Consider the following 72089-nt stretch of genomic DNA (forward strand, 5'->3'; position numbering starts at 1 on the left):
CTGAAGAGAGAGTTGATTCGTTGGTTAGATGGAAAAATACCATAAGGGGAAAAAATTAGAAGTATTGAGAGACTCGATAGTATATTTGGATGGGTGCGAGTCAAAACTGATAAGGATGTTAGGGAAATGCTGTTTGGACGAGATGACATCAGTTTGATTGTTGTAATCAGTTAGAAATGTTTTGTTTTAAGTTTTCTTATGTTGTAGTGATGTTTGTTGTTAACCTTGTTGTAACAAAAAGTTAATGATATATAAAAATCCAAGGTTACAAAAAGATTATGATGCAGATGTTGCTCCTAGATTGGGACATTTGTTCTTATTGTGTCCTGGTTGACGAATTTGTACACATGGACCCGATGATTCAACCGTATGTCGAACTCGTCGGTTTTTAACATATAAGAAAAATAATGTCTTGGTCGGTGGATAATAAGTTTATTCTTGCGTTATGTGAAAGATGGTGTCCCGAGACACACACATTCTGATTTTCAACCAGTGAATGTACCGTGACGTTAGAAGACGTCTACATGTTATTGGGACTGCCTATCAAAGGTAAGACGGTAAATGGTAAAACCAACTATGCGAATTCAATTTGCATGGACCTCTTGGATGCTGATTTGTTAGATGATAACTCGAGAGATCAAGGTATACTCCTTTCACGCCTTAAGGCATATTATAACAACTTACAGTTAGATGAGAATTTTACCGAAGAGACTTGAATAATAAAAACTAAATGTTACATTATGCTTTTAATTGGTTCATTTTTATTTCCCGAAGGTAGTGGTTCTAGTATGCATGTTATATATTTACCTTTACTAAGACATGTAGATATAATAGAATGTCACAGTTGGGGGTCCGCTTGTTTGGCTTATCTTTATAGCTCTTTGTGTAAAAATGCACACAAAGACACATCTACATTTTCTGGATGTGCTGTTTTGCTCCAAGCATGGGATTGGTCCAGACTACCGTCTCTAGTGCCCGTCAACAATAACTCATTCACATTCCCGCATGCACAAAAGTAAGTTCTTAAAAATGGACTATATTTACTTACTTTATCGATTATTAGTTCTAAATAATATTTTTACTTTTATGGTGCAGATGGTCGGCACGTGGTATGAGTTATAACAGATGTCCTAGACATTGTATTACCCAGTATCGCAATCTCTTGGATCACCTTCGACTGCCAGATGTATGGCCATTAACCTAATTATTTCGTAATAATTTGTTAATTTCTTCTACCAAATTTATAATCTAATATATGTTCATATTTCAGTTCATTTGGCGTCCATATCTAAATTGGGATCATGACCATGAAATCAACGAACAAGACGCAACCGTTTGGACTGCATACACACCGATCATAAGATTCACCACTGTGGAGATGCACAATAATGATCGTGTTAAATTACAGTTCAGTATGCTTCAACACATCCCAGATCCCCCGATAAATCTAGGAGAATGACATCTACGCAAAGTTGACGACCAATGGAACTTTAACCCATGGCAAAGCTTCGCTTGAGTGTCACAAATGGGAGCACCTCCAAGACCATGTCTTAACAGACGCTCTGATGCCAACTGAAGAAAAACCAAGTCGTAATTGTATGACTTGGTACATATCAGTTGGATTTGAGTTCATCGCCGAGGATATGTACCTATACGACCCATGCCAGGCAACTTACACACCAGAAGGCTCAACATCTAACCCCTAACAACATTGTCAGACCGGCTACTCACAACCCCCTATCCATCAAAATTTTCGATCCACAAACACACAAGCATACAACCCTAACATGCCATACACCCAACAAGAATACCAAGAGAATACCCCGTACCACCACCAACAACTAGATCATCATCAAGATACCCAACATCACTATGCACCCAACACATCACCCTGCCATATATCCGCCTTAACCAAAACACTCATTGATCATTTAACACCAACTGTCCCTCCTCCTACCATAGCCAATGATCACGACTTTGTGAGTCTATCGGGGTATTAACTGCAAGTGCACAGTCTAATCGTGTAGTTTTAAAAGATATCGATCCCACAGGGACTTAATGAATCGATATACCGTTTTTCTAGGGTTACTGCGTAAAGCTAAGGCGGATGATACTTTGATGATTAGGGGGAATAGTAAAACTAAATTTAGATCTAGATTAAATATCAAATAACACGGATATCGGTATGTAGTTCGTCGTAATTAGGGAATCAAATCTTCGTTGGTCTTTTTCTTAATTTTAAAATAAGTCTTTTCAGTAGACACTATTAATTAAAAGTCTTGTCCTCAAACTCTCCCTCTGTTGAATCAGACTATGACTTTATATTAACGTACGCTCTCACTATTTCGCTAAATCTAAAATCACTTTTTGAAAACAATAGAATCTATAGAAACTCTTTTTAAGAAAATACTAACCGTTTAAACGCCCTTGTCTCAAACTCTCGCTCTGTTGACTTAGACTATATGATTAAACTTAAATGCTTAACTCTCGTCCTTACATTTAACCTTTAAAAATAATTTTTGAAAATGATTAGAATTTAATTAACTTCAAAAATTGCTTTCGCCCTGATTTAAAGTTAATGTTCAATTTACACTGTCTAGTTAAAAGCTCAAACCGTCGTTCTATTGATTTTAACTTCTTTATGTCTTTTACTCTCGTACAAAAACTTTGGTATTAACTCTGTAAATTGAGACCAGAAAAGGAGTGACTATATTTTGAAATAAATTTAAACCAACTCAGTTTTGATTCCTTTATTCCGCTTACTTTACATACCGATATCTAAATTGATTAGCCGGACATGCTAAACATGCCTAAACAATAATCATGCATAAATACGGCCATATCAAACACACAATATATATAAACAGCAGCACAGAGCATATGTAAATTAAAAAAATAACTCAATTAATTAATGAACCTGGAAAATTACTAGAAATCTTGGTTTTGTTCCTAGCCTCGATGCTCGAACACTCCACCACAAGTCGGTTGGATTTGTTCTTCACAATTCTTGATCAGACAGGAAGGTAAAAACAAAGAAATAAAATACTATGATCTAACGTAAGGTTAGATCCAGTAAAAATTACACAATATTTTCCGGTGTAGATGTTAGACTATGGCACGGATCTAGAGGGGGGGGGGGGGTTGAATAGATCCCAATTAAAAACTCGAGTCGGCGCTACCAATTTAAAAGAAAAGTTGGTTTTAAAAATGTTTTAGGTGCGGAAGCGACCGAGGAAAATTTAGTCTAAAATGAACCGTTATTGTGTGCAGTTGATGTATTGTGAACTGTTGAGGATGAAGATGATGAATCTTTGACACCTTTTTCACTCTTTCTTGTTTCCTTGAACACTTGCAAACAAATTAACAAATGTTGGTTAATAGAAGTGTTTTGACTTCTATATATAGTAACAGACAAAATCAAACAAAAATAACAGTATTTCAAATATTTGAAATAACTCAGAAAACTGAGTTGGCGCGCGAACGGTCGACCATAGGTCGGCGTGCGCTGACCCGTGGGGCATGTGTAACACCCTTCTAAAATACCCCAAATATTTAATTAAAATAACAATGTGTCAATCAGAGTAATATGCAATCAAGGGTGTCACACAGTTAATTCACACCAATCACCAATATAACGGTCATGCTCTTTTATTAAATCAAAACATAAGCATTTGCATAATACGCAGCGGATAGAAATCTCATCAATCATTGTAAAACATGTAACACATTACATGTAAAATGGTTCAACAACCAACAGTAAAACAATTAAAACATCCCATCCCGATGTTACATCTATCAGAGCATGACCCACTAAGGAGACTACACTAGACTCCAAGCACTAGCTTTTACTCAATCACTGCTCGTTACCTGAAAAATAGTTGTAAGGGTGAGTTCCTCAATCAATATAATGAGCATTATAAAATATCATGTCATGTTAAGTAATTTAACACATTAATCACCCTAATCACATCACATATTCGGTAACGGCACATCAATTCAAATATCATACTCAATACCAATACAATTCATGTTCATACTCACTATCAACACAAACACACGTATAATATTGGAATACATCCATTCATATTATACGCCATACACATATTATGCAATGAGACTCCACACATGCGGTACCGACTATTCTTGAACATATAGTTCAAGCTCACCGATCAAATCCAGATACGGCTACTAAGCTCACTAGTCCCACTCATTTGAGACCTAGTGACTCACTCACTAATTCCTCACCATGGGAATTAGCTACAGCCCCAAAGGCTATGCTATGCACACTAATCATCTAGCATGCAGACATCAACAACAAATCTACAATAATTCACTCACTAATTCCTCACCATGGGAATTAGCTACAGCCCCAAGGCTATGCTATGCACGCTAATCATCTAGCAAATGCAACATCAACAACAATCCACAATGGACACATGCTCACACTCTAAGCCATACAACAGCCCATTCACAAATACATGCATACTATATACATTCGCAACGTTATGCATATCATCATACATCATCAACACATTTGTCAAAATATCATATCATCTCAAATAAATGAACACAGTATTAGCACACTCTACTAATACCTATACTGCTCAGAACAGCGGGAAATAATCCCTACCATATCACCCACTGATATAGGCAACCACCAATTAGGCACACAACATTTAAACTAACAATTTTTCCACTCTGCAACAGCGTTAACCGGTTAACGCCCTGGGTTAACCGGTTAACGCAGCACAAACACGCTTCCTGCCCAAAACTTAACAGTGTTAACCGGTTAACGCCCTGGGTTAACCGGTTAACGCAGACAGAACAGCAATATCTCAGCAATCACAACAGTGTTAACCGGTTAACACCCTGGGTTAACCGGTTAACGCAGACAAAACAGCAATTTTACACAATACAACACAGTGTTAACCGGTTAACACCCTGGGTTAACCGGTTAACGCAAGACAGAAAGCTGTTCCTGCGCTAACACAAGGCAGAATGCAGAATTCTCCGCATTTTCCGCCGTTGGAGGACTTCCGGACCTCCGATTCCAATTCCGTAACAAGCTATACGTCCAGCAATTTACGACTCACACGACTATCGATTCAATTACAGTTTTTAACACAGTTTATCCAACGTAATTTTCAGCATTCACAATCCCAATTAGGGTCAATTCAACGGTTTATCACTACCCATTACATGCTAATCCATAATACCCATTAAACGACGATAAACCCCCCTTACCTGAGTTAATCCGGCAAATCTTTGAGCTCCAAGCTCTTCTCTTCTCCAACCCTCTTCCTCTTGCTCTGCCTCTTGCCCTTTTCCTCTTTCAGCCGCTTCTCTGAGTTTCACGTGAAACCTTATTTTCCAAATGAAACTCTTTTTACTTATTCCAACTTATATATTTTCCAAATTACATTATTATTCCAATAATAATAATAATTCAATAATTCCAAAATAATAATAATAATAATCCAATTATCTAATTAAATTAATAAATATATTATTAACTTAATTTAAATAATTACCATAATATTATCGGGGTGTTACAACTCTCCCCCACTAAAAGAGTTTTCGTCCTCGAAAACACACCTCAAGCGAACAACTCTGGGTAAGACTCCTTCATCTTACTCTCCAGTTCCCAAGTCACATTGCCACCTGCTGGTCCTCCCCAAGCTACCTTCACCAAGGCAATCTCTTTACCCCGCAACTGCTTCAACTCTCGATCCTCAATCCTCATAGGTGATGTTTCAACAGTCAGGTTATCTCTCACCTGTACATCATCTATTTGGACTACATGCGACGGATCATGAATGTACCTCCTCAGCTGAGACACATGAAAAACCTCATGCAAATTCGCAAGTGACAGCGGTAAAGCGATACGATAGGCTATCTCCCATATCCTCTCCAAAATCTGATAAGGACCAATAAATCGAGGTGTCAACTTCTTTGACTTCAAAGCCCGACCAACACCAGTTATCGGAGTAACACGAAGAAACACATGATCTCCCTCTTGGAACTCAAGTGACTTCCTCCTCTTATCATGATAACTCTTCTGACGACTCTGAGCAATTCTCATCTTCTCCTGAATCATCTTAATCTTTTCCGTAGTCTGTTGAACAATCTCCGGTCCAACCACAACACTCTCACCGGACTCATACCAACATAAAGGTGTCCGACATCTCCTACCATACAAAGCTTCAAACGGTGCCATACCAATACTCGAATGAAAACTATTGTTGTAGGTAAACTCAATCAAAGGTAAATAACAATCCCAAGCACCTCCTTTTTCCAAAACACAAGCCCTCAAAAGATCCTCTAGTGACTGAATCGTCCTCTCAGTCTGACCATCAGTCTGCGGATGATATGCAGAACTCAATCTCAGCTTAGTTCCCAAAGCCCTTTGCAAACCTTCCCAGAACTTCGATGTAAATCTAGGATCTCTGTCCGAAACAATACTAGACGGAATACCATGCAAACTTACAATCTTCTCAATATACAACTCGGTTAATCTCTCTAACGGATAATCCATCCTGATCGGAATGAAATGAGCCGACTTTGTCAATCTATCCACAATCACCCAAATAGCTTCAAAATTCTTACTTGTCCTCGGCAAACCAGACACAAAATCCATACTGATACTATCCCACTTCCACTCTGGAATAGTCAACGGTTGCATTAGCCCAGACGGCTTCTGATGCTCAATCTTTGACTTCTGACAAGTCAAACAGGAATAAACAAAACTCGCAATTTCTTTCTTCATTCCCGGCCACCAAAATAACTTTTTCAAATCATGATACATCTTCGTAGCTCCAGGATGAATACTCAGGCCACTACGATGTCCTTCTTCTAGAATACTCTTCTTAAGTTCGGTAACATCCGGAATACACACCCGATTACCAAATTTCAAAATGCCATTCTCATCAACTCTGAATTCACCACCTTGACCTTGATTCACTAAAGTCAACTTATCAACCAAAAGCACATCGAATTTCTGACCCTCTCTAATCTCATCCAGAATACCACTCGTTAACTTCAACATTCCCAATTTAACACTATTGTGAGTACTCTCACACACCAAACTCAAGTCTCTAAACTGCTCAATTAAATCCCATTCTCTAACCATTAACATAGACATATGCAATGATTTCCGACTCAATGCATCATCCACTACGTTTGCTTTACCCGGATGGTAATTCAAACCAAAGTCATAATCCTTCAGAAATTCTAACCATCTCCTCTGTCTCATATTCAGCTCTTTCTGATCAAACAAATACTTTAAACTTTTATGGTCACTGAAAACCTCAAATCTTGACCCATACAAGTAATGCCTCCATAATTTCAGAACAAATACCACAGCTGCCAACTCTAAATCATGTGTCGGATAGTTCCTCTCATGAACCCTCAGTTGTCTCGAAGCATAAGCTATAACCTGCTTATTCTGCATCAACACACCACCCAAACCCAACAATGAAGCATCACAGAAAACCTCAAATGATTCCGACGAACTCGGTAATATCAGAATAGGAGCAGTAGTCAACCTTCTCTTTAGCTCTTGGAAACCTTCTTCACATTTTGAGTCCCAAACAAACGCTTGCCCCTTTCTGGTCAACATCGTCAACGGTAACGCCAACTTAGAAAATCCCTCAATAAATTTCCTATAGTAACCAGCCAATCCCAGGAAACTGCGAATCTCGGCAACAGACTTCGGAGCTTCCCACTTAGACACCGCTTCTATCTTAGAAGGATCAACAGCAACACCACCTCTTGAAATCATATGACCAAGAAAACTAACCTCTTCTAACCAAAATTCACACTTTGACAGTTTAGCAAATAACTTCTTTTCTCGTAGAACTCTTAAAACCATTCTCAAATGCTCAGCATGCTCTTCTTCAGATTTCGAATACACCAAAATGTCATCAATAAACACCACAACAAACTTGTCTAGGTACGGATGGAAAATCCTATTCATATACTCCATAAATACTCCAGGCGCATTAGTTACACCAAAAGGCATTACAGAATACTCATAATGTCCATACCTCATTCTGAAAGCAGTCTTCTGAATATCCTCAGCTTTCACACGTATTTGATGATACCCAGATCTCAAATCTATCTTGCTGAACACACTCGCACCAACCAATTGATCCATCAAATCATCAATCCTCGGCAAAGGATACCGATTCTTGATCGTCACTTTATTCAGTTGCCTGTAGTCCACACACAACCTCATAGTACCTTCTTTCTTCTTAACCAATAACACTGGTGCACCCCACGGTGACACACTCGGACGGATAAATTTCTTATCCAACAGATCTTCCAACTGACTCTTCAATTCAGTTAACTCAACAGTAGACATACGGTACGGAGCCATCGATATCGGTCTAGTACCAGGTACCAAATCAATCGAGAACTCAACTTCACGCTCTGGCGGTAATTCATTCACTTCTTTCGGAAACACATCAGGAAAATCACACACCACGGCTAGATCACAAATCGCCAGCTTATCTTTAGCCTCCAAAGTCGCTAACAGCGTAAACAACTCTGCCCCATTTGCTACTGCCTCATTCACCTGCCTCGCTGATAGAACCAAACTCTCTCCTTCCTCAATCTCAGGAAAGATCACAGTCTTATCAAAACAGTTGATAGAAACCCGGTTAGACACCAACCAGTTCATACCCAAGATAACGTCAATCTGCACTAGTGGAAGACACACAAGGTCCATCCCAAAGTCTCTACCAAAAATACTCAAAGGACAATTTAAACAAACTGAAGTAGTAGTCACTGAACCCTTCGCAGGAGTATCAATCACCATACTACCATGCATCTCAGATATCTCTAACTTAAGTTTCACAGCACAATCCAAAGATATAAAGGAATGAGTAGCACCTGTGTCGATAATAGCTACAAGAGGAAAGCCATTAATATAACACGTACCTCTGATCAAACGATCATCTGCAGAAGTCTCAGAACCCAATAAGGCAAAGACCTTGCCTCCTGACTGATTCTCTTTCTTCGGCTTAGGACACTGTGGACTGATATGACCCACCTCTCCACAGTTGAAACAAGTTACAGTCTTCAACCGGCACTCTGCAGCCAAATGACCACCTTTACCACACTTGAAACACTTCATCTCAGCACTGGTACACTCATGGACACGATGTCCAGCCCGACCACATCTATAACACTTAGCAGGGGCACTAGAGTCTCCCCCACTAGGCCTCTTCATCCCACTCTGCTTCTGAAAACCTTTGCCAGCTGCATACGGTTTTCCACGATCATTCTGATTCTTGCCTCTCCTATCAACCCTTTGCTGATAGCTCTCTGCTCTGGCTTTGGAATCCTGTTCAAAAATCCTGCAACAGTCAACCAAGTCAGAAAACACTCTGATCCGCTGATATCCAATAGCCTGTTTGATCTCGGGACGTAACCCGTTCTCAAACTTCACACATTTCGAAAATTCTCCAGCAGCCTCATTATAGGGAGTGTAATACTTCGACAGCTCTGTGAACTTAGCAGCATACTCCGTAACAGACTTGTTACCCTGCTTCAACTCTAAGAACTCTATCTCTTTCTTTTCTCTGACATCTTCTGGAAAGTACTTCCTCAGGAATCTCTCTCTGAACATAGCCCAAGTGATTTCAGCATTCCCAGCAGTTTCCAACTCAGTGCGGGTAGCAACCCACCAATCATCAGCTTCTTCTGATAGCATATGCGTACCGAACCTGACCTTCTGGTTATCGGCACACTCAGTCACTCGGAAGATTCTCTCTATCTCCTTCAACCACTTCTGAGCGCCATCTGGATCGTATGCTCCCTTGAACATTGGAGGATTGTTCTTCTGGAACTCACTCAGTTGACGAGCAGCTCCCATTCCCACAACATTCGGATTCCCTCCAAGTACTCCAGCTAGCATACCCAGAGCCTCAGCAATCGCAGCATCGTCTCTACCTCTTCCAACCATCTCTATTCTGAGAACCCAACAAGATAAAACAATAAGTACTGATAGGGTTACACAACACCTATCACGTACAGGGGAAACAGAATAATTACGACTCGACTCGACCGACTATGCTCTGATACCACTAATGTAACACCCTTCTAAAATACCCCAAATATTTAATTAAAATAACAATGTGTCAATTAGAGTAATATGCAATCAAGGGTGTCACACAGTTAATTCACACCAATCACCAATATAACGGTCATGCTCTTTTATTAAATCAAAACATAAGCATTTGCATAATATGCAGCGGATAGAAATCTCATCAATCATTGTAAAACATGTAATACATTACATGTAAAATGGTTCAACAACCAACAGTAAAACAATTAAAACATCCCATCCCGATGTTACATCTATCAGAGCATGACCCACTAAGGAGACTACACTAGACTCCAAGCACTAGCTTCTACTCAATCACTGCTCGTTACCTGAAAAATAGTTGTAAGGGTGAGTTCCTCAATCAATATAATGAGCATTATAAAATATCATGTCATGTTAAGTAATTTAACACATTAATCACCCTAATCACATCACATATTCGGTAACGGCACATCAATTCAAATATCATACTCAATACCAATACAATTCATGTTCATACTCACTATCAACACAAACACACGTATAATATTGGAATACATCCATTCATATTATACGCCATACACATATTATGCAATGAGACTCCACACATGCGGTACCGACTATTCTTGAACATATAGTTCAAGCTCACCGATCAAATCCAGATACGGCTACTAAGCTCACTAGTCCCACTCATTTGAGACCTAGTGACTCACTCACTAATTCCTCACCATGGGAATTAGCTACAGCCCCAAAGGCTATGCTATGCACACTAATCATCTAGCATGCAGACATCAACAACAAATCTACAATAATTCACTCACTAATTCCTCACCATGGGAATTAGCTACAGCCCCAAGGCTATGCTATGCACGCTAATCATCTAGCAAATGCAACATCAACAACAATCCACAATGGACACATGCTCACACTCTAAGCCATACAACAGCCCATTCACAAATACATGCATACTATATACATTCGCAACGTTATGCATATCATCATACATCATCAACACATTTGTCAAAACATCATATCATCTCAAATAAATGAACACAGTATTAGCACACTCTACTAATACCTATACTGCTCAGAACAGCGGGAAATAATCCCTACCATATCACCCACTGATATAGGCAACCACCAATTAGGCACACAACATTTAAACTAACAATTTTTCCACTCTGCAACAGCGTTAACCGGTTAACGCCCTGGGTTAACCGGTTAACGCAGCACAAACACGCTTCCTGCCCAAAACTTAACAGTGTTAACCGGTTAACGCCCTGGGTTAACCGGTTAACGCAGACAGAACAGCAATATCTCAGCAATCACAACAGTGTTAACCGGTTAACACCCTGGGTTAACCGGTTAACGCAGACAAAACAGCAATTTTACACAATACAACACAGTGTTAACCGGTTAACACCCTGGGTTAACCGGTTAACGCAAGACAGAAAGCTGTTCCTGCGCTAACACAAGGCAGAATGCAGAATTCTCCGCATTTTCCGCCGTTGGAGGACTTCCGGACCTCCGATTCCAATTCCGTAACAAGCTATACGTCCAGCAATTTACGACTCACACGACTATCGATTCAATTACAGTTTTTAACACAGTTTATCCAACGTAATTTTCAGCATTCACAATCCCAATTAGGGTCAATTCAACGGTTTATCACTACCCATTACATGCTAATCCATAATACCCATTAAACGACGATAAACCCCCTTACCTGAGTTAATCCGACAAATCTTTGAGCTCCAAGCTCTTCTCTTCTCCAACCCTCTTCCTCTTGCTCTGCCTCTTGCCCTTTTCCTCTTTCAGCCGCTTCTCTGAGTTTCACGTGAAACCTTATTTTCCAAATGAAACTCTTTTTACTTATTCCAACTTATATATTTTCCAAATTACATTATTATTCCAATAATAATAATAATTCAATAATTCCAAAATAATAATAATAATAATCCAATTATCTAATTAAATTAATAAATATATTATTAACTTAATTTAAATAATTACCATATTATTATCGGGGTGTTACAGCATGCGCCGATCCTTATGGTCGACTCAAACATTTCATGCGCTGACCCGTGGATAGCATCACTATGCCATGCGCTGACGTGTGGTCGACTTAAGGGGTTTATGCGCCGACCCGTGAGCTATGCGCCGACCCTATGGTCGACGCAAGCAGTTTTGCGCTGACCATCCTCCAGTTTGGGTTGAGCTTTGCGCTGACCCGTGAGCTTTGAGCTGACCCCTATGGTCGACTCAAAGCTTTCAAATCTGCAAAAAAATGTGATTTGTGATTTTCATGCATTTAGTCATGATCACACTTTGTCTACATGTTTTTTGATGATTATAGTAGATTTAGAGGAGCGTAGAAAAGGATATGGTGGGTAATGTGTTGCATTTGTTTGTAGACGTGCATGATGGTCTTTTGTCATCATCGAAACTTGATATCGTATGTTGTATGACACTTTGTCTTTACATACTCCCCCTTTTTGATGATGACAACCTGTATAAATCAACGTAACAAACAGCATGCGGTATTGACACATTTTGCACACTCCCCCTTTCTTTTGTAATCTAAGGCTATTTGCAGAAAGCGAAAGCGACTGTTAGTTGTGGACATTTTGTCAGACTGTTAGTTGTGGACATTTTGTCAGCACTTTTCTCCCCCTTTGACAACATCAAAAAGAGAGACAGAGTGATTTTTCAAGATAATAACGAAAAAATTCACAGGTAGTAGCAGAGATATAGATACCAACGAAATAATATCACACTTATATCATTTCTTACTAATAGTCATTAATTAAAAGGAGAAAATACATAAGGAAATTACGGTTGCATAAACATGCAAAACAGAGAAAAAAAAAACAGGAATGCATTCAAAGACAACAAGCAACATGTAATATGCATATGAAGGGCTATTGTCTTAAGTGACGGTGGCCGGGATGGTAGCAGACGCTTGGGTTTCTGCTAGGGTCAGCCAGAGTTTCTAGGTAATCACACACACCTTCCAGATGCCTAAGACTCCCAGTGACAGTCCGATCCAAATTTGCATACCGTTCATTTAGACTTGTGGAGAGGTTGTCGAGCCGCTCATTTTGGGTTTGAAGTTGACTGTTAATTTGAGCAAGTCGGTCATCCTAGGATTGCATGAAGGATTGTTGGGCAAGTTGCATGCTCCGCATCATCTCCAACAGCTCTGAAGAATCAGCTTGATGTGGAGGGGATGGAGGAAATTCTTCCTCAACTTGGTGATACGGCTGGTAAGATTCACGTTGAGTTGTCCATCCCGTATGTTGCCATTCCCCCCAGCCACGCCATCGTGAAACATCTTCTTCATATGTATCCGGCTGCTGTACCCAAGCAGAGCCGGAGTAGTCATGCGTGCCAACGGGTGAAGGACTGTCGTCTCCACCATTGTAAGCAGCATCATGCCTAGCTTCTTCTTCTTCTTCTTCTTCTTCATTTTCCACTTCATCGTCTTGTTCTTCGCTTTCATCACTGTCAGCACTTGGAGGAACGTATCCTCTTCTAACAAACTTATATTTTCTCCGCTCCTTGCACCAAATATATCCCATCATAGACATGGTTTTTGTGCTAAACTCTTTGTCAGGTGAGATTGATGTGAACGGGAAAGACGGATGATTAACATTGGCGGCAGTAATGACTTCTTGAATAAATGATCCGTAGGCAAGAGCAGTCCCTCGCCCGGAATCACGTAGATTATACATTCTACTAGAAATGTAGTATGGCCAGTTGATTTTTATCTTATTTTTCAGAATGTAAATCAAATGAACCTCGGGCTGTTCGACTCTGGAGAGATCGCCCTTCTTCGGCCGCAGGATGCGTGAGACAACCCACTGAAGAATCCTTTCTCCGGCGTTCAGCTTGCCGGCAGTGACGGTTCGTGGGAACAAGTCACTTTGCACAAACTCATCAGAATATGGCCGTGCCAGCATGTCATTTAATGCACTCTTAAACTCATAGCCATCTATGTGGTGAGAGTCAGTCACCTCAGGTAGAGAATTTCCAGCATCATCCACAGACATGTCAAAATACTTGTTCCAGAAATTTGATTTAATCGATACCTTTGTAGAGCCAACTCTGGAGGAAAGCTTGTGCCCGCGAAAGTTCTCATGAAGACCGGAGTAGAAAACTCGGACAAGGTCTTCACTGTATTGAGTGTTGCACTCCAAGAAGTTGATGAGGCCTTGATGCTGCAACAGAGACAGGACTTCCGGTAGGTGCATGCGTTCAGCTTCAAGTTTGTAGAACGCATGTTGTTGCACAACTCCTCGTTTACCGATGTCTTTGTTGAAAATTTCGACACGAGCAGGTGGAACGAGTGATACAGCAGATACGGGAAGAGATGCACCGGATGATTCTCGGGGTCTTTTGCCGGAAGGTCTGCGTGATGAGGAGGCCATTGAGCAAGTGTGAAACAGGGTGTTTGTGTGTAGAGAGAAGGTTTAGGAAGGGTTTTGAAGGAGATTCTGCTAGAGAGAGGTTTCTCCCAATTTATAGTGGAAGGTTAGGGTTTTGGGAAGATGGAAGATCAAATAACAATAGCCACTAGGTAGATGCAAGTTACAACTTAGTGGGTAGTTTGAAAGGTGATGGAGAGTAAATGCACACTTAATGGTGATTTTTGAAAGAGAATGCATGAAAAGCGATTTGAATTTTTCTGCAGAAAAACAAAATTTTCGAGCGATGCGTCGACCATACCCCTGTATGCGTCGACGCATACTGTTTGATTTTTGAGAAAATGCAAAAATTATTTAATCATGCGTCGACCATAGCCCTGCTGCGGTCGACTCATACAGTTTAAATTTCCATTTTTCACTATTCAGCACATGCAATGACCAGTTTGATGCATAATTAACAGTTCATACAGCAATACACAACCAAAGAGAGATATCAAATATACATATGTAAACAACATCATTTTGAGATATAACTATTGTAGTTATGAGACTTAGCAGAGAGAGAGAAAGAGAGGAACAATATCACCTCAATGCCGGAGTGACTTAGTGAACGGTAGACTTGTGCTTACAACAACATAGATTTGTTAGAAGTACAAGATTAAAGTCGTATATGGAATTAGGTAAAGCAGTAGATTATAGTTCCCGTTCCGAAATATCGAGAATGCCAAGTTCTCGGCGGATATGAAAGAAAGGTTCAGTGGCTAGCGGCTTTGTGAAAATGTCCGCTAGTTGATTTTCAGTAGTGACATGTTCAAACACAATGTCACCTTTTTCTACATGATCCCGAAGAAAGTGGTGTCGTATTTCGATATGTTTGGTGCGAGAATGTAGCACAGGATTCTTGGATAGGTTAATGGCACTTGTGTTGTCACAAAAGATGGGAATACGTTCAAGTTTGAGGTTAAAATCCAATAGTTGTTGCTTAATCCAAAGGATTTGGGCACAACAACTACCGGCGGCAACGTATTCCGCTTCGGCGGTTGACAAAGCAACAGAAACCTGTTTCTTGCTATGCCAACTAACCAAAGAGTTTGAAAATAAGTGACAAGTGCCACTGGTGCTCTTCCTATCCGATTTGCAACCGGCAAAGTCGGAATCGGAAAAACCTACCAAGGAACAATCATTACCTTTGGAATACCATAGTCCATACTTCGGAGTACCGGATAGATATCGAAGTATCCGTTTAACGGCTTTTAAATGGGATTCCTTGGGACATGATTGATATCTTGCACACATGCATACGCTAAACATAATATCGGGACGAGAAGCAGTAAGATAAAGGAGTGAACCAATCATACCTCTATACCGTTTTACATCTACTTCCTTACCGTCTTCATCTTTGTTCAAGTTGGTACACGTAGGCATGGGGGTGTCTATGGCCTTAGCTTTTGCCATGTCAAATCTCTTGATAAGGTCCAAACAATATTTTGTCTGGCTCACGAAAGTTCCTTCTTTGAGCTGTTTGATTTGCAGACCGAGGAAGTATGTGAGCTCCCCCATCATACTCATCTCGAACTCGCCCTGCATAAGGTCAGAAAACTCTCTCACAAGATTCATGTTAGTAGACCCAAAAATGATATCATCTACATAAATTTGCACTAATATCAGGTGCTTTCCTTGACGTTTAATGAAGAGGGTTGTGTCAACCTTTCCTCTTGAGTAACCTTGATCGAGTAGGAACTTGCTTAGTCTCTCATACCAAGCTCTAGGAGCTTGTTTGAGGCCATACAAAGCCCTTTTCAGTTTATAAACATGATCAGGATACTCATGGGATTCGAAACCCGGAGGTTGTGCGACATAAACTTCTTCATTTATGTGACCGTTAAGGAACACGCTCTTGACATCCATTTGGAATAGCTTAAAGTCCTTTGCACAAGCGAAGGCAAGGAGAAGGCGTATAGCCTCGAGTCGGGCAACCGGCGCATAAGTTTCCTCATAGTCGATGCCTTCCTCTTGGTTATACCCTTGCGCGACTAAACGCGCCTTATTACGGGTTATTACCCCGTTTTCGTCCAGCTTGTTCCTAAACACCCATCGGGTGCCGATTACTCGATGATCTCGCGGAGGAGGGACAAGGTCCCAAACCTCATTTCTGGTGAACTGATTAAGTTCCTCCTGCATTGATAAAAACCAGTGTTCATCGAGTAGGGCTTCTTTAGGGTTTTTAGGTTCCATCTGTGAAACGAAAGCGAAGTGATAACAGAAATTACTTAGCTTAGATCGAGTTGTTACACCCTTTGAGATATCTCCGATAATGTTGTCGATTGGATGGTCTTTGGAAGACTTCCAAGCTTGAGGAAGATCATCGTTTGAAGGCGGATGGTCTACCTCGGTTTCATCATGGTGTACATCTTTGTCCTCCTCAATTTTGACTATGTCGGGTTGATCAATCCCCGGCTCGCCACCTTTGAGTATGTCTTCGGTAGATGTACCTGCACCATGAAAAACACTACCCTTTCCGACGTTTCTCGGATTGGATTCATCAAAAGTAACGTGTACAGACTCTTCTACAGTAAGTAATCGCTTGTTGTATATTCTGTATGCTTTGCTAGATTGAGAGTATCCGAGGAAGATACGTTTGTCGGCCTTGGAATCGAATTTCCCTAAGTTTTCCTTTCCATTGTTCAATACAAAACATTTGCAACCAAAGACATGTAAGTGAGAAACGTTTGGCTTTCGCCCTTTTAAAAGTTCATACGGTGTTTTATTTAGAATGGGGCGTATAAGCACCCTATTCAAGACATAACAAGCCGTACTAATGGCGTCGGCCCAAAAATATTTCGGTAAGCCACTTTCGTTGATCATTGTTCTTCCCAATTCTTCCAAAATTCGATTTTTACGCTCCACAACCCCATTTTGTTGAGGGGTACGTGGAGCGGAGAAGTTATGATCAATACCATGGTTACCGCAATATTCTTCAAATAAGTGATTTTCAAACTCACCTCCATGATCACTTCTAATTGCAACAATGTTTGTATTTAGTTTATTTTGGGAAAGCTTGGCAAATCGTTCAAAGGCGGCGAATGTGTCACTCTTGCTTACTAAGAAAATAGTCCAACAAAATCGAGAAAAGTCGTCCACTATTACGAAACCGTAATAGTTTCCTCCTAGACTTTTAATCCTAGATGGCCCAAATAAATCCATATGGAGAAGCTCGAGAGGTCTAGTTGTTGAAACGATATTTTTGGATTTAAATGAGATCCTCGTTTGCTTCCCTTTTTGACAAGCATCACAAAGGTGATCCTTGGTGAACTTAATTTTGGGGAGACCTAGGACTAGATCTTTTGAGACTACTTTGTTGAGTAAGTCAAAGTTAACATGTGCTAAACGCCTATGCCATAACCATGAGTCTTCACTCATTGTTATGAGACATTTGTCACTTGTTAACGATACTTCATTTAAGTCAAGCATATAGACATTGTTCACACGAAGACCATTAAACATACTCTTCTTATCATCATTATGTACAATTTTGCAACAATCTTTTGAAAACGATACATTGTATCCTTTGTCGCATAATTGACTGATGCTAAGTAGATTGTGTTTAAGACCTTCGACAAGCAACACATCAGAAATAGTAGTAGAGGAGGGATTACCTACACTACCTTTACCAAGTATTGCTCCACGATTGTTATCACCATAAGTTACATATCCCTTCTTCTTAGCCACGAAGTCAATGAAGAGAGATATGTCTCCTGACATGTGCCTTGAGCATCCACTGTCGAGAACCCATCTTCTCTCAGTAGTCTCGAGGCATTGTACCTGTGATAAGATAATTAACAAGAGAAGGTACCCAATGGCTTATTGGGTCCTGAGTGGTGAGGAACAAAATGGTTGCATTTGGGCATCCATTGATAAATGCCTTTAGGAACCAAAAATCTCCTAAATCTACATTTAGCAATGGAATGGCCTTTCTTGCAACAATAAAGACAAGAGAACTTTTCATTTTGATCACTTTTGCTATCTTCATCCTTTATAACATATTTGTATTTTTGATATGGATTAACCATACTCTTTCGAAAATTAGATTTATCAATAGCAAATGTAATCTTGGGCTCAAGAGCCTTGTCAAGTTTGGCTTTTAGGTTCCTTACTTCACCTTGCCAAATGTAACAAGTATCACACCCAAAGTTCATCATTCTACTTTTAAGGTCCTCATAACTTGTTTTTGTGCTTTCCACTATAGAAGCCTTAAGTGCCTCAAGTTTCCTTTCGGATTCTTGAATTTTTTGTTCTAAATGAGAAAAGATTTTCTTATTTGAGGCAAGCCTTTTAAAGGCCTCTTTTGCTTCACAGTGTAAAGTTTCAAAAACAGTTTGCAATTCATGATGAGACATACTAGAGGAATTTTCATATTTAGCATGTCGTACCTGTTTCTTCTTGTTCTTTTGATGAGCAGAGAGACATAGATTTGCATTTTCATCTTCATCACTAGAGCTTTCATCATCGGAGGAGTCGCTATCGCTTTCCCAAGCAATGTATGCCCTCCTTGGCTTTGATGGTTTCTTATGTGATTTGTATGAATCTTTTTCTTTTGTCTTTTTGTTCATCGGACAGTCCGGTTTGTAGTGACCCGGCTTTCCGCACTTGTAGCACGACCCTCTAGTTGTTTTTCCTTTGGAGTCATCATTTTTGGAGAACCTAGATTGCTTCCGGAAGTTTACTAAGTTCTTCTCGGAATGTTGGATGCCGTTCTTTCTCACGTAACGGTTGTAGCGTTTGACGAACAACCCCATATCTTCACTTTTGTCTTCTTCTTCTTCGTCACTTGATGAATAATCACTTTGCTCTTTTGCTTGAGACTTTGAGGAGGAAGTCTTTAGAGCTATTGATTTCTTTTCACTCACCTTTGCTTTGTCTTTCTTATCTTTCTTTTCATGTTGTTCCAAGCTTAAGAGAACTTGTTCGTGCTCTTGTAGTTTACCGAACAATGTTGTCAAGTCCAATATGGTAAGATCATTTGCCTCTTTGATGGCGGTCACTTTCGGCTGCCATTCCTTGTTAAGACATCTTAAGATCTTATTAGTAGCAACATCATTGGAAATGGGTTTGCCTAGTGAATGTAATCGATTGATTAGATGAGTGAATCTCTTTTGCATGTCGGCAATGGTTTCCCCTTGCTCCATGAAAAAGAGATCAAACTCTTGTGTTAGTGTATTGATTCTAGCCAATTTAACATCGTTCGTCCCCTCATGGGCAATTTGAAGTGAATCCCACATGGCCTTAGCAGTAGGACAATGGGATACACGATAGTATTCGTCTACCCCTAATGAGGAGATTAAGATGTTTTTGGCTTTCCAATCATAGTTGTATTTCTTTTCATCATCGTCGGTCCATTGTGCTTCAGGCTTAGGCACTATTTCATTATTCTCATTGGTCATGGTTATTTCAATTGGACCATTGAGAATAACATTCCATATTTTTCTATCTATGGAATTTATGTGCACCCGCATACAGTCTTTCCAATAACTATAATTTTCACCATCGAAAACGGGAGCTCTATTGTAAGCCCCTTTAGGTTCGTTAGCCATTTTCTATCAACGTTGTATTTTGAAGCACGGAGTGAACTGGAGCTCCTGATACCACTTGTTAGACTATGGCACGGATCTAGAGGGGGGGGGGGGTTGAATAGATCCCAATTAAAAACTCGAGTCGGCGCTACCAATTTAAAAGAAAAGTTGGTTTTAAAAATGTTTTAGGTGCGGAAGCGACCGAGGAAAATTTAGTCTAAAACGAACCGTTATTGTGTGCAGTTGATGTATTGTGAACTGTTGAGGATGAAGATGATGAATCTTTGACACCTTTTTCACTCTTTCTTGTTTCCTTGAACACTTGCAAACAAATTAACAAATGTTGGTTAATAGAAGTGTTTTGACTTCTATATATAGTAACAGACAAAATCAAACAAAAATAACAGTATTTCAAATATTTGAAATAACTCAGAAAACTGAGTTGGCGCGCGAACGGTCGACCATAGGTCGGCGTGCGCTGACCCGTGGGGCATGCGCCAACCCTTATGGTCGACTCAAACATTTCATGCGCTGACCCGTGGATAGCATCACTATGCCATGCGCTGACGTATGGTCGACTTAAGGGGTTTATGCGCCGACCCGTGAGCTATGCGCCGACCCTATGGTCGACGCAAGCAGTTTTGCGCTGACCATCCTCCAGTTTGGGTTGAGCTTTGCGCTGACCCGTGAGCTTTGAGCTGACCCCTATGGTCGACTCAAAGCTTTCAAATCTGCAAAAAAATGTGATTTGTGATTTTCATGTATTTAGTCATGATCACACTTTGTCTACATGTTTTTTGATGATTATAGTAGATTTAGAGGAGCGTAGAAAAGGATATGGTGGGTAATGTGTTGCATTTGTTTGTAGACGTGAATGATGGTCTTTTGTCATCATCGAAACTTGATATCGTATGTTGTATGACACTTTGTCTTTACAGTAGAAACTATCGTGAGAAAATAAATTGAATGCTTAGTAAATTAAGCTAGAAAAGAAAAGAAAATAAAATGCTAAGAAAATAGAATGCTAGAAAATTAGAAAGCAGGAAAAATATTGCACGTCGTAGCGATGTCCAATTGGATCTTTTGGCGTCTATTTATATTCATCCATAAAATAACTGTTTCCTCAAAAGCATCTTCAGTAGGGTTCAAAAGTGTCAACAAGTCAAGAGGAAAAATAGGAGAGAACGTCCTTCTGTTACGCGCGTCAATGCCAAAATATAGGAGTGGGGGGTGTGACGGCCATCACACTATGTGTTATGGTTGTAACACTAGGTAAAGGGGCGTGACGCTCGACACGTGAGTGTGGCGGTCGTCACAGCCATTTTGCTTGCCCCAAACGTCGGCTGGGCTTTAGTGAGATGCTTTTCCTAGAGTATCCTCTTTTTGCACCCCTTTTCTTTCTTTTTCACACATGCTTCAAATAATGTTACCTGAAATAAATAATAAGAGAATACCAAGTAATATCGAATAATATAAAATAAATTGAATCAAATAACAATATAATTTAATTAAATCAAGTCTAAAAATGTGATATAGTTTCATGTTATCAAACTCCCCCACACTTAGACTTTTGCTTGTCCTCAAGCAAGATACAATGTGGAAATCGATTTCAAATATTAGCCAGATAACATTTCCAAACACACATCAATTCGTAATAGGTTGCAAGTAAATCTCGTTTAGAAATAACCTGAGTTTAGTCTTAACATCAACAACTACCGTCACAACATCAGATAACCCCACCTTATGCAAACCAGTTCGAGTCATGCTATTATAGCTCAGCCTAGTTCTTTTACCCTTATTTCACCCGTTTTCATTCTAGCGAAATCACATTAAGCCCTTTATCTTTTCGCGCACATAGTGGAGTAACCGGTTAGCGATTCTGATCCCCTTTTAGCTAGAAGCTCTGGTACATAAGTTGGATAACTTCGTTATTTAGTCCATTGCAAATTGCGGGGGATCGGACCGTAGTCCGCCCTACCAAGTTCAGCACCAGAAACCGCTGAGCCAACTCATAATGGATCGTTCATACTATGTTTTTGTAGGGTCCGCAACCTTTGGATTAAATGATCGGGTAAGGATCACCTAACTTAATTAGTGCATTTCCTGATTTTTAATATGTTGTTTTGGGAATCATTCACTTATATTCATCGGCTCTCCACGTAGTTTGCTATTAAAATGGTGTCGACTTCTCGTATAAACTACTCGGGGTTACTATAAAACTAAAAGTGCAAGGAATTTGTATAATAGGTACTTATCCTGATCTAACATGCTGAGGTTTTTAGAGTGCTGGGGCGGTAATAATTTTGTCTTAATTTCACTCAGGTTTTATAAAATAAGCATCCTTTATACTTATTGAGTGTGTTGAATTTTGTTATGGCTCAAGAAAATTGAGGGGAATAGATAATAAAAAAATTTCACACTAGGGACTTGACTTAAAATATATATATATATATATATATTTTTTATATATAAAAGGGAAATAACATACTTGAAAGGGAAATAAATATAACTGAAACAAAGTTTTCCCCCTACACTTAAATGAAATATTGTCCCCAATGTTTCAAAAAAAACAAAAGAAAAGGAAAAAAAAAGGAACCCAAACTCAATTCTGCCTGCGTCCTCTTGTTCTCGGACCCGGTGATCGTTGACGTACTTCCAAGTCATCAAACCTGTTAAGCAAGTCAGTGAACCGCTGGTCAGTTATTGCATTCCTCTCTTCTTGTTGCTGTTGCATCCGGCGCATCAGTTGCATTACTTCGTTATTCTGTGCATGCATGGCATCAAGCCGTTGGGCTTGATGTTCAATAACATCCATGATGTCATCATTTGTTGCGGGCCTTCTTCTTCGACGACGTCGGGAGGATGGACCAGCCACATTATCGGAAGGATTATGTGGGACCGAATGTTGTTCAGGACCTTGATCACCTTGCTCCATTTCGTCAAACTCGTCTGGGGACGGGTTTGCTTGTGTAGGCTCGGTAGGTTCGGGAGCATTCAGATCGTAGATGAATCGGTTGGGGTTGGTGACATCGGTGAGGGCAATGTTGGGCAAAACAACGCTTGGGACTTCTTGGTTATTCACCATAAGATAATACTTCCCGCCTACCCTATTTTTGATTAAGCGGCTGGAGCGACAATAACTTATATCCATAAACAGGGGTGGCAAAGACTACAAATTCTGAAGTCGGTCCCCTAGATTTAAGCCGAGTGCGATGGTGGTTATTAATCCTCCAATCATAAAAGGTTGACGGCCTCGAGCACAAAGGGTACGGATATGGTGAAGTAAGAAAGAGGTGGCGTTTACCTTTGTATCGGCTGAAAAGATGCAGTGTAGGAAGAATAATTCTTTCGTGTTGACTTTGCTGTTGTTGGGTCTTCCAAAGATGGTGTTTTGCAAAATACGGATAAAATACCGGATAGTGGGGTTGTGTATGTGCGAAGCAAGTAAGGTATCCCAATTGGTGGTTTCCACCCCGGATATTTTTCCAAAAAGGTCGAATGCATTCGTGTTCCACTTTGAGTTTGGAGGGATTCTTGGGTGGACTTGGTCTCCTACAGGAAAGTGTAGCATGGCACTTAACTGGTCCTGAGATAGTGAGTACTCAGTGTTGAACATGCGGAAATTTGCGGTACCGGTTAAGTATTCGTTCTCACCGGGTGGAGTGGTGTAGGAATAAGAACTTAAAAACTCCAAGGTGAGTGATGGGTATGTTGGGTGATTTTGTGTGCACAGAAAAGTTAAATCAGAAAGCCTAAGCAGCCATTGCACACCTTGAAGTAATCCTAATTCTTGTAAGCAATTTAAATCCGGGTACCTGGTAGATATGACACCGCATTGTTGGAACCGAACGAACGACTCCCGTTGATAGTTACTATCTTCAGATCGGAAAATAATATTTCCGAATTGCACTTCTTGATGTTGGTTCTCCGCCATATTGATAGGTAAGTAGAAAGAAGGAAAAGAGGATGAAATATATTTGTATAGAATGATTTGTTGGAATGATGTAGTGTAGGAAGAAATGTATTGTAGGTATTTATAGGAAGAGTTTTGAAATTGGGAAGAGGAGTGGGTGAGAGGAAAATTAATGTGGATGAAGGTGAGTGGAATGGAGTAAAGAGGTGGGTTGAATGGGGAGATGAAGGGAGCAATGGTCATGACCATAACGGTCAACAACGTTTACGAGGAAGCACGCTGTCACGCTCGTGACAGAGTGTGTTACGGGAGTCATGGGTTGCGTGGCGACCGTGACAGTATGTGTGACGCTCGTCACACTTCTGAGCATGCAACGGTCACTACGCTCGTGACAGCATGCGTGGGTGCTTTAATAATATTTTTTTTATTTTATTTATTTATTATTATTTTTTTAGTTTTGTTTATTATATTTGCTATTGTTTTATTTTTGAATTGCCATGAATGCTACTCTACTACACCATAGTGTATATATATATTTTCTAATAGGCCATGTAAGTAGTAGCATACAGTAAATATCATTATTGGTAATTTTAGATAGTGCATAAATCAAGATAAAATTTAATTTAACCAATAATGCCAATAGCTTCATAAAAATAAACATAATGTAATATTTGAAAATAAAATAAAACATGCGAAAAGTAAATACTAAGATAAAAATAATGTCAAACGAAACTATAAATTTCCTAAAACTAAAACTAGTTAACTGCAATTCTTCTAGTCACTTGTAGAATCTCTCGTCGGAGGAGCAAAGGAATTGACACGGTGTAGCAACTCGTGGAATTGATTTGTCATTCTACTCATGTATTCCAGAAATTCATGTCCCATCTTAGTTAACTCTTCTCTAACGGCATCTTGTTCTGACATCAAAGCTTGAATAGCGGTATTATAATCAGTTCCGGGCATATGATGTCTAAGATCAGGTATTGCCGATTCTGCATACAGGATAGGATGAGGTGGAGAGGCAGCATCATGGTAACCAGTTGGTGTCTGCGGATCAGACTCAGCATAAGGAATCTGGTTGTCAAGAATCTCATAATCTTGGATGGTTTCAACAGATCTAACAGGAGAAGGTATTCCATCCAGGTTGTAGAGCCAATTATTTCGGTTATGGACACTAGTCATCGGGCTAGGCATGGTGAATAGGTAAAAAGCTTGGTTGTTAATTAATAGTTCAAACTCTTCAGGTCCAAGGTTTCCTATAACATAGTGTTGAAAAGGAAAAGTATATTCATAGGCTGAATACCACAAAAAGGGTTCAAATCAAGCATGGGTTGGCGTAATCCAATAGCATTAGCAATCATAGTTATCAATCCTCCTATTTGAATCGGTGCACGGTCATCTTGAATAAGGAGGTCAAAACTCGCCAACATATAAGTGGCACCATTCACTGGACGGTTCTGGGAAGCACAAAATATTATGAAAAGTTCATCACGTGATACTGTGGTGGTGTTTGATCTTTTCCCAAAAAGAGTGTGTGCTAGGATCTTGTGGAAATAACGGAACGCTGGGTTATGTATGTTTCCAGAAAGAAACTCATGTTCCTCAGGGTCGTCATTTCCCGTCAAACTTCCCCAAAAATGCTCAAGCTCTCGATATTCAAAGAGGTCTTCTTGGCTCATGGTGAATGTGTCAAAAGAAGTAGGGAACCCTAAGAGGTTAGTAAATTCTTGAATGTTATAATGATACTCCATATTGAACATCCTGAATTGAATGAAACCTCGGTTTATTCCTTTTCCATGGTTTGGTAAATAAATCAGGGAGCTAAGAAATTCTAGAGTTAGCCTCCGGTAAGTAACAAATTGTCTCCGAATAAGAGTGGTTTCCCACCCTATTTGACTCAGCAGATATAGGACACTATCTCTTAGCCCAAGAACGGTCATTGCACAATCATCAGCATAAAAACTTGGGTGCATCTCTCTCTCAGCTAGTTCTTCAAATTTTTGTCTCTGAGCTCTCCCTCGGAATTTGATACCCATGCGATCAATATGTCCCATCAGGTTAGTGTTAACTAAAGAAAAGAAAAACAAGAATTTAGTCAGGATTTGGCCAGATGCCGAAAGAAGAAAAGAAGAAAAATTTAATAAAATAAAGAAAATGAAGAATGAAAACTGAATAAAATCAAAAAGAATAATCAAAGAAAAAAAATAAAATTTTGTGGGTTGTCTCCCACGAAGCGCTTTGTTTAATGTCGCAAGCTCGACATAAAACTATTAAATGTTAATCTATTAATTTTGGAGACAATACGTCTAAGTGCAGGACTTGCGAGTCTTCATTGTTTTCAGCATAATGATAATGTTTTAGACGCTGCCCGTTTACGATAAATGATTCAATAGATTTTCCTTTAATTTCTACAGCCCCACTAGGAAAGACATTAGTGACTTGGAAAGGGCCTGACCACCTAGAGCGTAGTTTTCCTGGGAATAACTTAAGTCTAGAGTTAAACAATAGGACTATATCGCCTTGTTTGAAAGTTTTCCTTGATATACGTTTATCATGCCATTTTTTCGTTCTTTCCTTGTAGATTCTGGCATTTTCGTATGCGTCTTGTCTAAGTTCCTCTAATTCGTTTATATCTAGAATTCGCTTTTCACCGTTGGCCTTATAGTTTAAATTTAAATTTTTAATAGCCCAATAGGCCTTATGTTCTAGCTCCACTGGGAGGTGACACGATTTACCATAAATAAGCTTAAATGGGGTTGTTCCTATGGGAGTTTTGTAAGCGGTTCGATATGCCCATAAAACTTCGGGTAATTTTGACGACCAATCTTTCCTTGATGTAGCGACTGTTTTTTCCAATATCTGTTTAATTTCTCTGTTAGACACTTCCACTTGTCCACTAGTTTGAGGATGGTAAGGTGTTGTTACTCGATGTTTTACACCATACTTAAACAATAATTTTTCGAGTATCTTAGATATGAAATGAGATCCACCGTCACTGACTACTATTCTTGGGACACCAAATCTTGGAAAGATTATATTCTTAAAGAGTTTAATTACTACTCGTGTGTCGTTTGTTGGAGAAGCTATAGCCTCAATCCATTTTGATACGTAGTCAACCGCTACGAGTATGTACTTGTTACCAAAAGAAGGTGGAAAAGGTCCCATGAAATCTATTCCCCACACATCGAAAATTTCTACTTCCAAAATGCCTTTTTGCGGCATTTCGTCACGTCTAGATATGTTTCCTGTGCGTTGACACCTATCGCATTTCTTGACAGCGGCATGCACATCCTTCCATATGTTTGGCCAATAAAGACCGGCTTGTAGGCTTTTAGAGTAGGTTTTGGATGTACTTGCGTGTCCACCATAGGGAGCGGAATGACAATGTTGGATTATACTTTCTACCTCTTCTTCAGGTATACAGCGACGGAAAATACCATCCGGGCCTCTTTTGAAAAGTAAAGGGCCGTCCCAGTAGTAATGTTTTATGTCATGGAAGAATCGTTTCTTTTGTTGGTAGGATAAATCAAGTGGAACCACTCCGGCGGCTAAATAATTGACAAAATCAGCGTACCATGGTGTAACGCATACCGCCAAGGTGGTCTCTACCTGTTCATCAACTCTATTTTCTTCCAAATTAGCTATAAGTTTATCGTACGAGAAATCATCGTTGATCGATGTTCTTTTCGGTTCCAGGTTTTCAAGTCTAGAGAGGTGATCTGCTACTACGTTTTCAGTTCCTTTTTTATCTTTGATTTCCAAATCAAATTCTTGTAGCAACAAGATCCACCTTAGGAGTCTAGGTTTAGCATCCTTTTTTGTTAAGAGGTACTTAATGGCAGCGTGATCAGTGTAAACGATTATTTTAGCTCTGACCAAGTAGGAACGAAATTTATCTAGTGCAAATACTACTGCTAAAAGTTCTTTCTCGGTCGTGGCGTAATTCATTTGTGCTTCATCTAGAGTTCTACTCGCATAATATATGACGTGAAGTTTTTTATCCTTTCGTTGTCCTAAAACAGCGCCCACGGCGTAGTCACTTGCGTCACACATTATTTCGAAAGGTTCATTCCAATCTGGGGTCTGCATTATGGGCGCGGAGATCAATGCTTGTTTAAGTGTTTGAAATGCTTCTAAACATTTATTGTCGAAGATAAATTCAGCATCTTTCATTAATAATCCGGTTAAAGGTTTAGTTATTTTAGAGAAATCTTTAATGAATCGTCGGTAAAAACCGGCATGTCCTAAGAAGCTTCGTATTTCTCTCACAGTTTTCGGAGGTTGAAGGTTTTCGATTACTTCTATTTTGGCTTTGTCTACTTCAATTCCTCTATTTGATATGATGTGTCCTAAAACAATTCCTTCTTGTACCATAAAGTGACATTTTTCCCAATTAAGTACTAGGTTTACTTTTACACATCGTTCTAGAACTCTTTCTAGGTTTTCAAGACATTCTTCGAAACTTTGTCCGCATACGGAAAAGTCATCCATAAAGACTTCCATGATGTTTTCGAGAAAATCGGCGAATATTGTCATCATGCACCTTTGGAAGGTTGCAGGAGCATTGCACAAGCCAAACGACATTCGTCGATAAGCGAAGGTACCAAAAGGACATGTGAACGTTGTCTTTTCTTGGTCATCAGGATGAATTGGTATTTGGAAGAAACCTGAGTAACCGTCCAGATAGCAGAAATGAGAATGCTTGGCTAGTCTCTCTAACATCTGGTCTATGAATGGTAAAGGAAAATGATCTTTTCGGGTTGCTTTGTTTAGCTTTCTGTAGTCAATGCACATTCTCCATCCCGATTCAATTCGTTTGGTTATAGTTTCTCCTTTTTCATTTTCGATCACTGTTATACCTCCTTTCTTTGGTACTACGTGTACAAGACTAACCCATTTGCTATCGGATATAGGATATATGATACCTGCCTCTAATAACTTCATTACTTCCTTCTTCACTACCTCACTCAGGATCGGGTTTAGTCTCCTCTGATGTTCCCTAGAAGTTTTACAGTCTTCTTCTAGCATGATGCGGTGCATACAAATAGAAGGACTTATCCCTTTAAGATCGGTGATGTTGTATCCTAGTGCGGTTGGATATTTTCTTAAGATATGTAGGAGTTTTTAGGTTTCAAGTTTTCCTAGGTCTGCATTGACTATCACTGGTCGTTCAAGTTCTAAGTCTAGGAATTCATATCTCAGATTTTTGGGAAGTGTTTTCAGGTCGAGGGTTGGTTTCTTAAGGCATTGTGTAGGATCTGATGTTATTGCTAAACATTGGTTCAGTCTGTCTTCTACACGATAGTCGGACAATTCGTCATTTTCTAATTCTGTTTCTTTTATGCATTCATCGATGATATCCATGAAGTAACATGTGTCTTCTATTGCAGGTGCTTTCAAAAATTTGGAAAGAATGAACTCAATTTTCTCTTCTCCTACTTCGAAAGTGAGTCATCCTCGTTTTACGTCTATGATAGCACCGGCGGTTGTTAAGAAGGGTCTTCCCAATATAATGGGGGTAACTTCATCTTCTCTTATGTCCATAATTATAAAATCGGCAGGAATGTAGAATTGACCTATGCGCACGGGAACGTTTTCAAGAATTCCTACGGGATATCTAACGGAACGATCTGCTAATTGCACAGACATTTTAGTTGGTCTTAATTCTCCCATTTCAAGTTTCTTGCATATGGATAAGGGCATAACACTGATACCGGCTCCTAAATCGCATAAAGCTTTATCTATGAAAATTTTCCTATATGACAGGGTATAGAAAAACTACCAGGATCTTTAAGTTTAGGAGGCATATTTTGGATTATTGCGCTACACTCAGCAGTGAGTGTAACGGTTTCGCTGTCTTCAAGTTTCCTTTTATTAGATAAAATTTCTTTTAAGAACTTAGCATATGAAGGCATCTGTGTAATAGCTTCTCTAAAAGGAATGGTGACGTTTAATTGTTTTAGTAGGTCAACAAATTTTTTAAATTGGCCCGCGTCTTTGGTTTTAATTAGCCTTTGAGGATAAGGGATAGGTGGTTTGTAAGGTGGCGGAGGTACATAAGGTTCTTTGTTTTCTACGATTTCTTTATTACACTCTTCCTTTTCCTTAGGTCTACCTTCTTCCTCAGTTGACTTTTTAGAGTTTTGGTTCTCAATCCTTGGGTCAGACGGTCCTTCTACCTCTGTTCCACTTCTTAATATAATTGCATGAGCGTGGCCTTTCGGATTAGGTTGGGGATGTCCAGGAAATGTACTAGTTGGGGCAGCAGTAGGCGCTTGTTGTTGAGCTACTTGTGAGATTTGTGTTTCCAGCATTTTGTTATGGGTAGCCAGGGCATCTACTTTACTTGCTAGTTGTTTAATCTGTTCGTTAGTGTGTACATTCTGGTTTAAGAACTCTTTATTGGTTTGCTGTTGAGAAGCTATGAAGTTCTCCATCATGATTTCCAAATTGGATTTCCTAGGAACGTTGTTGTTAGGTGTAGATGGGGTCGGCTTTTGATATCCAGGAGGTATAGCTGGGGCTTGACTGGGAGCTTGTCCTGGTGCGTATAAAGCGTTGTTACTTTTATATGAAAAATTAGGATGGTTCTTCCAGTTTGAGTTATAGGTATGCGAGTAAGGATTTCCTTGAGCATAGTTCACCTGCTCTGTTTGAATTCCTGTTAGGAGTTGACAATCTGTAGGCGTGTGATCTTGAATTCCACAGACTTCACAATTTTGAGTTACGGCAACCACGGTGGCTGGAGGTGATACATTTAAACTTTCGATTTTCTGGGCAAGAGGATCCACTTTCGCATTAACATGATCAAGGCTACTTATCTCGTACATGCCCCCTTTTGTTTGAGGTTTCTCTACCATTGTTCGGTCGCTTCCCCACTGATAATGATTTTGGGCCATGCTCTCGATAAGTTGATAAGCGTCAGCGTAAGGTTTATCCATAAGCGCACCACCGGCGGCGGCGTATATTGTTAACCTTGTGTTGTACAAGAGACCATTATAGAAGGTATGAATTACTAACCAGTCCTCTAACCCATGGTGTGGACAAAGTCTCATCATGTCTTTGTATCTTTCCCATGCTTTGAAAAGAGACTCGTTGTCTTTTTGCTTAAATCCATTTATCTGGGCTCTCAACATAGCTGTTTTGCTTGGGGGAAAATATCGGGCAAGAAAGACTTTCTTCAACTCATTCCATGTGGTGACTGAGTTGGAAGGAAGAGACTGAAGCCATCTTCTAGCTTTATCTCTTAACGAGAAAGGAAAGAGACGAAGTCGAATTGCCTCTGAAGTGACACCATTAGCTTTAACAGTGTCAGCGTATTGGACAAATACGGATAAATGAAGGTTTGGATCCTCGGTAGGATTTCCAGAAAATTGGTTCTGTTGCACTGCCTGCAACAGCGAAGGTTTAAGTTCGAAGTTGTTCGCTTCGATTGCGGGTGGAGCAATACTCAAATGCGGCTCATCTTGCGATGGAGCAGCGTAATCTCGAAGAGCACAAGCTGGTTCTGCCATCGCTGGTATCGGCGAAGGAAGAAGATTTTTGAGGTCAGGAATTTCGATTGGAGGAAGATTGTTTGTAGCACGATACTCCCGAATTCGTCGTAATAATCGGAGATATCGTTCAACGTCGTTGATTCATAAGTAGTACGGTTCGCCTTGTGAGCGAGTGTGTGGCATACAAATCAACGAAAAAGAAGGGAAAAATAAAAATTGCCTTAGTCTCTACAGCATAACAGAAGAGTTACGATATCGACCAAATAGAAGTCCCCGGCAACGGCGCCAAAAACTTGATCGCGACTTTGTGAGTCTATCGGGGTATTAACTGCAAGTGCACAGTCTAATCGCGTAGTTTTAAAAGATATCGATCCCACAGGGACTTAAATAATCGATATACCGTTTTTCTAGGGTTACTGCGTAAAGCTAAGGAAGATGATACTTTGATGATTAGGGGGAATAGTAAAACTAAATTTAGATCTAGATTAAATATCAAATAACACGGATATCGGTATGTAGTTCGTCATAATTAGGGAATCAAATCTTCGTTGGTCTTTTTCTTAATTTTAAAATAAGTCTTTTCAGTAGACACTATTAATTAAAAGTCTTGTCCTCAAACTCTCCCTCTGTTGAATCAGACTATGACTTTATATTAACGTACGCTCTCACTATTTCGCTAAATCTAAAATCACTTTTTGAAAACAATAGAATCTATAGAAACTCTTTTTAAGAAAATACTAACCGTTTAAACGCCCTTGTCTCAAACTCTCGCTCTGTTGACTTAGACTATATGATTAAACTTAAATGCTTAACTCTCGTCCTCACATTTAACCTTTAAAAATAATTTTTGAAAATGATTAGAATTTAATTAACTTTAAAAATTGCTTTCGCCCTGATTTAAAGTTAATGTTCAATTTACACTGTCTAGTTAAAAGCTCAAACCGTCGTTCTATTGATTTTAACTTCTTTATGTCTTTTACTCTCGTACAAAAACTTTGGTATTAACTCTGTAAATTGAGACCAGAAAAGGAGTGACTATATTTTGAAATAAATTTAAACCAACTCAGTTTTGATTCCTTTATTCCGCTTACTTTACATACCGATATCTAAATTGATTAGCCGGACATGCTAAACATGCCTAAACAATAATCATGCATAAATACGGCCATATCAAACTGACAATATATATAAACAGCAACACAGAGCATATGTAAATTAAAACAATAACTCAATTAATTAATGAACCTGGAAAATTACTAGAAATCTTGGTTTTGTTCCTAGCCTTGATGCTCGAACACTCCACCACAAGTCGGTTCGATTTGTTCTTCACAATTCTTGATCAGACAGGAAGGTAAAAACAAAGAAATAAAATACTATGATCTAACGTAAGGTTAGATCCAGTAAAAATTACACAATAGTTTCCGGTGTAGAAACTATCGTGAGAAAATAAATTGAATGCTTAGTAAATTAAGCTAGCAAAGAAAAGAAAACAAAATGCTAAGAAAATAGAATGCTGGAAAATTAGAAAGCAGGAAAAATATTGCACAGCGTAGCGATGTCCAATTGGATCTTTTGGGGTCTATTTATATTCATCCATAAAATAACCGTTTCCTCAAAAGCATCTTCAGTAGGGTTCCAAAGTGTCAACGAGTCAAGAGGAAAAATAGGAGAGAACGTCCTTCTGTTACGCGCGTCAATGCCAAAATATAGGAGTGGGGGGTGTGACGGCCGTCACACTATGTGGTACGGTCGTAACACTAGGTAAAGGGGCGTGACGCTCGGCACGTGAGTGTGGCGGTCGTCACAGCCATTTTGCTTGCCCCAAACGTCGGCTGGGCTTTAGTGAGATGCTTTTCCTAGAGAATCCTCTTTTTGCACCCCTTTGCTTTCTTTTTCACACATGCTTCAAATAATGTTACCTGAAATAAATAATAAGAGAATACCAAGTAATATCGAATAATATAAAATAAATTGAATCAAATAACAATGTAATTTAATTAAATCAAGTCTAAAAATGTGATATAGTTTCATGTTATCAGCCAAGAAGCCCAAACATCTCAAAACCAAAACCTTCAACAACCATATGTCTATCAAACACCACAACAATCATTTCAACCTTTCTTCAACGCATCATTCACACCAATGTCTCCCTTCAATCGTCTCGGTCGCCCTCAAACAACTCAAACACAACCCAACTACTCTGACATGGGTCATGAACTCAGTTATGATGGTACCCCTTCGATGCATACACAAGACTAAGGTGATTTGTCTGACTATCTCAGAAAATCTCCTGGAGATGGTGGTGATGTTCCTGGGCCCTCAGATACTCAAACACCTAGGATGATTCATCAACGTGGGTTAGGGCCACAAGTTCGGGTAGCTAGGGGATGTGAGACCGGAGGTCGGTTAGGTGATCTTGGTCATCGACATTAGTCTTTTTTGTGTAAACGGGTATTAATATTAATATGAATTCGTCAAATTTCGACTTTATCTATCATGTACAATGTTTTTCAAAAAAACATTACGAAACACACACAAGTGTCATACCAATTGGCGCCTCCTTTAAAACTTAACATATAGGCGCCAATTGGATTGGCAACACAAGGTGTCCTAGCCAATCCAATTGGCGCCTCCTCTATAAGTTTAAGAGCAGGTGCCAATTCATCTGACGCCTCCTCTTCAAAGTGGGGTAGATTGAGAATTTTTTTGAAAACAGGGTTATTTTGGGATTTTTTTTTCAAAAACTGGGTTATTTGGGTAAAAAAATTCTACTTCATCTTTTTCTACTATTTTTATTGAATATTAAAATATTTGAAAATCACTCAAATTTTAAATTTATTTACATAATTTTTTATAAATATTATTTTTGAGATGAATTTAATTGATAGACATGATATAATATTTTTTACATTATCAATCAATTACATATGTCAAGTCATTAAAAATATTTGATGTTTCTTCTAACTATTTCAAAAGTCATATTTATCAATGGATGTAATATTATTAATATTGTAAATCTTCTTAGACGGACACTTAGTTAAATTTGTAAGAGTTTTTTTCTAACTATGTAATTTTTATTATGTTGCAAATTTTAATAATTAACATTTAAGCTATTAAATATCAAAATCATTCTTTTAATTAATTTATAACAAATAAATTAGAAATAACATACATTAAAATTCTAAAAAAGAAGAAGTTAATCTATAATAAATAGAGGTTAGGTTGATGCTCATCACAGTGGTAAAGTTTTTTGTGTGATGATTATGGTTCTTTTCTGATTAGAAAAGAGTAATTGTAAAATGTTAACACTATAACTCTCAAATCAATGTATGAATGAGGTGAAACTTTGCATATGAGAGAAAATGTATCTGAGTGCGACCCAGAGTCACACATATATAGAGAAAACAATTATAAATGTTTATGATTTGTCCAGTGTAGAATGCAAAGAACCATTATATGCATATCAATGACGTGGATGAAAAGGGGGGGGGGATTTGTATTCAAAGTATGTATATGAAGGTCCACCTGGTCATTAGTTATTGGTGTGCCCTTACTAAACTGGATCTATGGATTAAGCCGGTTTTTTAGGGCCATTGGCTAGCCCAAAAAAGTTTCCCCTAAGTTATTACTATCAACTTGAAGCGAAGATTATTGACATATGCAAAAATCAATGAGATCGCCCCCCATACATATGAACTGTTAAGAGAAACTATTCATTGAGAACATGGGCCAGCAAGGATGAATTTTTTGGTAGCGTTGAGTTAGAGTAACTGCCATGGAAAAATGAGCATTTAATATGATTTATGTAGATGGAATGTTGTGGTAGTGATGCTTCCATGTATGCTAATCTGAGTAGGTTAGGAAATGGATGTGAAAGGGCCCACTTGAGTGAACATAAGTGCGGTTATTACTTCAAGAATCCATATGGACTGTTGCTTGTGGATTTTTTCCTTCTAGTAACTCACGACCGTTGATCTGGGTGCTTATTATGCCTATAAGTGGGAACTATGAATCTTTTTTCACTTTTCATATTCTTCTTCATTTTTCAGGTGCAATAAAAAAAAGCTTTATTGGTTAGCGATTTTCTTGTTGTTGAGACTTCTAGAATTTGAATTGCTTTTCTTGAACAATTCTGCATTTTCACTTGAGTTCTCCAGGCGCCTACATTAAAACATGAGGTATCTATGTTTCCTTTCTTTTTTTATTTATGAGATTTCAATAATGTTCGAATATGGGAAACCCATGAAAACTAAATTTAGGTATTCTTATGATAGACATTACTGATGTAGAAGTTGATGATGCTGATTTTATCACTTAACAAGTGGTGGTTATTTCTGGTGATATGGAGCCTTATCTCCCTAGTATATATCTGAAACAACTTGAGGTATATTTAACTTTAGGGAAATCAAGATGACTAACCCTGTTTCTATAGAAAATATCATGGATGATCATTCGGCGTAGAGTGTTGCTAAGAGCCTAAAACGTGCACACAAACGTAAGGTTACTAAGGATAAAGTGATATGCTAGTTCGAGGAATGTTCCATATGTTTGACTTGTGGTATCCATTATTGTATTTGATTAATAAATAAGACATGGTGAAGAAGGTGGCACTACCAACTCTCGAGTTTACTCCTGATGCTGAGGATGATTCTTGATTAGATAATGAGGTCCTAGGAATTAGGTCTTTCTACTCATATGAGGATAAAATAGAATTTGCATATCTAGATGTGGGACCATCATCTTATAAGTAGGTGACGCTCCCCGAAAAAAGACAAGTGTATTTGTAGTCGTTATGATATGTGCAAACTACCTATTTATGAGTGTTTTTCTCCCTAATAGGGGTTACGTTTCCTTTCAATAATTTTGAAGTTGAAGTTTTTACTCAACTGCAAATCACCCTTTCAAAATTGATATCATAAGTTGGAAGTGTGTGAAAGTCTTCCAATACTGGCGTGAATATCAGAATAATGTTCCCATGTAAGATGATAAAATCATCTCTTCAATCCCAACTCAGTTAACAAATCGACATACATAACATCACATGAGATCTTCTCATCAATAAATATTCATGAAATGTCAAATTTGGCCACAATTGTCGTTATTACCCACAAAAATATCTCATTAGGGATACCTCTTACCTTCTCATTATATCTAAAGCCTAAAATGGACAACTCAGGGCCCTATCTTAAAGCTACTGTGATTTCGATCGATTTACAACAATTCTATTATTTTCCTCTTGGTATGTTCCCTTAGATGGGATCTTTGGTGATGAGAACCTTGACGCGATATATGTAGTAAAGTGGTGTCCTTTGGATTTGGAGGCTATGAAATGTCACTTTTATTTATTATAATATGCCTCCTTTTTAATATTTCTTCCCTTATCGGTTCCTTCCATTGCCTCTATTATCTTCCTATTTGGCGTATCACCTCATAGAAGGGAACACTTTCTGCATGGAGATTCACTCTGACAAATATCTTTTTAGGGGAGAACGCCCACACCTCTTATTTCTTTTTGTATCTTCTATGGTCTATCTACCAAGTCTCCATTTTTTGATCTAATCTTTAGTTACATCCTTCAAATGGATTCCCTCATTATTCTCGTGTTCATTATATTTATGTGTTTTTGTCATCAAACTCACTTTAAAGGATGTTACATCTTCAGGTGTTGTCATCATCAAAACAATGATGTCATAAGGTCTAGGCATATCTTGCTCCGCTTTGATCACTTTCTAATTAAACCAACAAGAAAATAGTTTCATATTCTCCCCCTTCTTGATGATGACAACATAACTCTCAGGGATATGGTAAAATAAAAAAGAGGTAGATAAATTTGGAGTATATAAACTCCCCCTAACATTAGTAGAGAGTATCCTTCTCCCCTTTTGTCATTATCAAAAGACGGGTAAAGATGCAAGATAGAAATTTAAATATACAAGCACATTATCACATAGTCAGACATTTAGAAAGGGAAAACCAACATTTTATTGGATTGAAACAACTAGAGTACAAGAAGGAATTTTTTAAAGGAAAGTAAAAACACATAAAATCAACAAAGCAAGAACAATTCGGCAAAAGACTAGTTCGTTTTTTCATCATCATCCTCACTGAAGATAATTGGAGACATGAGATTGGAATTTATAGCTTCTTGATGAGGATGTGAAGCATTGAATTTGTAATCATATACATCCTTATCATCCCATCATCAATTGTTTGTCATCACAGATGTCGTTAAGGATGTTTGAGGAAGAGGGAGGAAGGTCATTGTTAGCTGTTTGTTGCCCTAATCTTGGTGGTGCCTTTAGAGGTAGAGAGAGGAATTTCTTATCTTTTATTTCGTACCTCATATGACTCAAAGTGATCTTTCATATTATTGATTTATTGATTTTCGATTCCTTATCCTCTACATCATAGACAATGTATGTCGAGATTTTTTAGACGAGTTCGTTATACGATAAAGTCATGTTTTTATTTTTTCTATCCATCATATGATGGATCACAACATCGACCCAAATTTTATCAACTTTGTTTTCCAAAAACCAAACTAGAGGTATGTTTGATTTTTTTATATGGATAGATTTGTTCTTTCATGGGAAGAGAACATGATTCATTGTATACTAAATTAGTCGAATATCTAGGCGTACCAAGCCAATAGTGTAGGGAGTGAGATTGATGGAGGTTTGATAAATCAAAAATGAAGTAACACCTTAGTTCTTCAACTTCATTATGAGGAATAGATTGATCGCCGATATTGTTCATCTTTGACAACTTGGACTAGATTTAGCACTTTCTTATCTTTATGTGTTGTTGTCATCAAATTCACTTTAAAAGATGTTACATCTTCAGGTGTTGTCATCATCAAAATCGTGTTGTCATCAGGTCTACGCATAACTTGCTTAACTTTGATCACTTCCAAATTAAACTTGCAAGCACATAGTTCCATGTTCACATCAATAGTTTTCTCTCTTTTGAAATAATTAAATCAAGACCAACAAGCATTCTCATCCATATTATGGAGTCTTTGGAAAGGTAGAAACAATCATATTTGGAACCGGATAGAAGGTTCAATGAAATAATTTATGGTTGTGCCTATTACATGTTTTTTGTATGGAGAAATGCACAACAACTCCAATCGAGAAGTATTAACCAAGATGATACCCCTATGCATTATACTTAGAGAAAACATTCAGTAGGTTGTCTCAAATGCTATATTGATGCATCTTTCTCAATGATTTATAATAAGGTAGGGATATGTGTTTATGTATGAGATGAAGAGGGGAAAATTGTGGTAGCTTGGATGGAGTGAGTGTCACCTTTTATCTAGGTCAACATGAGGGAGGCTTTAGGCATTCTAGCAGACATAAAATGGGTAGATGAGCTCGACTTGAATTGAGCGGACTTTAAGGTAAATTCTAAAAGCATAACAAATAATGTGAATGACCAAGTATTGATTAACTTGTAAGAGTTTGACCAGATTATCAAGGAATGTATATGCTTACTAACTCTTTATTTTATGAACTCTCATGTTAATTTCGTTAAGAGACAAATTAATGAAGTTGATCATGCTTAGACACAAGTGGTTCCATCTCTGGCTAGTTTTCAAAATTTTATCGACATTCCTATATATATTCAATAGTTTCTTATTAATGATATGAATAAAGTCTTTTTCAACGAAAAATACTTAGTATTTAACATAATTTTAATTTTTTTTAATTTTTATAATATTTGTATTTTCTATAATTATTTAAATTTCACATTTAATAATCAACTTATATATTTCTTAAATTTGAATTTGAATATGAAAAATACATAACATAGATATGTATTGTATTATTATTGTCAACAAAAGAAATGTGGTTCAAGAAACACATGAGAAATAAACATATTTCAAGGGGATTGCTTTTTCCACCCTACATGATGCAAAGTCGCCCATATAAAATTTGGAAATACCCTTCGCAGTGTCCATAAGTTAACTTTTGAACACACTTATTTACAAGAAAATTACTTCATCAACGAGCCACCTTGTTTTTGCAAAAAAAAAGTCTATATTCCAATATCCATATTTTCAGTTTTAAAAGTCGAAAGTTAAAATCCTGACATTTAGCGGGAATTTTTAACCACCTTGAAGGGATTTTACCTTACCTCTTATACAATTTTCATGGCCCTAATGCACATGCATGCATTCATTATTTCATCATAATAATTTCATTGAACATTCATAAACAAATAATTTCATTGAACATTCATAACCAAATACATATTACACGGACTCAAGGCATGGTGTTCACACCTGAGAAAAATTGGGGTTTTTCGGGTAAAGCTTCAAGAGAAGAATGTGCAATAAAGCAAAAAAAATCTTTTTTTTGGCCTGTGTAACCAGTTACCCGATTGTTGGTAACCGGTTACACCCTTTGTAAATCAGTTTCCAGGCCATTTTTGGCATGTGTAACCGGTTATCCAAATCCTGGTAACCAGTTACACGGACGTTACGTAGGCTCCCCAAGCCATTTTTGGCCTGGGTAACCGATTACCCTAATCCTGGTAACCGGTTACCCTGCGCAGAACAAAAGAGTAACCTTTTTTCCATACAAAGTGAATCATTTTTCACACACTTCAACCCCTTTAGTTCCTCTATAGATAAAGCATCATCCCCCCTTCATTTTTTCAAGCTTGCAGCCACTAAACCTCTGCCAAAATCACATTCAAGCTCTCTCTTTTTAACCTAAAACCCAAACTCACTCAACCTCTCTTTTCTTCTTTGAACCACTCAACCACCACGCAAAAATCCACCATCTTCATATAACAATATTAGTAGCAAACTTGTAACCTTCATCCACATAATCATTTCACCACCACCATATAAACATACAATTTCCTTCTCTTCCATTTTCCTACCACAACAACCATAGCTGTAAGAACAAAAATTGTTCTACAACAGATTCCTTGATTTTGATGATAACAAAGGATGAAACCAAAAATGGCACCCTAACAAAAAGTTTCTAAGTGTGCAGGATTCTAAAGAAAGAAGGAAGAAATCTGATGATGTCATCAGATACAGAACCAGATCAGATACAAATTATCAAATGATCAGAAGCATCTGAAGTACAAACACGTTCAAGAAAGTCAAACTCTGAGCAAAACAGCAAAGTATCAGAAGCATCTGAATAAGAAGTAAGCTCTAGAATTTCTGACTCTGATCAACGCTATCTCTAAACTCCAGAAACTCTCAGCGCTATCTGAAGAATTCATCAGAACTCAAAAGAGATCAATATCTGAAGCAAGACTCCAAGACTCTCAGATACACGAAGACTCTGATCATAAAATTGCTAATTATGAAAGAGTAACGTTAAAGTCAAGTAAAGATTTGCAAATGGATTTCCTAAAACAGAAAGAGACGTTAATCTCCAATTTCAATAAAGAAGATACTATATGTGGTAAGTAGTCATTTCAAGGAGAGAAAGTTATCCTGCAGAAGCTATTTAAGTAATGGCGTAAATTCATTTTAATATCCACCAGTTTCAACCACTACTTCTCTTCTATATAAAGGACTGCAAATCAACATTCAGCATAGAACATATACAAGGAAAAATTATACTGAAACATCAACGCTCAAGAAAACACTCTTGCTCTCTAAATCTTCACGAAGCTGTTGCTTATAACGTGAATCACTTTGTTCTTACTATTGTAATATTTGCTTTCTTAGAAGCACTTTAGATTACATAAATCTTTTATCTATTGTTTGTTTATTTCCTCAAGTGACTCTGTGTAGTCTGTATACTTGAGAGGACTAAGAGATCTTTCTCTTAGACGTTGTTTGTAATCTTTCAAGATTAGTGGATTAAGTCCTTGTTGAAGGCGAAATCACCTTGGCCGGGTGGACTGGAGTAGCTTTGTGTTATAAGCGAACCAGTATAAAATCATTGTGTGGTTTTCATTTTGAAAAAGCGTTTATTTTCTAAACAATTCAAACCCCCCCTTTCTTGTTTTTCTCACCTTCAATTGGTATCAGAGCTCCGACTCTGTTATTGATTTTCTAATCAAACACTTAACAGTGTAGAGAGATCCAGTACGAGAAAAACTATGGCCCACTCAAATGAAAAAGATAGTTACAATGCTAAGCCTCCTATTTTTGATGGAGAGAAGTTTGACTACTAGAAAGATAGAATTGAAAGTTTCTTTCTGGGTTATGATGCTGAATTCTGGGACATTGTCACAGATGGATACAAACCTCCTGTCACAGAGGATGGAGCTGAAGTTCCCAGAAGTAAGATGTCAGATGATCAGAAACGAGTTTTCAAGAATCATCACAAGGCCAGAACCATACTCCTAAATGCTATATCTTACAACGAGTATGAAAAGATCACCAACAGAGAAACAACCAAAGACATACTTGACTCTCTGAGGATGACTCATGAAGGAAACTCTCAAGTCAAAGAGACAAAGGCTCTGGCGCTTATCCAGAAATATGAAGCCTTCAAAATGGAGGATGATGAAGCCATAGAGGCAATGTTCTCTAGATTCCAAACTCTGATTGCAGGTCTCAAGGTTCTAGACAAAGGATACACAACTGCAGACCATGTCAAAAAGATAGTCAGAAGTCTGCCAAAGAAATGGAGACCTATGGTTACTGCTCTGAAGCTGTCAAAGGATCTGAACAATATTAGCCTTGAAGAACTTGTCAGTTCTCTCAGAAGCCATGAGATAGAACTAGAGGAAGATGAGCCTCAGAAAAGGAACAAGTCTGTAGCATTGAAGTCCAGACCTGAAAGACGCAAACCTGACAGAACCAAAGCTCTCCAGGCAGAAACTGAAGATACTGATGACTCTGAACTAGAAGATTCTGATGATGAAGAAGAATTATCCCTACTAACCAGAAGAGTTAAGCAACTCTGGAAAAAGAGGAACAACAACTTCAGAAGACCAAGACCAAGAGGGGATCGATCAGAATCAACTTCAAAAGGTAAATCTAACAAAGATATTACCTGTTATGAATGTAAAGAAACAGGTCATTACAGGAATGAATGCCCCAAGCTAAAGAAAGACAACTCTAGAAAAGAAAGCTTCAAGAAAAATACCTTCAGGACAAAGAAAGGACTGATGGCTACCTGGGATGATAGTGAATCTGGATCATCAGAATCTGACTCTGATGAACAGGCCAATGTGGCACTTATGGCTACCACATCCAGGAGTAGCTCAGATGAAGAATCTGAAGAGGTATTTTCTGAACTTTCTCGATCTGATCTAGAATCTTGTTTGTCAGAAACTCTTAGCTCATATCAGAAATTAAAACAAAAGTTTAAAAACATTAAAGGTTGTCTTAAAGCAAAATTTGAAGAATGTAGTGAACTTGAGATGACAATTCTAGCACGAGAAGATACAATCTGATCTTTAACACTAGAAAGAGATGGAGCAAAAAGAAAAAGCTTAGAATTAGAAGAAGCGTTGTCTCAAGCACCACAAACTTCAAATAAAATAATTTATAAATACGAAGAAGCCTTTCAAGAATTTCTGAAAAATGGGATAGATAGGAGTATTATGGCATCCATGATTTATGGAGTAAGTCAGAACAATAAAAAGGGAATTGGGTATGATCCTAAGGAAGATAAAACTTCTACCAGTGACCAACTTAAATCTCCCTTTTCATATCATTACACACACACACAAGAACAAAATTTAAAAATGCTAGAAAACCCAAAGTTATAAGAAACTCTGGGAAAACTAATCTGAAAGGACCCAAGAGATTCTGGGTACCAAAAGATAAGATTGTGTATGTTGCAGATATCCTATGCAGCAAAGTTCAGACACCAGTCATGGTACCTGGACTCTGGATGCTCGCGACACATGACGGGAAGAAAGTCTATGTTCCAAAGTCTGGAACTTAAAGACGCTGGATTTGTAGGCTTCGGAGGAGATCAGAAAGGAAGGATCAGAGGCTCCGGAACTATTGGTAATGGTACTCTTCCCTCTATATCTGATGTTCTTTATGTAGAAGGATTAATGCATAACTTATTATCCATAAGTCAATTAAGTGATAACGGTTATGATGTAATCTTTAATCAAAAAACATGTAAAGCCATAAATCAAAACGATGGCTCTGTCCTTTTCACAGGCAAGAGGAAAAACAACATTTATAAAATTAATCTTTCTGATTTAAAAGAACAAAATGTTAAATGTCTGATGTCGGTTCACGAAGAGCAATAGGTATGGCATAGACGCTTGGGCCACATTAGCATGAGGAAACTTTCTCAGCTAACTAAACTCGAGTTAGTCAGAGGCCTACCTAAACTGAAGTTTTCTTCAGATGCTCTGTGTGAAGCATGTCAGAAAGGAAAATTTTCTAAAACATCCTTTAAAAAGAAAAATGTTGTTTCTACCTCTAAGCCTCTGGAACTTCTTCACATTGACTTATTTGGTCCTGTGAAAACAGCATCAGTTAATGGAAAGAAGTATGGACTAGTCATTGTTGATGATTACAGTCGCTGGACATGGGTAAAATTCCTAAAGCACAAGAGTGAGTCTCACTCTGTATTCACTAGTTTCTGCTCCAAAGTGCAAAAAGAATTTGATGCTAAAATTGTTAGAGTCAGAAGTGATCATGGTGGAGAATTTGAAAACAAAGATTTTGAAGAATTATTTGACTCTAATGGAATATCCCATGATTTCTCCTGCCCTAGAACTCCACAACAAAATGGAGTTGTAGAGAGGAAGAATAGGACACTCCAAGAGATGGCCAGAACCATGATCAATGAAACTAATGTGGCAAAGCATTTTTGGGCAGAAGCTGTAAATACAGCGTGTTACATTCAGAATAGAATCTCTATAAGACCCATTCTGGAAAAAACTCCCTATGAACTGTGTAAAGGAAGAAAACCAAACATTTCATATTTTCATCCTTTTGGATGTTCTTGCTTTATTTTAAACACTAAAGAACATCTGAACAAGTTTGATTCCAAAGCATAGAAAGGTATTATGTTAGGATACTCAGAACGCTCTAAAGGCTACAAAGTATACAACACAGAAACCAAAATTGTGGAAGAATCAATTCATGTCAGATTTGATGATAAGCTTGACCCTGAAAAGTCAAAGCTAGTTGAAGATTTTGCAGATTTAGAAATCACCCTTGCAGGTTCTGATAAAGCTCCAGAAGCAACTGTCACTCAGAACTCTGAAGAAATTAAAACCCCAGAAATCCCAAAGAAAGTTAAAAGTCGTATCAACGTATCTGAAGATTTGATTCTGGGAAACAAGGACGAACCTGTCAGAACCAGATCTACCTTCAGAACCTCTGAAGATACTCCTCTGGGACTAGTGTCTCTGATTGAGCCTATGTCCTGTGATGAAGCACTTCAAGATAACGACTGGGTTTCAGCCATGCAAGAAGAATTAGATCAATTCACAAAGAATGATGTCTGGGATCTTGTTCCAAAGCCCAGAGGCACTCACGTTATTGGAACCAGATGGGTATTCAGAAACAAGCTGAATGAGAAAGGAGAAGTCATCAGAAACAAAGCTCGACTGGTAGCTCAAGGTTATAGTCAGCAAGAAGGTATTGATTTTAATGAAACTTTTGCTCCAGTCGCAAGGTTAGAATCTATTCGTCTTCTTGTATCTTTTGCTATTAACCATTCTATTAAATTATATCAAATGGATGTCAAGAGTGCATTCCTTAATGGTTATATTTCAGAAGAAGTGTATGTCAACCAACCTCCATGTTTTGAAAATCCAAACTTTCCAGAACATGTTTTTAAACTTAAAAAATCTTTATATGGACTTAAACAAGCTCCCAGAGCTTGGTATGAACGTTTAAGTAATTTTCTTCTGGAACACAATTTTATCAGAGGGAAAGTTGACTCCACACTTTTCTGTAAGAACCTTAACAATGATCTCATGATATGCCAGATATACGTTGATGACATTATTTTTGGTTCAGTTAACGCCTCTGTTTGTCAAGAATTCTCTAAGTTAATGCAGGCAGAATTTGAAATGAGTCTAATGCAAGAACTAAAGTTCTTTCTGGGAATTCAAATTAACCAAACTTCAGAAGTTACATATGTTCATCAAAGCAAATACATTAAAGATGTTCTGAAGGAATTTGATATGGCTGACTGCAACTCTGCAAAAACTCCAATGCATCCAACATGCATTCTTGAAAAAGAAGAAGTAAGCGCAAAGGTTTGTCAGAAGCTCTATCGAGGTATGATAGGCTCTCTTCTCTATCTGACTGCTACTCGTCCTGATATTCTCTTTAGTGTCTGTCTCTGTGCCAGATTCCAATCAGATCCTAGAGAATCTCATTTAACAGCAGTTAAGAGAATTCTTAAGTATCTGAAAGGAACTCCTAACCTGGGCCTGATGTATAAGAAAACATCAGAGTATAGACTTTCTAGTTACTGTGATGCAGATTATGCAGGAGATAGACTAGAACGAAAAAGCACATCTGGAAATTGCCAGCTTCTGGGAAACAATCTAATCTCCTGGGCTAGCAAAAGACAGTCAACTATCGCTCTATCAACTGCAGAAGCAGAATATATCTCAGCATCACTGTGCACAACTCAGATGCTCTGGATGAAGCATCAGTTAGAAGATCTGCAAATTTTTGAGAGTAACATTCCTATCTTCTGTGATAATACTGCTGCCATTTGTCTAAGTAAGAATCCCATTCTACATTCCAGAGCCAAACACATTGAAATAAAACATCATTTTATCAGAGACTATGTTCAGAAAGGGATAGTAACATTGAAGTTCATTGATACAGATCATCAATGGGCAGATATCTTTACTAAGCCTCTAGCTGAAGATAGATTTCTTTTTATCTTAGAAAATCTGAACATTCAAAACTGTCCAGAATGAAGTATGGCTCTGAAAATGTAAAATGAGACTTTGATGTAAACAAATGTATTTCTGCCTCTGACTCTGATACTTCTACTAGTTAAGAAGATATCTGAGTTAGAAATCTCCAGGAACCAATCCTTTGGTATTCCTGAAGATCAGATACATCAACATGTGGAGCACCTAGCGTCCAACCTTAGAACTTCTAGACAGCTGTCCAGAAGAAGATCAAAGGTGAAACGTTTGAGATCTCCTCGAGCAGTGTGCATACTGTTGGGATTAGACATTCATTAAGTAATCTTAATCATTTCTCCCCCAAGCGTGCTTACTTGAGCTTTGTGCTAACGCAATATTGTGTGTCGTTTTGCATGTGTTTTAACTTAGGGTATTTAAACACTTTTCTCACATTTCACACACTTATCACTCTCACTCACTCTAAAACCCTAAACCCTCTCTGAAGCGTCTCTCAACTACTCATCTTCATCTCCTTCTTCTTCAACCATGGACGCTCAACAACAAGAAGTTTTTAACTTCTCTCAACAATTGGAATCCACCACCACTGCCCAAACTTCAAGCATTTCAACTCCAATGGTTACAGGCGTTTCCATTACCCCAGTTTACAAAGAACCCCATATCCTTGATCGTTTACCTCACATCAACCTATCAACTCCCTTTGAGGGATTGGATGTGTTATGTGAAACACTGGTGGACTTTGACAACTTGAGAAGAAATGGCGTTGATCTTACTGAAGAACTTCGTCAACAAGGTTGGGGAAACTACTTTCAAAGGCTCTATGGTCCTGTTTACCCACTTCTCATCAAGGAGTTCTGGAGATTTGCAGATGCTGATGACCATTTCATCGTCTCCTTTGTGTTGGGAGTAAAAATAGTAATTACTGAAGAATCAATTGCTTCCTTGTTGAACATGGAGAAAGATGGAGGAAAAAGGATTTACAACATCAACCCAAGATCAAGGCGCGTTGCTGAAGTAATCAATCCAACCATCTTCAAACCCAACACTGAAGGAAATCCTTCAAAGAACAAAGAGCTGCATCAGAACCTCAGAGTGTGGCTCAAGATCATTCTGGGAACTATTCACCACCGCCCAGCCTCTAACTCCTCTGATTACATCAATGCAGATCAGAAGTGCATTCTGTATTGCATTCAGAAGGGTGTGAAGATCTGCCTTCCTGCACTTCTCTTCAGATATCTCAAAGATTCTGTAAGGGAAACCAGAAACAACATGAAGCCCAGATCCTACATACCTCTGGGAAGGCTCATATCTGATGTCTTCATTGAGAATGGGTTGGTAGATCATCTGGAGAAAGCCAAGCTGATGCAAGATCTGGCAATAGATACTGGGAAGCCTCTGAACGCCAGAAATCTCAAGAGTATGGGAATAATAAAGAAGATTCAAGTCAGACCCACGCTGGACACATCCTGGGATTCCTTGAAAGATCAGAGGAAGCTGCCTCATGGTCTTGCTAGGTTCTACAAGAATGAACCCAGAGATGCGGTTGCTATCTATCTTAATCGTCTGCTGGATGAAGGTGTTGACATCTCTGATTTCAGCCTCGATGATTGTCTAGATTCAGAAGAAGACTTCGTCAGATACAAGAGAGGTCTCTCTGAGAAGAAGATAACATCACAGGCAAAGAAGGCAAGACTTGGAGAATCCTCTAGAAGCAGATCTCCAGCTCCTCTGCAAATTTCTACTGGTACGTCTGTTCCTCCTCTTTCCTCTGAACCTCTGATGGTTTCCTCTACCCCTTCCTCTAATCCTCTCCCAACACCACCCATTTATACAACCTCTGAAATCCCACCTTCAACCACCAGAACCTCACAACCTTCACCAATTTTAAATATCGCTCGTACATTCATACCTCCTTCTGAACCTGAACAAATGAACCAAAGCACTTCCTCTTCATCATCTTCAAAACCAGAATCACCACCATACCTTTCTATCTCCTCTGACCAAGAATACTCTGACCCTGACTCTCCCACCTTAGCCCAAATTCATGCTCAAAACCTTGCTTCACAACAACAAACACAAACACAATCTGAAGCAACTTCACCTCCACCAGAACAAACAACCAACATTACTTCTGAAGACCAACCCTCTGAAACTCAACCCTCTGACCTCCACACCTCTGATATCCCACCTTCAAACATCTCCGCTGAATCTGAACCATTAGACTTAAACCCTCTTTACGCTTCACCCCAAAGATCTGAACCTCAACCTGAATCAGAAACTGAACCAGAACCTCTAACTCTAAATCTCAGCCCTCCAATATCTCCACCTCATACCTCTGAACCTGACCTTTCTATACCTACCCTTGAGGAAGCCATCATGCTGGTTGCAGGGGCTTCAGTACAAAAGGTCAAGTCTCTGACCACTAACTCTGAAGTCAGTGATGATCCTGACTCTGTAAGGACACACTGGAACAGAGTCATTGGCTGGATGACCTCTGAGGCTTTTAGACTGAAGAACATCTCTGAACAAGTCAGAAATGGCTACATCAGAGATGCTGAGGCAAGACTCCAGGAAAGACTTGCACGCGAAGCTGAAGCCAGAAGGCTAGAGGAAGAGAGATTAGCAAGAGAAGCTGAAGAAGAGGCTAGAAGGCTGGAAGAAGAAAGAGCAAGGGAAGCTGAAATCCTAAGGTTAAAGGAAGCTGAAGCTAAGGCTCTGGCGGATGCAGAAGCACAAGCTGCTGCTGAAGCTGAAGCACAGGCTGCTGCTGAAGCACAGCAGGCTCTGACTCTGGGGGAGTCCTCTTCTGTTATCCCTATGGTTCTTCAGACTCTGAAAGAACTTAAGCAAGATCAGAATGAACTCCGTGCCAGAATGGATAAGCAAGACACTGTCAACGAAAACATTCAGAACATGCTGGCTATGTTGCTTCAGAGAATGCCTCCGCCTCCGAACCCCTAGGCACTTAGGATATTTTTTTGCTTGCCTGTTGCTTTGTTTGCTTTCTCTGATTCTGATGTTTTTCCTGTTCTTGTTGCCTTTGTGCTTTTATCTAAATACAATGTTTTTCTCTTCAATTATTTATTTTGCTATGTCTTTTTTATTCTGACAAAAAAGGGGAGAAGTCATTAGCTCTGATGAAAATATTGTCTAAATACCTTAAGCATTCTGCAACATATTTTTCTTAAAAATAAATCTATCTAACCTGGACTTAAGAAATTGCAGAAGGTATCAAGAAACCTCTTTACTTAGAAGCTCTGGTAAGAACTTCTGAACTCCCTAGCACTATCTCATGGGAGCTTCTGTCTATCTGATCTGATATTATTCATGTTTCATCTGCTAATTAAGATTGTTTTGTCATCATCAAAAAGGGAGAGATTGTAAGAACAAAAATTGTTCTACAATAGATTCCTTGATTTTGATGATAACAAAGGATGAAACCAAAAATGGCACCCTAACAAAAAGTTTCTAAGTGTGCAGGATTCTAAAGAAAGAAGGAAGAAATCTGATGATGTCATCAGATACAGAACCAGATCAGATACAAATTATCAAATGATCAGAAGCATCTGAAGTACAAACACGTTCAAGAAAGTCAAACTCTGAGCAAAACAGCAAAGTATCAGAAGCATCTGAACAAGAAGTAAGCTCTAGAATTTATGACTCTGATCAACGCTATCTCTAAACTCCAGAAACTCTCAACGCTATCTGAAGAATTCATCAGAACTCAAAAGAGATCAATATCTGAAGCAAGACTCCAAGACTCTCAGATACACGAAGACTCTGATCATAAAATTGCTAATTATGAAAGAGTAACGTTAAAGTCAAGTAAAGATTTGCAAATGGATTTCCTAAAACAGAAAGAGACGTTAATCTCCAATTTCAATAAAGAAGATACTATATGTGGTAAGTAGTCATTTCAAGGAGAGAAAGTTATCCTGCAGAAGCTATTTAAGTAATGGCGTAAATTCATTTTAATATCCACCAGTTTCAACCACTACTTCTCTTCTATATAAAGGACTGCAAATCAACATTCAGCATAGAACATATACAAGGAAAAATTATACTGAAACATCAACGCTCAAGAAAACACTCTTGCTCTCTAAATCTTCACGAAGCTGTTGCTTATAACGTGAATCACTTTGTTCTTACTATTGTAATATTTTCTTTCTTAGAAGCACTTTAGATTACATAAATCTTTTATCTATTGTTTGTTTATTTCCTCAAGTGACTCTGTGTAGTCTGTATACTTGAGAGGACTAAGAGATCTTTCTCTTAGACGTTGTTTGTAATCTTTCAAGATTAGTGGATTAAGTCCTTGTTGAAGGCGAAATCACCTTGGCCGGGTGGACTGGAGTAGCTTTGTGTTATAAGCGAACCAGTATAAAATCATTGTGTGGTTTTCATTTTGAAAAAGCGCTTATTTTCTAAACAATTCAAACCCCCCCTTTCTTGTTTTTCTCACCTTCAATAGCCACCCTCTTCTAAGCTTTTTGCTTCATTTTCAAACCCAAACACCACAACAACTTAGTTTTCATGACAAACTTGATAATGATTGCAACTCAAGTTCATTAACCTTTTACTTTTGTTTTTATGTTAAAAATGGGTGTTTATTCATGGGTTATTTTTAGAGGGATTTGAGTCAAGCTTGAGACACGTGGGTTTTGTTTGGTTTACACTCTCTTTGGGATTTTTGTTCTTATTACCTTTAATTTATCATTTTCAATCATACTTTATTATTATTATCATTTGCTTTTTATTGTTGACTTATTGTTATATTTGTTTGGTTCATGAAATCTATTAGGTCATGACTATGATTGTTTAGAGTTGATAAATTTTTCAATGTTTCAAACCTATTAATGATTGATCAATGGATCATTCATGATACTTTGAGGCATTGATAGGTTGCCTCGATTTCAACCATACTTGAGTCATTTGATGCATAAGTGAAACCATATTCTTTATACTAACTTGCTAACCCATTTGCTTATTGTGATTCCACTAACTACTAACTTCTAACATTTATATTATTGTACTTTATTTTCTTTGCTACTTATATGCTTACAATTTATTTTATTATTCATTTTATCTCAAGTACTTTATGTTTATGTCTATTATTATTTATCCATATATCATTTACATTATGCTAATTTATTTGTTCTCTTACTATCTTGCTAAATAATAAAAAGAGTAAAAACAAAAGAAAGAAAACAAATCATAATTATTTGAGTGATATAATCTTCTATTTGTCAAAATATTGATAGATGAACTTGGGGTTGTATAATTTTCTTTGTTACAAATCTATTGTTAGATGATTATTAATCCTCTTCAATACTTTGCATCAATGATAAGGTATCCCTTGATGCGCCATATTTTGAGTTTTTTGACATATGGATAGATAATCCTCAAATGTTTACTTTGCAAATATTACTAACCACTAACTATATTTCACTAACTTTATTTACTATTAACCTTTGTTATTGTGTTTTGTTATTATTGACTTGTGGTTTATTTTATGCCATTCATACTTACTAACCATTATTATTGTGATATTATTATTATTATTATCTTGTGATTTACTTTTATGTCATCACTTTGTAATTTACATTCAAGTACTCATTATCATCATCATTGTATAAACTCATCATGCATGTTTATTGGTTTGTTATTTAATTTATTGTCATCATACATTAAAATGCAAAAACATGATAAAATTATAAGACAAAAAATGATCCATTTCACTTAATCAACTTGGACTTAGAGGATATCATCCTAGGACTTTTGCTTGGAGGCCTTTTTCCATTATCTTTGTGATACTATGTGAATGTAGGATTTTCATCCGCAACTTACATTCATGTTGTAATAATGGCATCATGGCACCATCCTAGGGGGACATGTTTATTATCCTTTGTTTAACTTATGTCACTTTTGCACGCACGAGGCTTTATCTTGGACTACCTTACAATGAGACCCTTTATTTTCTTGTTGGTTACTTTGTATGCATGTTGCATTACCCAAATTTGATAATCAAATAAACAACCCCTTGATTCAACATCAAGTGACATTTTGATAATCAAATTCAAAATACAATAAAATTACGATTATTATTGTGCGCCACGAGTCTTAAGTGGTGGAGAATGAGTAAGAATGGAGCATTCATACCCTTACTCTGATTATTTTGGACACAGGACACTTGACTTGTTGTCTAGAATAATCACCTCCGACCATAGACTTTAGTACAATATAATCATAAAAATTCTTTTCATAAAACCCTTATTCAAGGAAAAATAATACAACTCATCAAACTTATTTTTGCGCCTTAGGGCATCATCCTGAAAGCCCTTTTCTCAAAGGTAAAATCAACCAACGCACAAACATTTTCTACTCCGAACTACAGAGCTCTGATTCCTTATCACCCGATGAGTGATACGTAGGCACAAGGGCCCCAATCCTTGGAGAACACTATAATAATAAAATATCCCCCTCTTTCACACACATTCTTTTGAAAAACTAAAACAATAATGAGATAAATCCATGTATACATAAACAATCCAAATGGTTCCCATGAAGTACCATGGAAGTGAGGGATGCTAATACCTTTACCTTGCATAATCGACTTCCGAATCCAAATCTCGGTCACGAGACCAATTCCTTATCCCCTTTTAGCGCTTCTCATGCACGTATATTTTTTAGGTTTTTATCGACTATTTCCCCTTGCCTCTCCGTTAGAGGCACACAAATAAAATTCGGTGGCGATATTTCTGATTTTGCCTCTCTTTGGCATTTCTTTAGTCCCGGTTTCATTATCGTGAAATCCCGGTAGCAACAGTTGTGATGAGGAGTTGGAGGTGAGGTGGAAAAAAGAGAGGATGTAGATTAAATGAAGCAAAAAGGTTTCTAAACAGTGGTGGTCAGAGGGGTTGTGATTTCCGGTGTGGGGATGTGGCAGAAGGGATGTAGGGTGGCGAGTATGTTTGCCGGAAAATGAAAAGGGTGGTAGGAAAGGATTTTTCTGGTGTACTCAAAGAAGGAGGTGAGAGTGAAAAACAAACTCCCCCTCGAAAATGTGTTTTTCTCTCTTTTTATTCCAGACCCTTAGAAGTGCCACATGACCATGTATCATCGGAAGGGGAGATATTTTTTCTCTTATTTTCTGATTTTTATTTACTCATTTATTTAAATGCTATTTTTTTAATTGGATGATAAAAATGCACATGGATAACTAATATGAGCCTTCAATTAATTTGAATTAATAATCCAGATTAAATCAAAGAAACACACACAATTTAAAATACCAAAAATGCCCCTTCTAGAAGCTTTAATTAATTTAAATGATATTAAATCAATTAACACCACTAGAATTCACACCCTCTTAAATAAACATGATAAATTAAAAATGAAGGCATAGAAAATTCAACTTAATTATTTCAAACACTTTGACAAAAGAATAAAAATAAAATGACTGAAAAGGAATAAAATCGGGCGTAAAAGTGCCCAAAAAATTAAACTGAATGCACTAAAATGATCAGCGTGAAATAAACTTGTCGGAAACATATAGGTTTTGATCAAATTATGAAGTGAAAAATTCCCAGTTGAAAAGGCTTAGGTGGATCAAAATATGACCGAAAACATAAAACGAACACCAGGTTAAACTACGCAAATTGTAAATTAATAAAATTGATGTCTGCAATCACGATTTTGAAATTTTTCGCACGCTAATTTCTCATACATTTGAGAATTATTTCAACTGGTTTGTCTGTAGATCCAAAAATTTATTTTGACTTCTATTTTAGGCATTATGCTGCATGAAATGAATGTTATGGTATGCAGGTGATGCAAACTGTGATGAATGTATTGATTTGGCGATTCAGGTGATGAATGTATTGATTCTCGTCAACCGGGATACCCCTTTTTGCCTAAGTTGCCCTTTCGAGTTTTCAACTTAGCGGGCTTTTTGTACATTTCTTTTTATCCTTAACTTTTGCATGGACATTTCTTTTTTTTGTCCATCGAGATAACCATTTTTGTCTAGATTATCCTTGCAGATGTCAATCTAGCAGGCTTTTTGTTCATTTTTTTAGATAATATTTTTTGACTGCGTCAGAGTTCACTGGAAGTGGTAACTCCTTCCCATCCATGGTTGTGAGGATCAGGGCTCCGCCTGAGAAGGCCTTATTGACCATAAATGGTCCTTCGTAGTTGGGAGTCCATTTTCCTTGTGGATCTGAGTGTATAGAAGAATATTTCTTGAGCACGAGTTCACCTTCATGGTACACGCGAGGGAGAATCTTATTGTCAAAAGATCTTTTGAGGCGTCTATGGTATAACTGACTATGGCAGACAACCATGAAGCGCTTCTCATCAATGAGATTTAGCTGATCGTGTCTGGATTGAACTCATTTGACTTCATCAAGGTTAACTTCCATGATAACCCTTAACGAAGGAATTTCAACCTTAATTGGCATAACAACTTCCATTCCATACACAAGTGAGAATGGATTTTCCCTAGTAGAAGTAAGAATTGAAGTTCTGTAGCCATGCAAAGAATCTCATGCCAATCCTTATAAGTCATAACCATCTTCTAGGTAATCTTATTGATGTTTTTATTTGCTGCTTCTATGACACCATTCATCTTGGGCCAGTATGGTGAAGAGTTATGGTGATCGATCTTGAATTCTTTACATAACTCTCTCATCATCTTGATGTTCAAGTTACTGTCATTGTTAGTGATAATCTTGCTAGGAACTGTAAGTTGTAAATGCGCCTAAGAGGGGGGGGGGGTGAATTAGGTGGTAAAAATTTCTTCGATCTTGTTTCCGGTTCTTGGATATTTTTCGTTTAAGTGCTGAAAAATAAATTGCGGAAAGTAAAAGGACACCGAAAATTATAGTGGTTCCCTTCACACTCCGAAGGTACTCCACTCCCCTTTCGACTCGAAAGAGATTTCAGTATAGTTAGAATTATTGTACAGCCTACTCACACCAATGGTGATGCTTACTATCTAACCTATAGGTAATCAAGTGTATAAAGAACAATCCTCTTCAACACTTCACTTGTTTCCAACAATCCTGGACAACAAGGTATGATACAAAAATCTGAACTTAATTAAAAGGTTGATGATGAATCTTGAATATATTAATCACTTGGATTAATCTTCCCCTTTGGATATCAATCACTCAATGTAGTATACAAGTGTTCAAACCAAATGATATGTATTCTTATCAAGGTATATGAAGGTTTAATGCAAAGAATACTTTTTAAGAAAGTTTTTGGACACTTGATAAAAATCTGAGTTTTTATGAGAATGATTAATTGAAAGTGTTTTTTTTGAGAAAAGGAGGTGGTCATAAAAAATAGTAATGATGTTTATATATTGCTACAAACACCTTTTTGAAAGAGTATGATGAATGAAAGGATGCCATGATTCAAAGGAATGCAAAGAAAACATTTGAATGAAGAAATGCACCAATTTGCCAAAATTCGTCAGTGGTAACCGGTTACTGCTCGGTGGGTAACCGATTACTTGCTTCCAACGTCCAAAAAATATTTGAAAAACAACATTGGTAACCGGTTACTGCTCGTTGGGTAACCGGTTACTGAAGCCCAGTTTTGAAAAATAGAATTTGACAGAATGTGAAAAATGAAATGTAATACATCCTAATTTTCTATATGAACCAAGATATCATGGAATAAATATTTGAACACTTGTATATCATATTAGTGAAAGTTTTAGATATACCAGTGATGATACTTGATCCTTTGAAATGATATACTTCACTTGAATCTTTACTCCACTTCAATTCACTTCAAGTCTTTGACAGCTTTTTGATCTTTGCACATGAGAATTGTTGAGAGATGTTGTAATCATCAAAATCATCAAGGAGCCATGACTTCACAATCTCCCCCTTTTTGATGATGACAACTCACTACTTGAAAGTTGATTCTAAACTTGTTTCTCTAATCCAAGGATATCTCCCCCTATGCAAGTGCTCCCCATTTCTTTTGGAATATGAGCAAAGCTTTGGAAATGTATATCTTTTCTACAAAATGTTAGAGAAACAAAAACAACAAGCAATTCTTCTCCCCCTTTGTCATTAGCAAAAAGGTTGGGAAAAGACTTGATAAAAAACAGTCATACATTCTCAAACATAATAAGCATTCATTCACAAAAATGATAACCAAGGTTTAAACACATGAAAACAAGATATTGTACTAGATAATTAGAAACATATCACATAAAAAAACTACAACATAGATATGATAAGAACATAAACAAGACCGAAACACTTAATCACTTCCGGAACCCTCTTCCATCTCCACATCTTCTTCTTCTTCTTCATAGGACGGTTTAGAGCGGTAAAGCTTGAGAAGTTTGTTAATCCCACGCATTTCTTGATGATGATTGGAGTTCATTTGCAATTTCATAGACATCATCTCATGATGAAGAGATTCCAAGGAATATCCTCCTTCCGGGGCAGCAACATCCAATTCATCTTTATATCTATAAGTGCCATCCGGAGCAAGAACAATTCCGGTATTCTTAGTGATTGTGGTTTTGTTGATCTCACACAGTTGTTCATCCATCTCAAGATATTCTTCATTTTCAAGAGGAACATTAAAATAAGCCAATAATTTTGAGACAAAGTAAGCATATGGCAGCCCTCCGGCGAGACCAAGTTGATGTTTCAAATGATAAAAGAACAAATATGACCAATTTATATCCCATCCCATTTTCAAGGCTTTAATAAAAAACACATCAAAGTCGGTCACTTGAGCATGATTAGAATGTCGAGGCACCAAAATGTATGCTAAAACATAGTGTAACATCCGGTCACTAACAGTCAAGGATTTAGCATACTTGATAACACGAGATGATTGAGATTGTCTACCAATTAAATCATCATGAGTTCCACGAGAAATCTCAACAAAATAGTTCAAAGTATCAAAATCTTTCCATTCCTCACTTGGAATAAATCCGATACGGAATTCATATCCCTTATTTGGAATTCCTAAACATTTAGAAATGTCTTATAACCCAATGGACATCTTAGTATTGTTAACAAAAGACTCCATACACATGTCACCAAACTCATCATGTGCAAACTTAATATTGCGATAAAAAGTTTTAACCAATTTGGGATAAATCAAGCCTACCTCAGAGACCAAATCTTTAACACCAGAATTTTGCAGAAGCTCATCAAAATTGAAACTGTGAGCAGGAAAGGCAGTGAACTTCACATATTTTGTCTTCATCAATTCCCTTCTACCAACTTCAGATTTGAATTTCTTAGCCTTTGAAGGTTGCATGTCCACAGTTTCTTCCCTAATTTCATCAGCTTGAGAACTTTCACCAATAGGTTGCTTTCCTTTGTTCTTCTTGGAAGGAGCCATGATTTTGGTTTTGAGAGTTAGGGTTTGAAAGGGAAATCCGAAAAAGGAACTTGAATTGAGAGAGGTGAAGATGGTTGGATGTTGGAAGAGAGAGTGGGTTTTATATTTAAGAGGTTGATTTAGGATTTTGAGAAAGTGGGTGTGATGTTCTTGAAAAAGGGTTTATGACATTGAAGGTGGAAGGTGGAAGATGGAAGTGTTCCAAGACAAAGTGATAAACACACATAAAGAGTGCAACACATGTGAATGTTTTAAATTTTTTTTTTACTTTTTCAGTGGTAACCGGTTACTACCTCGAAGGTAACCGGTTACGTAAGCAAAAATACGAAAAACTAAAAAAACACGAACAGCGGTAACCGGTTACTCAAGCCAAAAATGCAAAAATAGTAACTTGATACAGCAAGTATGGTAAGGATTTTTCATAAATTATCACTTAGACATGTTTAAGCACATATTAAGGCAACTTTTAGTCAAAAACACATATCATGAAAAATAATATACATTGGAGAAAAATCGAAAAACGTCATATTTTCGACATAGAATGCATAAACGTTACCTCCGAAGTTTTTCGTTCTCGATGGACCAAAGAGATCCATGTGCAACAATTGTAGTGGCCTAGTTGTGGACACCACATTCTTGGAAATGAAAGTTGACTTAGTTTGCTTTCCTTTTTGACAAGCACCACACAACCCATCTTTGATGAATTTGATCTTCGGCAATCCAATGACTAAGTCATGCTTGATCAATTTATTCAAGTGCTCCATATGAATATGAGCAAACCTCTTGTGCCATAACCATGATTCATTGTTGTTTGCCAAGAGACACCTAACATTCAAAGACAAGTTATCTAAAGAGATTTGAAATATATTATTAACTCTTTTACCTTTTAGCATAACTTCATGAGTAACTTCATTTTCAATCAAACATTCATCTTTAGTGAAGTTGACTTTGAAACCTCGGTCACACAATTGGCTAATGCTAAGGAGACTATGCTTTAGACCTTCTACAAATAGGACATCTTCTATAGTTGTTGAAGGCGGTGAACCAATGATGCCTACGCCAAGGATTCTTCCTTTGTTGTTGTCACCATAAGTAACATATCCTTTGGCCTTAAGCGTTAGATGTGAAAATTTGTTTAAGTCACCCGTCATGCCTTGAACACCCACTATCGAGATACCATTGATTTGAGGAGGTCTTCAAGCATACCTACAAAACAGAGTTAAGTTTTATTAGGTACCCAAATTGCTTTGGGTCCTTCAAAGTTAGTTCCTTTCTTAACCCATACATAATGGCCTTGAGCAACACTAAAGTTTCTAACATAACATGCATTAGGAGTATGACCTTTAATACCACAATAGAAACATGTAGGCTCAAAGTTGCTTTTATATCTAGGGGGATAAGATTTCTTTTTATAATAAGATTTGTTCCTTTTCCTATTATTATATTGATGAACTACCTTAGGCTTGTTACTTTTATCTAAAGGAATTTGTTCTTTAGCTTTTACAAAAATGGTCTTGTTAGAAGTTTGTTTAGCAAAATTTGAATAGCCTAAACCACTTTATCATTTGAGTATCTTTGACTACTAAGAACATGTTCCAATCCGATTTGACCTTTTTCATATCTTTCAATAACTCTCTTCAATTGAACTATTTGAAAAGCAAGTGACTCACATTTAGTGCATGCAAAATTCTTGATTAATTCTTCCTTTTCATCTTTGAGATTATTTTTCATTTTCTCAATATTTTCTTCCAAAGTTGATATTTGATTCTTTTGAGATGAAATGGTTTTGTATAGAATTTTGCATTCACTTAAAAGTTCATCAATTGCTCCTTGAGCATCATTATCAAAAATTGAAAAGTTACTACTAACATCATCGCCTTCATCGTCGGAATGATGTGATGCCATCAATGCTAGATTTGCGCTTTGATCACTATTGGAATCCGATGAAGAACTTATTTCATTGTCATCCCAAGCAATGTAGGCCATTTTTTTTATTGTAATCCTTCTTTCCTTTGTTGTCACGATTCTTTGCGAGTTCGGGACATTCCGGTTTGATGTGGCCTTGTTTTCCACATTCATAGTGTCGCGGCGGGATTTTTCACGAGATTAAGTATTGATTGAACTTAACCCGTTTGAAAAATATTTTAAATGCAAGAGTCGCCACCGTCTTTTATTTTATCCAAAAAGAGGAAGGGAAAAATAACGATAAATACCTTTAGAGTTACGGGTTCGGGGGTTGGTTATGCAAAGGGAAGGTATTAGCACCCTCTACATCTGCGGTACTCCACAGGAACCTTTTTGCTTATGTTTATGTGAATGCTTTGCTTTTTTCGCTTTGATCGTTTGATTGGGGAGATGAGAAAAGAACTTGATTTTATTGCTTTTTGGACTCGATAAAGTCGTAGACTTCATGCCTACGTATCTCCAAGGCGCAATGGAGAAATCAGAATCCACGTAGTTCTCCCAAAAGAAAAGGGGAAAGTCTGTTTTGTTGATTTTAGATTGGCGTGTCTTGCCATCTCTTGCTCGACCTAGGCGGAAGGCTTCGAGACTGACACGTCCTTTTGAAAATGTTTTTAAACTGAAAAGCCAAAGCTGGCAAAAGTTTTGAATGAGCCTAAACCCTTGTGTGAAGAGGATGAACTTCTGATCGTCCAAATGATCGACCGAAAGCTGGAAACCGTCACCGATGCAATGCTGGCTGCCTTCGTGAGTACCTGACTTCAACGTCGCTTTTGATCAGTGAAACGACGCCGGAATGAAATGAACCTTGGATATTTGTGACCTGGACTCAACGAACTTCAAAGATATGAAATCGGTTTTGTGTTTCGGTGAATAATCGGGACGATTTTGGGTTACCGAAAATGAAGAACAAGTGAAATACGGTAATGCTTTTGGAAAAATATTTCTTTTCAATTCTCTGTTTCTCTCACCACACGTTTTTTCCTTACTGATCCACCTCTTTTTCTTACTAACCACATATATATATATATATTTAGATTACTTAAACAATAAGAAACCTAAAAAATATCTAACATAAATTAATAATATATATTTAGATTACTTAAACAATAAGAAACCTAAAAAATATCTAACATAAATTAATAATATATATTTAGATTACTTAAACAATAAGAAACCTAAAAAATATCTAACATAAATTAATAATATATATTTATATTACTTAAACAATAAGAAACCTAAAAAATATCTAACATAAATTAATAATATAATTTATATATTATATAATAATAATAATAAACTAATATAATATTAATCCTAATTAAATAAACTAATTAACAACTAAACACAATTAATATTAAGCACAAATAATATTAAACGGCACACGATTAAAATACGATAAAATCGAGCGACACGAACGCGATAAAAACGATGACAATTTGCACAGCAAAACAGACAAATTGATAAAACCAATAAACCAGTAAACCGGTAAACCAGTAAAATCAACAACACGACTCAAACAGACTCGATTAAATCACACGGCACAACACGTAATTAAATAAACAACCCTAGGCAATAATAAAATCAACACGACATCACGAAAACACTGACAAACACAATCACAAATAATCGGACAATACGAAAACTCTAATATATTCGAAATACAGTCAAAATACCGACAAACAAACAATTAAATAGATAAAAACGCACAAAACCTAATCGAAGCGATGCCACGCACAAAAGAGATAAGCGAGATAAATACGAGGCAACGATATCGGCCAGGTTTTGCTAAAACAACGAAATACAACACGGTAAGCAACGAAAACACACAAAACCTAATCAAACCAGTTGTCACGCGAAGTTTAAGAAATTGAGATGAATACGAGACAACGAGATTAATCAAGATGTGGTCAACAAAAAGCCAAAGTCAAATTTTGGGGTGCGACAGACGCCCCTATTTAATTAACTTAGGCCAGATAGCCGGAGGCTATCGAATGGCGTAAGGTAATTAAATATGACAAACGCCACAAAATTTGACCGTAAATGCATGTATGCATGATGCAAAAGACAGACAGACATAGAGACACAGGAGTGCAAACTCTACTGGGGAAGGACATACACCGACTCAATGCATGAAGGTAAATACTGAGAATACTCAGCTGGGGAAGATTCACTACCTATTCATAGATGGAAAATAGGAGGAAAAGAGATATCGACTCAATGTTGACGATACATCACTATCTCATAGATGAAAGTGGGAAAAGATCAATATAACAAGAGTACTGATGTGACAGTACATTACCAACTCAAAGATGGAGATAACAGAAAAGATGAATACCAACTCAAGGATGAAGGTATAACAAGGGCATAATAAGAATCGAACTGCGTTGACTCATGGTTGACAGCTCACTACCCACTCATTGATGAGGTAAACAGGACATGCCAACTCAAAGTTGAAGGCAAGCTTCAAAAGATTGATAATAACACTGCTAGGGAAATCAAATTCCAACTCATTGATGATGGTGTAGATGAAGAATCAGATCTAAGGATCATTGTGCAGACTTACAGTTGAATGCACACTACCAACTCATTGATGAGGTAGACAGAGAAATGCCGACTCAAAGTTGAAGGCAACCACCGATTCATTGACAAAGGTGTTTAAAAGAATTTAGAACATATTTTCCTGGAGATGTTTATCATTACCGACTCAAAGATGACGGTGGAAGGACAAAATGTACCTAACTCATAGATGAAGGTACTCCATCAACTCAAAGACGAAGATGGAATCAGAAGTTATCTGTGCAGACTCAAAGATGAAAGCACACTATCAGTTCAACAAGGATCAAACATACCCTACTCATAGATGAAGGTACTCCATCAACTCAAAGACGAAGATGGAATCACAGGAAAATGTGCGAACTCAAAGATGAATGCATATTACCAACTCAAAGTTGCAGGTACTTCACCAACTCAAAGACGAAGGTGGAATCAAAAGGAATCTGTGCTAAACTCAAAGACGAAAGCACGCTACCAGCTCAAAGTTGCAGGTAGAACCATGGAACTTTCTGTGAGGATGTTATCAACTCATAGATGGAGATAGTAATTAATTTATCCGAGGTATAACAAAGGTTACCACTCATGGATGTAGGTAACTCAAGTTTGTAACGGGTACCAACTCAAAGATGAAGGCATAAAGGACTTGGACACAATATCTGTCATGTCTGTTTTACTGAATGAGAGTCACAAAGACTATATTGTTGCCTTCTTTTACTGGCAATTTCTGAGCTTTATCTGGAGACACGAGGTTCAAACTAGGATAGAACTAGAATGAAACGGTCAAACAAGACTTCAACTGAAGAGGAATGAACTCATCAGGATTTACAACTGAAACAACCATCTTCCACGAGGCATAGATCTCTGTGGGGAACATGACCAATAAAAGGTATTTTGCTGCTTATGAGGATACACTATATGGAGAGATTGACTCAACCCACAATATAAACAAGGAAACAAGGTGCATATGAATGCAAGCATGATATGTCATAGATATGCATGAATATTTAGTAATGAATGCATGATGGACAGACAAAACTAGGAATAACTAAAAATGTTAACAGCTTCATAAGGACTTGCTGGAGATTTGCACTGAGACTCGCTAGGGAGTAGTACAAAGACTTGCTGGGGAATTGGTACAAGAGCACCATATCCAGGTTTCTTTAAAAGTCTGTCTCTGCTGAGGATTCCGTAGAAGAATGGAGATGCCTTCTACTTCAAAAATGCAGGAGATTCCCTGTGGTTCTTGAATTTGTGAGGTATATGAGGATTGGACCTTTCTGAGGACTCCGCTGGGGATACAAGGTGTTATCCTCTGGAAATAAGATGATATTGTAAGAGAAGTCCTGCAATTCTTGAATTTGCTGATAATGCAGAAGGGATTATTCTTCTGGAAGACTCCGCTGGGGATAAAGTCCGCTGGGGATAGGTGGTATCTTTCCAGGGAATAAGAATATAGGGGAAATCTATCCTTGATTTTTTTTGCTTTAATTATCATGGAGACTTTTTGTATCTGAAGACTCTGCAGGGGATTATGGTGTCTGATATCTGGTTACGAGATCTTTCCTCTAGGAGACTCTGCCGGGGAACAGTGATGTCTGACCTTTGAATATAAATGAGAATTCAGGAGAAATCCTGCAATTCTTGAATTTGCTTAAAATGCATAACACACTCTTCTTTTACTACAAAACATTACTGAGGAGGAGACATATCCTTCTATTGAATGGACAGAGAACAACAGGAGATTCCCTGTAGTTTCTGAATATCAACTTTCTTCACTCGCTGAGGGATGGAGACCTCTGTATTACTCCTGCTCAGGGAAATCAAATCTTCCTTCTCATCCTCTGCTGGGGACATTGCTGATCCCGCCTTAATAAATTACTGGGGAAATACCTGTAGTAATCCCATAGGCCACATCTATAACTTAAAACCTGGATCAAAGTCTTCATGATCAATTAACCGGGGAGTCTTCATGCCCCAAGTGAAGGGAATAAACTTCTTGAAATATTTCTTGCATGATCTCTTGAGGAAAACTAGGAAGCATAGCTGGGGATATCCAGAATCACAACCTCTGCTGGAGAAATATTACTGCCAAGACACCTGTGGAGATTTTTTCATCATATACATATAAGGATAGTAATATGAACATGTCTAGTTGGAATCACATGATTTCAGAATTACTGGGACCACATGTCTCAATCCTTTTATTGATGTCCACAAATCAAAATAAATAATCTTTATATTTTTCAAAAACTGTTTTTAATTCAAAACTTTTGTTTCAAAACATATCTGTCAAAGTAAAAGAACTTTCGTAAATTGAAATGAAAATTAAGAGTGCCAAGAAATATAGAAAGGCTCAAATTGATTTGATAGGATGGTAATCAGCCAACAACGTGATTCCATAGATCTTTACAAATTGGAAAATGGTAATTTCGTGGAAAAAGGGTACGTTGAACTACAATGACATCATTCTCTCTTCCACTTTTGACCTGTATTGCAGCCTTGAGAAAGTTGGAGAACTGTTGGAAATATTCTGATACTTCAATGATCTTATCTCTATTATGCAGTTACTTGCCTGAAATCCCTAACTTTTGCCTAGATTGCCCTTTCGGGTTTTCAATCTACCGGGATAATATTTTCTTTGTTTTTTATGTCTCTAATTTTTGCCTGGACCGCCCTTTCAGGTTTTCAATCCACCGAGACGCTCATTTTTGCCTAAGCCGCCCTTTCGGGTTTTCAACTTAGCGAGCTGTTCTTTTCATTTTTTAGGCGAAGTATTTCTTGACTGCATCTGTATTCACGGGACGTGGAAGCTCTTCACCATCCATGTTTGTAAGAATTAAAGCACCGCCTGAGAAGGCTTTCTTGACAACATAGGGTCCTTCATAGTTAGGAGTCCACTTGCCCCTAGAATCATTGTGAAATAGTATCATCTTCTTGAGCACAAGGTCACCCTCTTTGAATTCTCTCGGCTTAACCTTCCTATCAAATGCCTGCTTCATTCTCTTTTGATATAACTGTCCATGGCACAAGGCAGTCATTCTTTTTTTTTCAATCAAATTCAACTGATCGTATCTGCTTTGACACCATTCAGCCTCTGACAACTGAGTTTCCATTAGTATCCTCATTGATGGAATTTCAACCTCTATCGGTAACACAGCTTCCATACTGTATACAAGTGAAAATGGGGTTGCCCCAGTTGAAGTACGGACTGATGTTCTATATCCGTGTAGTGCAAAAGGCAGCATTTCATGCCAATCTTTGTAGGTAACAACCATCTTTTGAATGATCTTCTTGATATTCTTATTTGCAGCTTCAACTGCCCCATTCGTCTTGGGACGGTAAGGAGAAGAGTTGTGATGCTCGATCCTGAAACTTTCACATAATTCATCCATCATTTTGTTGTTCAGATTGGAGCCATTGTCAGTGATGATCTTGTTTGGAATGCCATATCGGCAAATGAGATTATTTTTGATGAATCTGACCACCACTTGCTTTGTCACCTTTGCATACGAAGCTGCTTCCACCCATTTGGTGAAGTAATCAATTGCCACGAGAATGAAACGGTGTCCGTTGGAAGCTTTGGGTTCGATCATACCGATCATGTCAATGCCCCACATTGAGAATGGCCAAGGAGCAGAAATCACATTCAAAAAGGTTGGTGGTACATGAACCTTATCAGCGTAGATCTGACATTTGTGACACTTCTTTACAAATTTGTAGCAATCTGATTCCATGGTCAACCAGTAGTAACCAGCTCTCAACATCTTTCTTGACATAGAGTGGCCGTTTGCATGAGTACCAAAGGACCCTTCGTGAACTTCTTTCATCAACATTTCTGCTTCCTTTTTGTCAACACATCTGAGTAAGACCATGTCATAATTCCTCTTATAGAGCACATTCTGATTAAGGAAGAAACTGCCTGACAATCTTCTCAAAGTCTTTTTATCTTTTTCTGTTGCTCCAAGAGGATACTCCTGAGTCTGAAGGAAATGCTTGATATCGTGGTACCATGGTTTATCATCAAAACTGGCCTCAGCTGTAAACACATGTGCTGGTCTATCAAGTCGCTTGATCACAATTCTGGGTACCTCGTTTGGAAAACCCACTTGATACATTGAAGACAACGTAGCTAGAGCATCCGCCATATGATTCTCATCCCGAGGAATGTGATGCAATTCAACCTTGGTGAAGAAAGTCAACAATCTTCTTGCATAGTCTTTGTATGGGATCAAGCCAGGGTGGCGTGTTTCCCATTCTCCTTTGATCTGATTGATAACTAACGCTGAGTCACCATAAACAGTAAGATTTTTGATGCGGAGGTCAATGGCTTCTTCAAGACCCATGATACAGGCTTCATATTCAGCAATGTTGTTTGTACATTCAAAGCAAATTCTTGCCGTGAAAGGAATATGAGAACCTTCTGGAGTGATAATGACTGCACCTACTCCATGTCCATAAACGTTGGAAGCTCCATCAAATACTAAACCCCATTGAGAATCTGGTTCAGGCCCTTCTTCAGGAAGTGGCTCTTTACAATCTCTGGATTTTAGGAACATGACATCTTCATCAGGAAACTCATCCTCATTATCATCGTGATCTTCAACGGGTTGGTGAGCAAGGTACTCGGCTAACACACTGCTCTTGATAGCTTTCTGGGTATGATACTCAATGTCGTATTCTGATAACAGCATCTGCCATCTTGCAATCTTACCAGTGAGTGCAGGCTTCTCAAAAATGTACTTGATTGGATCCATTTTGGATATCAACCAAGTGGTGTGACTTAACATATACTGCCTCAATCTCTTAGCAGCCCAAGCCAATGCACAACATGTCTTCTCGAGTAAGGAGTATCGTGATTCACAGTCAGTAAATTTCTTGCTTAAGTAGTAAATGGCATGCTCTTTCTTTCCAGTTTCGTCTTGTTGACCCAGAATACAGCCCATAGAATTCTCAAGCACTGTCAAATACATAACCAACGGTCTTCCAGCAACAGGTGGTAACAAGATAGGAGGCTCCATGAGGTACTCTTTGATACTGTCAAATGCTTTCTGACAATCCTCTGTCCAAACACAATTCTGACTCTTTCTCAACAATTTGAAGATAGGTTCACAAGTGGCAGTCATGTGAGAAATAAACCGGGATATGTAATTCAATCGTCCTAGAAAACCTCTCACTTGCCTTTCTGTTTTTGGTGCGGGCATCTCTTGGATAGATTTTACTTTATCTGGATCAACTTCAATGCCTTTTTGGCTGACAATGAAGCCCAAGAGTTTACCTGACCTGACGCCAAATGTGCATTTGTTCGGATTGAGGCGAAGACGGAACTTCCTCAATCGTTGAAACAACTTCAATAGATCCACTAAGTGACCTTCTTCAGAACGAGACTTCGCGATCATGTCATCCACATAAACCTCAATCTCTTTGTGCATCATGTCGTGAAAGAGCGTTGTCATGGCTCGCTGGTAAGTAGCACCTGCGTTCTTCATCCCAAACGGCATCACTTGATAACAAAATGTTCCCCATGGTGTTATGAATGTAGTTTTTTCCATGTCTTTGGGAGCCATTTTGATCTGGTTATGTAACACCCCGATAAAATATGATAATTATTTAATTTAAGTTTAATAGTATATTATGATGATAATATGAATGAGAGGGTATTATTTTTTCAAAATAAAAGATAAACCATTCATATATATTATTATTAGTATATTTATTAATTTAATTAAATAATTGGAATATTATTGGATTATTATTATTGGAATAATAAAGTTGGAAATTTTATGAATAATCGATGGTAGGAGAGAGAAATCCAATTTAAGAATTTTGTTATTATAAGAAGGAAGTGGAAAGGCTAGAGAGAGTTTTCTATCGGTACGTGAAAACAGAGAAGCGACTGAAAAGTGGAAAAAGGGCAAAAAGGAAGAGCAAGAGAAAAAGGGTTGAAGAAGGGAAAAGCTTGAAGTTAAAGGATTTGCCGGATTAACTCAGGTAAGGGGGGTTTATCGTCGTTTAATGGGTATTATGGATTAACATGTAATGGGTAGTAATAAGCCATTGAATCGACTCTAATTAGGTTTTGAGAAATACCCTTGATTTGTGATGAGTAAATTACGTTAAAACTGTGAATGAATCTATATTTGGATGAGTCGTAAGTTTCTGGACGTGTAGCTTTTTACGGAATCGAAATCGGAGGTCCGGAAGTCCTCCAACGGCGAAAAATGCGGGGAAATCTGCATTCTGTTTCGTGTTAGCGCAGGAACAGTTTTCTGTCTTGCGTTAACCGGTTAACCCAGGGCGTTAACCGGTTAACACTGTTATGATAATTAAAAAATTTAATTTCTGTCTTGCGTTAACCGGTTAACCCAGGGTGTTAACCGGTTAACACTGTTAAAAATTGCCAAGAAGCGCATTCTGTTTTGCGTTAACCGATTAACCCAGGGCGTTAACCGGTTAACACTGTTTGAAAAGTGAACAATTGATATTTAAATATGGTGTACATATTGTATGGGCAGAAGTTTGATTTTTCTGAGCTGTTGTTGGGCAGTTTTGGTCGTTTCAGCTGAGTGATGTAATTTAGCTGATGTATGATATAGTAGGGGTCATTTCCCGTTGTTTTGAGCAGTATAGGTATTAGTAGAGTGTGCTAATACTGTGGATTGTTGTTGATGTTTGCATGCTAGGTGATTTAGCGTGCATAGCATGGCCTTTATGGTGGTAGCTAATTCCCATGGTGAGGAATTAGTGAGTGAGTCACTAGGTCTCAAATGAGTGGGACTAGTGAGCTTGGTAGCCGTATCTGGGTTTGATCGGTGAGGTTGAACTATGTGTTCACGAATAGTCAGTACCGTATGCATGGAGTCTCATTTCATAATGTATGTATGGCGTATAATATGAATGGATGTATTCCAATATTATACGTGTGTTTTGTGTTTGTGTTGAGTATGATTATGAGTTGATGTTGCCGTTGCTGAATGTGTGATATGATTAGGGTGATGAAATGTGTTAATTTACTTAGCATTACATGATATTTTATAATGCTTATTATATCGATTGAGGAACTCACCCTTACAACTATGTTTCAGGTAACGAGCAGTGATTGAGTAGAAGCTAGTGCTTGGAGTCTAGTGTAGTTCCTTAGTGGGTCATGCTCTGGTATATGTAACCTCGGGACGGGATGTTTTACCTTGTTTTCATTGTTGGTTGTTGAACAATTTTACATGTAATGAGTTACATGGTTTGCGTGTTGTTAGATTTCTATCCGCTGCGAATTGTGCAATGTTTTATTTTGATTAATAAATGAGCATGACAAGTTATTTTGGTGAATGGTGTGAAGTGTCAAGTGTGACACCCTGAAATTGCATATCTACTCTGATTCATATTTTGTTGTTTTAATTAATTATTGGGGTATTTTAGAAGGGTTTTACATTAGTGGTATCAGAGCATAGTCGGTCGAGTCGAGTCGTAATTATTCTGTTTCCCTGTATGTGATAGGTGTTGTGTAACCCTATCAGTACTTATTGTTTTAGCTTGTTGGGTTCTCAGAATAGAGATGGCTGGAAGAGGTAGAGACGATGCTGCGATTGCTGAGGCTCTGGGTATGCTAGCTGGAGTACTTGGAGGGAATCCGAATGTTGTGGGATTGGGAGCTGCTCGTCAACTGAGTGAGTTCCAGAAGAACAACCCTCCAATGTTCAAGGGAGCATACGATCCAGATGGTGCTCAGAAGTGGTTGAAGGAGATCGAGAGGATCTTCCGAGTGACTGAGTGTGCCGATAACCAGAAGGTCAGGTTCGGTACGCATATGCTGTCAGAGGAAGCAGATGATTGGTGGGTTGCTGCCCGCACTGAGTTGGAAGCTGCTGGGAATGCTGAGATCACTTGGGCGGTGTTCAGAGAGAGATTCCTGAGGAAGTACTTTCCAGAGGATGTCAGAGGAAAGAAAGAGATAGAGTTCTTAGAATTGAAGCAGGGCAACCGGTCTGTTATTGAGTATGCTGCTAAGTTCACAGAGCTGTCGAAGTATTACACTCCCTATGATGAGGCAACTGGGGAATTTTCAAAATGTGTGAAGTTTGAGAACGGGTTACGTCCCGAGATCAAGCAGGCTATTGGGTATCAACGGATTAGAGTGTTTTCTGACTTGGTTGACTGTTGCAGGATTTTTGAACAGGATACCAAGGCCAGAGCGGAGAGCTATCAGCAGAGGGTTGATAGGAAAGGCAAGAATCAGAATGATCGTGGGAAGCCGTATGCAGTTGGCAAAGGTTTCCAGAGACAGAGTGGGATGAAGAGACCTAGTGGGGGAGACTCCAGTGCCCCTGCTAAGTGTTACAGATGTGGTCAGGCTGGACATCGTATCCATGAGTGTACCAGTACTGAGAAGAAGTGTTTCAAGTGTGGCAAAGGTGGTCACTTGGCTGCAGAGTGCCGGTTGAAGACTATGACTTGTTTCAACTGTGGAGAGGTGGGTCATATCAGTCCACAGTGTCCTAAGCCGAAGAAAGAGAGCCAGTCGGGAGGCAAGGTCTTTGCTTTATCGGGTTCCGAGGTACGTGTTATATTAATGGCTTTCCTCTTGTAGCTATTATTGACACAGGTGCGACTCATTCCTTTATATCTTTGGATTGTGCTATGAAACTTAAATTAGAGATATCTGAGATGCATGGGAGTATGGTGATTGATACTCCTGCGAAGGGTTCAGTGACTACTACTTCAGTTTGTTTAAATTGCCCTTTGAGTATTTTTGGTAGAGACTTTGGGATGGACCTCGTGTGTCTTCCACTAGTGCAGATTGATGTTATCCTGGGTATGAACTGGTTGGTGTTTAACTGAGTTTATATCAACTGTTTTGATAAGACTGTGATCTTTCCTGAGATTGAGGAAGGAAAGAGTTTGTTTCTATCAGCAAGGCAGGTGAATGAGGCAGTAGCAGATGGGGCGGAGTTGTTTATGCTGTTAGCGACTTTGGAGGCTAAAGATAAACTGGTGATTTGCGATCTAGCCGTGGTGTGTGATTTTCCTGATGTGTTTCCTGAAGAAGTGAATGAATTACCGCCAGAGCGTGAAGTTGAGTTCTCGATTGATTTGGTACCTGGTACTAGGCCGATATCGATGGCTCCGTACCGTATGTCTGCTGTTGAGTTAACTGAATTGAAGAGTCAGTTGGAAGATCTGTTGGATAAGAAATTTATTCGTCCGAGTGTGTCACCGTGGGGCGCACCAGTGTTATTGGTTAAGAAGAAAGAAGGTACTATGAGGTTGTGTGTGGACTACAGGCAACTGAATAAAGTGACGATCAAGAATCGGTATCCTTTGCCGAGGATTGATGATTTGATGGATCAGTTGGTTGGTGCGAGTGTGTTCAGCAAAATAGATTTGAGATCGGGGTATCATCAGATACGTGTGAAAACTGAGGATATTCAGAAGACTGCGTTCAGAACAAGGTATGGACATTATGAGTATTCTGTAATGCCTTTTGGTGTGACTAATGCGCCAGGGGTATTTATGGAGTATATGAATAGGATTTTCCATCCGTACCTAGAAGAGCATGCTGAACATTTGAGAGTGGTTTTAGGAGTTCTACGAGAAAAGAAGTTATTTGCTAAACTGTCCAAGTGTGAATTTTGGTTAGAAGAGGTTAGTTTTCTTGGTCATGTGGTTTCAAGAGGTGGTGTTGCTGTTGATCCTTCTAAGATAGAAGCGGTATCTAAGTGGGAAGCTCCGAAGTCAGTTTCGGAGATAAGGAGTTTTCTTGGACTTGCAGGTTATTATAGGAAATTCATTGAGGGATTTTCTAAGTTGGCGTTACCGTTGACGATGTTGACTAGAAAGGGGCAAGCGTTTGTTTGGGACTCAAAATGTGAAGAAGGTTTCCAAGAGTTAAAGAGAAGG

The 72089-nt window shown here is 38.1% G+C and overlaps 1 pseudogene; it reads left to right on the plus strand.

The window, feature by feature from the left end:
* Positions 1 to 31026: 31026 nt before the first annotated feature.
* Positions 31027 to 31125, plus strand: LOC127089630 (uncharacterized; annotated as a pseudogene).
* The last annotated feature ends 40964 nt before the right edge of the window (positions 31126 to 72089 follow it).

The sequence above is a fragment of the Lathyrus oleraceus genome, chromosome 5 (assembly GCF_024323335.1).
Source record: "Lathyrus oleraceus cultivar Zhongwan6 chromosome 5, CAAS_Psat_ZW6_1.0, whole genome shotgun sequence".
Lineage (NCBI taxonomy): Eukaryota > Viridiplantae > Streptophyta > Magnoliopsida > Fabales > Fabaceae > Lathyrus > Lathyrus oleraceus.